The following is a 72,089-nucleotide window of genomic DNA, read 5'->3' as shown; positions in this document are numbered from 1 at the left end:
ACCGTTTCCCAGTCCCTCCTCCCTACATGTTCCTCCCTGCATGTTCTGGGTCTCTAAAGCTTAGCCCCCATGGATGCTCTGCTCCTTTCTTCCCAATCAAACCTGTTGCAAATGTATTCACATTGAGTCACAAATGCTCCATGGGTCCAGGAGCTAAGTTCTTTTGGGCGATTTGCAATTAAAAGCCTGGAGCTGAGCTGAAATCTTGAAGAGTGAATTGCTAGAGAAGGTCTGAGAAGTGACTCAGGTCTGTTACTCCATTTGCAGGGAAGGTTGGATTCCAAGGGAGTATATATGGTCCTGAGTTCGTCACTCATCTCAAGGGTACTTGCCTCTTCCTATGGCCCCTGCTTTTGAATTTTCCCACCTGGAAAAGGTCTGGACCTAGGGTAGGCACTCAGACGATATTGTAAAAGAAAAAGAAAATGGAATATATAGGGGCCACAAAACTATAGTCACAGTGGTGATGATGAGTTCTTGGATAAATATTGACATTGAAAACAGCTGACACTGTGAACACTGAATTATTGATATCAGAGATGGATTTGAGAAGGCAATGGCAACCAAATCCTGTATTCTTGCTGGGAAAACACCATGGACAGAAGAGCCTGGTGGGCTACAGTCCCTGGGGTCACAAACAGGTGGACGCGACTGAGCACGCACACACGCAGAGATGGATGGTCACTGACACTGGCATCCGCTGCCATCTGCATAGCAACCCCAGACACTGGCTCTCTGAGTCTAAGATTTGTTGGGGTAAACACATGACTTGGAAACAAGTCTTTTCTGGAAGAAAATCAGAGAAAAGAAAGCGAGGGTCTGTGATATTCCATACTGTATGCCATGACACATGGAAAGCCCCACACGCCCATGACAAAGCCACTGCCTTTGCCTCTGTGCCTCACACTGACACCTTTGCACGGCCCCTAACACCGCTACAAGCTCTTTTGCACAGACCTAGGACCTTGTGCTCTTTGCTCCCCCAGAGGGCCTGGGACAGGACCTCACGTATAGCAAGTGCAGCCCTTGGGGAATGAATAAGCCCAGAGTTCTTTGTGGTAAACGCTTTGTGCTTTCATAGCATTATACTCAGACCACCTGTGCCGTGGTAAAAGCCTAAGCTGTTAGCCAGAAGCTCCCTAGGAGCAGGGTCCATGCAGAGTTCCATTCTCCCAACTCAGCTCTGCCTACCATGAAGGCAGTCCATTCTATCTCATGACTAAATCAACAAGTGAAGAAATGAATGGAACAGTCTCCATGGCAAGCACAAGTGGGAAGGAGACCAGAGGCCTTTCCAGGCGATCTTTAAAGGCTTTACAGAAGGAAACTGGAAGATGCTGGCAAGGCAGTTAACTGATCCTTCTTCAACAGCAGACGTGCTTGAGGTTATTAATAGATACCACCCGTGCATTTACATAAAAACTCTGGGCCCCTTTATGGACACAGGTTGGCTCTGAACTTCTGTTCTGCATCTCCATGGCTGTCCTACTGACTCTGATTTTTATCTCATTCATCTTATGAGTCAGGCCTGGTACACCATGTTCAAAGTCATGTTCACTGGCAAGCACAGCACATTATGTATAAGATGGCTCTGCTTCCTCTGCCAGCACCTGGGTTCAAGTAGATATACCCTGACCAGTTATCGGTTCTTCAAAGAGATACAGAGTAAAACCTTTCCAGGTGATCTTTAAAAGGCTTTACAGAAGGAAACTGGGAAGATGCTGGCAAGGCAGTTAACTGATCCTTCTTCAACAGTGGATGTGCTTGAGGTTATTAATAGATACCACCCGTGCTTTTACATAAAAACTCTGGGCCCCTTTATGGACACAGGTTGGCTCTGAACTTCTGTTCCGCATCTCCATGGCTATCCTACTGACTCTGATTTTTATCTCATTCATCTTATGAGTCAGGCCTGGTACACCACGTTCAAAGTCATGTTCACTGGCAAGCACAGCACATTATGTATAAGATGGCTCTGCTTCCTCTGCCAGCACCTGGGGTCAAGTAGATACACCCTGTAAGCCAGAAAGAAAAACACCAATACAGTATACTAACACATATATATGGAATTTAGAAAGATGGTAATGATAGCCCTGTATGTGAGACAGCAATCGAGACACAGATGTAAAGAACAGACTTTTGGACTCTGTGGGAGAGGGAGAGGGTGGGATGATTTGGGAGAATGGCATTAAAACATGTATACTATCATGCAAAAAAAAAAAAATTTTTTTTAAGACATATTAAAAAAAAAGAGAGAGAGAGACAGAGTAACCGGTGGCTAGGGGCTGACTTAGAGCCAGGCCTCTCCTGGATGTCTGGAGAGATTTTTTGCATTTGTGCTCACTCGTGCTCAACTCTTGCGACTCCATGGACTCCATGGACTGTTACCCCACCAGGCTCCTCTGTCCATGGGATTTCCCAGGCCAGAATACTGGAATGGGTTGCCATTTTCTTCTCCAGGGAATCTTCTTAACCCAGGGATCCAAGCCATGTCTCTGGCAACTCCTACACTGGCAAGCGGATTCTTTACCACTGAGCCATCTGGGATTCCCTCTTGGCTTTTCACTGGGGTACTAAGTGTTGGCTGGGTAAAAAGAGCTCTTATGGGAGGGGCAATTACCTGCAGCCAGCATCCACTGGATCATCGGAAGTTCTGCTGGATGATCAAAAAAGCAAGCGAGTTCCAGAAAAACATCTACTTTTGCTTTAATAACTACGCCAAAGCCTTTGTGTGGATCACAACAAACTGGAAAATTCTTAAAAAGATGGGAATACCAGACCACCTGACCTGCTTCCTCAGAAATCTGTATGCAGGTCAAAAAGCAACAGTTAGAATTGGACATGGAACAACAGACTGGTTGCATATCTGGAAAGGAGTACATGAAGGCTGTATATTGTCACCCTGCTTATTTAACTTCTATGCAGAGTACATCATGCGAAATGCTTGACTGGATGAAGCACAAGCCGAAATCAAGATTGCTGGGAGAAATATCGATAACCTCAGATATGCAGATGACACCACCCTTATGGCAGAAAGTGAAGAACTAAAGAGCCTCTTGATGAAAGTGAAAGAGGAGAGTGAAAAAGTTAGCTTAAAACTCAACATTCAATTTTGTTCCATTGATCTATATGTCTGTCTTTGTGCCAGTACCATACTGTTTTGATGACTGTGGCTTTGTAGTAGAGCCTGAAGTCAGGCAAGTTGATTCCTCCAGTTCCATTCTTATTTCTCAAGATTGCTTTGGCAATTCGAGGTTTTTTGTATTTCCATATAAATCTTGAAATTATTTGTTCTAGTTCTGTGAAAAATATGGCTGGTAGCTTGATAGGGATTGCATTGAATTTGTAAATTGCTTTGGGTAGTATACTCATTTTCACTATATTGATTCTTCCGATCCATGAACATGGTATATTTCTCCATCTATTAGTGTCCTCTTTGATTTCTTTCATCAGTGTTTTATAGTTTTCTATATATAGGTCTTTAGTTTCTTTGGGTAGATATATTCCTAAGTATTTTATTCTTTTCGTTGCAATGGTGAATGGAATTGTTTCCTTAATTTCTTTTTCTACTTTCTCATTATTGGTGTAAAGGAATGCAAGGGATTTCTGTGTGTTGATTTTATATCCTGCAACTTTACTATATTCATTGATGAGCTCTAGTAATTTTCTGGTGGAGTCTTTAGGGTTTTCCATGTAGAGGATCATGTCATCTGCAAACAGTGAGAGTTTTACTTCTTCTTTTCCAATTTGGATTCCTTTTATTTCTTTTTCTGCTCTGATTGCTGTGGCCAAAACTTCCAGAACTATGTTGAATAGTAGCGGTGAAAGTGGACACTCAGTTCTGATGAGATGGATGAAACTGGAGCCGATTATACAGAGTGAAGTAAGCCAGAAAGAAAAACACCAATACAGTATGCTAACACATATATATGGAATTTAGAAAGATGGCAATGACGACCCTGTATGCAAGACAGGAAAAAAAGACGCAGCTGTGTATAACGGACTTTTGGACTCAGAGGGAGAGGGAGAGGGTGGGATGATATGGGAGAATGGCATTCTATCATGTATACTATCATGTAAGAATTGAATCGCCAGTCTATGTCTGACGCAGGATACAGCATGCTTGGGGCTGGTGCATGGGGATGACCCACAGAGATGTTATGGGGAGGGAGGTGGGAGGGGGGTTCATGTTTGGGAACACATGTAAGAATTAAAGATTTTAAAATTAAAAAAATAAAAAACTTAATACTAAAAAAAAAAATAGAAATTTTGTGTAACAAAAAAAAAAAAAAAAAAAAACTCAACATTCAGAAAACTAAGATCATGCAAGACGCTGAGCAGGCCTTTCTGATAGAAACCTCAGGACACCCCTAGAAGTGTGGATATCCCTCCACCTCCTGGGGAAGACTGGCCCAGACTCAAGAGATATTGTCCACAAAGAGAGTGATGTGTTTTAATTTATGGGGGATTGTTTGTGGTGTAGAATAAAGGCTCGAAGCTTAAGCCGAAGCCATGTCTGAGTGATTAGGGTACGAGAGAGGACGTGAATGCCTCCATCATGCCCTCTGCAGCCCACCAAGCCTGCTCCTTGGGTCGGAGTGGGCCTGATCTCAGAGGCCTGAACATAGTTTCCTATGATCCAAAAACTGACAGAGATTTACAGAGTCAAGAAATGAAAACAGTCCCATGTTTACTACAGAATAAAGAAGCAGCTCATCCCTGCTGTCTTAGACGAGTAAGCAAAAATCAGTGCAGGGAGTTTCTATAAACTAACATCTCTCTTTAGCATATAATCACATAAATTATGGGCTTCCTTGGCAGCCCAGACCACAAAGAATCTGACTGTATTGCAGGAGACCCAGGTTCGATCCCTGGGTCAGGAAGAGCTCTTGACAAGGGAATGGCTACCTACTCCAGCATTCTTGCCTGGTGAATTCTAAGGACAGAGGAGCCTGATGGTCAAAGTCCATGGGTTGCAAAGAGTCGGACACAACTGAGTAACTAACACTTACACTTTTTTTCACACATTAATTATGGGGCTTCCCCTAGGGGTAAAGAATCTGCCTGCAATGCAGGAGACTTGGGTTCCATCCCTGGGTCAGGAAGATCCCTTGGAAGAGAGTATAGCAACCCACTTCAGTATTGCTGTCTGGAGAATGCTTTGGACAGAGGAGTCTGGTAGGCTACCTTCCACAGGGTCACAAAGGGTCAGACATGCCTGAAGCAACTGAGCATGCACACACATAAACTGCATGAGCAAAACTAGATTAGGGCTTTGGGTAGAAAACGCTTTATCCTTGCAGTGTGTGCGTCCGCGCTCAGTCATTTCAGCCGCGTCTGGTTCTTTACAACCCTGTGGACTGTAGCCCACCCGGCTCCTCTGTCTGTGAATTCTCCAGGCAAGAATACTGGACTGGGTTGCCATGCCCTCCTCTGGGGGATCTTCCAGACCCAGGGATGGAACCCACGTCTGCATCGCAGGTGGATTTTTGACCCACTGAGCCGCTTGGGAGCCCATCATCGTAGTGTGTGTGCCTAGTCTCTCAGCCGTGTATAGAGAACATACTTTGTCTGATGTGAATCCTAAATTTATTGAGACCTGTTTTATGGACAAGGTTACTGTTTATCTTGGTAAATATTCCATATGCATTTTAAAAGAATATATATTCTGCTGTTGTTGGATGGAATATTATATAAATGTTTATTTGATCAAGTTGACTGATTGTGTTGTTTGAGTTTTATATATCCTTACTGATTTTCTACTTGTGCTATCAATTATTACTAAAGAAATATTGAAATCTCTTATATTACAGATTTGTTTACTTTTCAGTTCTTTTAGTTTTTGCTGCACAGATTTTAAGTCTATTATTGGGTACATAAATGTTCAGTGTTGTTAGATCTTCCTAATTAATTGATAATGTCCGCTATTATGAAATAACCTTCTTTATTCACGAAATATCATCTGCTCTGAAGGCAAGTTTGTTTGGTTAATAAAGCCCTCCATGCTTTCTTTTGATTTGTGTTAGCATAGTGTATAATTCTCATCCTTTTTCAGTTGCTTCCTTATAATTAGCATGCTTCTTATAAACAGCATATAGTTGCATTATGCTTTTTTATGCTAGCTAATGATCTTTGCTGTTTAATAGGGATGTTTAGACCATCTTCATTTAATGTAACTATTGAGGTAAAGTTAGATTGCTGTTTAGTTTCTGTTTGTCTCATGTTTTTTGTTCTTTTATTTTTCTTTTTCTGCATCTTTTAGGTGAACTGAGTGATTTTTATGAATTCTATCTCCATGAGATTATGAGCTGAAACTCTAAGTTATATTTTTTTAGTGGTAGCATCAGGGTTTAAACTATACATTTTGAATCTATCATAGTCTCAATGCAACTTGTGAAAAAAGTTTCAGGTTCACTGAAACATTACCAACTTTTTTTTTTTTTAATTTTTATTTTTACTTTATTTTACTTTACAATACTGTATTGGTTTTGCCATACCTTGACATGAATCCACCAATGTTCATTGCAGCACTGTTTATAATAGCCAGGACATGGAAACAACCTAGATGTCCATTAGCAAATGAATGGATAAGAAAGCTGTGGTACATATACACAATGGAGTATTACTCAGCCGTTAAAAAGAATTCATTTGAATCAGTTCTGATGAGATGGATGAAACTGGAGCTGATTATACAGAGTGAAGTAAGCCAGAAAGAAAAACACCAGTACAGTAAACATTACCAACTTTAGTTTTCGTGTGAGATTGTTCTTCAGAATAATTTATGCAAATGTGCAGGGTATATAGCACACTAGCGAGACGTTTTCAAAAGCTGCTCGTGTGAACATGGACAAGCAAAGCGTGTTTACTTTTCACTCACACTCCATTTCTACAAGGCTCAGGTTCACAGCAATTGCCAGACTGCACACCCTGAGAGGAAGAAACACTGGATCAGGCCCTCTGTGCTCTGGAAAAACAGGCGCTTAGATAGCTAAATGTATGTCAGGAAGAATTTCAATGACTCTAGATCCTTGCATCTTCCTATACATAGAAAAGCACTAAAATCCTTAACTTGAGGTATCTGTTCTTTGAGATTAGCAATAATCTTTCACCAAGATGTATACCCTACTGTGAGCTTCTCTGGTGGCACAGCAGTAAAGAATCCACCTGCAAAGCAGGAGACGCTTTCAGTCCCTGGGTTGGGACGATCCCTCGGAGAAGGGAATGACAGTCCACTCCAGTATTCTTGTCTGGGAAATCCCACAGACAGAAGAGCCTGGTAGGCTATAGTCCATGGGGTCCCAAAGAGTTGGACACGACTTAGCAACTAAACAACAACAAAATACTTGACTACATGTATTTCCTGGCCAAAAAAAAGCACTCATATGTAAATTGACTTCTCTCTTTACCTCTTTGGAGCAGTTCTCTCATAGCTACTAGAAGCTGTTGCCTGGGCTGTAGCCCTCAATAAGTCCCTGAGTAAAACTGGAACTCACAGCTCTCAGGGTGGGCATTTTCTTTGTCACCATACGTACATGCATGTTGCTGTTCTTTAGTCACTCAGTCGTGTCTGACTCTTTGCCACCCCATGGACTGTAGCCCACCAGACTCCTCTCTCCGTGGGATTCTCCAGGCAAGAACACTGGAGTGGGTTGCCATTTCCTTCTCCAATGCATGAAAGTGAAAAGTGAAAGGGAAGTCGCTCAGTCGTGTCTGACTCTTGGTGACCCCATGGACTGCAGCCCACCAGGCTCCGCCATCCATGGGATTTTCCAGGTAAGAGTACTGGAGTGGGGTGTTGCTATTTCCTTCTCCAGGGCATCTTCTCAACCCAGGGATTGTACCTGGGTCTCCTGCACTAGCAAGTGGATTCTTTACCACTGAGCCACCTGGGCAGCCCACATACATACATGTATATATATAGTCTGGAGTTTCAACCTAAAAGCTTGAGTTATTGCGTTATTTCACCACCTCAGTGGATAGACAGGGTTACCTCTGCTACCTGGCCCTTGTGAGATACTTTGAAGAGTTTGTACACTTTGTCTTTGACAGGTGATTGCCCCAAATAATTTTCACTTGCCCTACAACAAAGCTAGTGAGACCAAAAGGTTAATTTAATAATTCCTATGAGATAAATTCATCCAGGGGTCAAGATAACTCTACATACACAGTACATTCAGTGCTTAAAATTAGAACAAGGAAGGAGGGTGAAGTAAGATGCTTTGTTTAGCATTCTCTTTGGAGATAGAGGCAATAACAGACTTTCTCTTTGGGAATAAAAGCCAATAACTGACTTTTTCCTGGTACAGTCATTTCAGGCAATTTGCCTAAAAAGAAGATTATTTCAGATAATTCTGAAAATATGTGAAACTGCTCCCCACTCCAGATTTTATCCTTTCCAAAAGCACTGAATAGGTAGGTCATAATTATCATTATTATTTAACTTTTCTATTTTTTAACATGGGCTTCCCAGGTGGCTCAGCTGGTAAAGAATCTGCCTGCAATGCAGGAGACCTGGGTTTGATCCCTGGGTTGGGAAGATCCCCTGGAGAAGGGAAAGGCTACCCACTCCAGTATTCTGGCCGGGAGAATTCCATGAACTGTATAGTCCTTGGGGTCGCAAAGAATTGGACACAACTGAGCAACTTTCACTTTCTTTTTAATATAACATCAATTTTGGGCTGGTTTACTTGCTTGAAAATTTCATATTCAATTCCTAGACTTCCCTGGTGGTCCAGTGGTTAAGAATCCACGTGCCAATGCAGGGGACACGGGTTAGATCCCTGGTCCAGGAGGATTCCACATGCTGCAAGGCAACAAAGCCCACGTGCTACGACTACTGAACCTGCTCTCGCCCTAGAGCCTGTGCTCTGCAACAAGAGAAGCCACTGAAATGAGAAGTCGGAGCACAGCAGCTAGAGAGTGGCCCCTGCTCGCCACAGCGAGGGAAAGCCTGCATGCAGCAGTGGGGACCCAGTGCAGCCATAAATAAACACATGATTTTTTAAAAAAGTTATGTTTCATTTTGTTTTTGGCGGACTGCCTAAGAGGATCCATTTTGGATTTCTCTCCAAATCTTCAACAGTTATATTCTTTAATAAGGTTAAAAATCACATATCTCAGAACCAGCAACACTTTACATCAAGTACTTAAAACACTGAAAGCAGAGTGGCTGAGTATGAAGACTTCAGAGTCCTAGCTGTATCTTACTGTGTGACTTTCTCCAAATGTCCTTCTCTGTTAACTGTGAGGAGGGGACAATCATATTTAATTGATAGATTTATTGTGAAAATTAAATGAATGATTCATATATAATGGAATATATGTGTGTGTGCGTGCTCAGTCATGTCTGTCTCTTTGCAACCCCGTGGACTGTAACCTGCCAGACTCCTCTGTCCATGGAATTTTCCAGGCAAGAATACTGGAGTGGGTTGCTGTTTCCTACTCCAGGGAATCTTCCCGATCCAAGGATCAAACTTGCGTCTCTTAAGTCTCTTGCATTGGCAGGCATATTCTTTACTACTACTGTCACCTGGGAAGTAATGGTATATATAGGCGCTTGGTATGAGTTGGGATCATTCAGTTTATTTTAGTCATGTCCCAACAGACAGTCCTGGATGTCCCTGTGAGAAAACCCAGAAGAATTACCAAAGGAATTTAAAAAGGCCTTGGCCATGCTCACACAAGTATTTCTAGATTTTTCCTGTGAAAACAAGAATCCGTTAGATCAGATAAAAAGCTTCCTGAATCCATGTCCCAGGAGAAGGCAATGGCACCCCACTCCAGTACCCTTGCCCAGCAAATCCCATGGACAGAGGAGCCTGTAGGCTGCAGTCCATGGGGTCGCCAAGAGTCGGACACGACTGAGTGACTTCACTTTCACTTTTCACTTTCATGCATTGGAGAAGGAAATGGCAACCCACTCCAATGTTCTTGCCTGGAGAATCCCAGGGACAGGGGAGCCTGGTGGGCTGCCGTCTATGGGGTCGCACAGAGTCGGACACGACTGCAGTGACTTAGCAGCAGCAGCAGAACCCACGTTCCAAAAATCAAGTGTAATTTGTCTAAGTATTCCAAGCAGCCCTTGCCAGCCGGAGACTGTCACACACTGGGCTGCTTTTAATGGATTCCCATGCTCATCTCAATCTGTTTCACTAAAGCACTCTCCCCAAGGAGAAGGAACTCTTTTATACTGTTGGTGGAAATGTATCTGGTGCAGCTGCAATGGAGAACAGTGTGGAGGTTCCTCAAAAAACTAAAACAAGAGTTACTATATGAGCCAGCACTCCCACTCCTGGGCATATATCCAGAAAAAAGCTATACGTACATGGACTTCAGTGTTCACTGCAGTAGTATCTACAATAGCCAAGACACGGAAGCAACCTAAGTGTCCACTGGCAGATGAATGGATAAACAAGATGTGACACAGGAATACGATGGAATACTACTCAGCCATAAGGAGAATGAAACAATGCCATTTGCAGCCACGCAGATGGACCCAGAGATTATCATACAAAGTGAGGTCAGTCAGAAAAAATCAAATACCATATGATATCCTGATATGTGGAATCCAAAATATGTCACAAATGAACTAATCCATGAAACAGAAACAGACTCACAGACATAGGTACCAGATCTGTGGTTGCCCAGGGAGAGGGGTTTGGGGAAGGATAGATTGGGAGTATGGGATTAGCAGGTATAAACTATCAAATATAGCATGGATAAAAAATAAGGCCCTACTGTATAGCACAGGGAACTATATTCAATATCCTGTTAATAGACCATAATGGAAAAGAATATTAAAAAGAATACATATACATATATATATATATCTAACTGAACACTTTGCTGTACAGATGAAATTAACACAATATTGTAAATTCATCATATTTTAATAAAAATGTTTTATAAAAAATAAACAGAATAAAATTTCATATTTCAATTCCTTATTTCAGAAATGGAAGAAAGTAATACTAATGGAATAAAGTTTTGCCACTTTTCATCTAAGGGAAGATAAAACATATGCTATGCTAAAATTTGAGACCAAATCCAATGATGTCTGAATGAGGGTTAGGGTTTAAGGGCTCTGTTGCTCAAACACAGCATGCTGCTGCTGCTGCTGCTGCAGCTAAGTTGCTTCAGTCGTGTCTGACTCTGTGCGACCCCAGAGACGGCAGCCCACCAGGCTCCCCCGTCCCTGGGATTCTCCAGGCAAGAACACTGGAGTGGGTTGCCATTTCCTTCTCCAATGCATGAAAGTGAAAAGTGAAAGTGAAGTTGCTCAGTCGTGTCGTCTAGCGATCCCATGGACTGCAGCCCACCAGGCTCCTCCAACCATGGGATTTGCCAGAGAATACTGGAGAATACTCCAAGAATAGTGGAGTGGGTTGCCATTGCCTTCTCCAAACACAGCATAGGAGGTACCTAATTCTTGGAGAAATTCATAATATAAAAAAATGGTTTGCTACCAGCAGTTCAGTAAGAAAAAAAATTGTATGAAACAATAGAATGACCAATAGAGAAAACTATTGCCTCGTTGCACTTGGCTCTGGCAAGATCCTTTCCAGAGAAGTTCTCTTTTCTTCCTATGTGTGCTAAGGCCAGGACAAACCAAAGTGTGCTGTTGGGCAGATTAGAAATCAAGTCAGACAGAGAACACGCCAAAGAGATAGGACTAGGAAAATGCTTGGAGAACAAACTGTACAGGAGTACAAACTGTACTGTCTTCAGAATTTGAAGAACTGTCATATGGAACTTTCAAGACTGCAAGCACTAAGACCAGAAAGCAGATGCTGCCAGGAGTTCTATGGGGTGCAAAACAGACATTAAGACATTACCATCGTCTGGCACATTGGCAAGCTGCCTCCCAAATCTCTGAATTCAGCATCTTTTCCTGGGTTGGGTGACTAACGATTAGGGTTGCTGAAAATGACTCCTCATTGAATGCTGAGTAGAAGTAAAATTCTGTGGCAGGGGTCCTCCAACTTTTTGGTTTTAGGGCCCCTTTGTACTGTTAAAAATTATTGAGGACCCTGAAGAGCTCCAGTTTAATGTGAGCTATATTAACTAATCTTTGCTATATTAAAAATCAGAACTGAGAGAGTTAAGAAATATTAATATAGTAGTTCATTAAAAAATAACAATAATATGGAATTCCCTAGTGGCTCAGTGGTTAGGACTCAGTGCTCTCACTGTCCTGGCCCCGGATTCAATCCCTGGTGGGGGAACTAGAATTCCAAAAGCCATGGGATTTGGCCAGAAATAATTATAATAATAACAATAGTAAACTCATTACATATTATACATATATTTTATGTGAAAATGGCTCTTTTGCAATACAAAAGAGAAGAGCAACATTATTTTTTATTTTACCACCTCTGTAATGTATGTTTTAAGAGAAGACAGTTGAATTCTCATATCTTGTGAATTCACTCTGTTGCAATGATGCATGTCACATAGCCTCTGGCAACTCCACCACGTGCTTATAAGAAAATGACAGTCAAAAAAGGAAAGTGCTATCTTGGAAGTATTATTGAAATAGTTTTGGCCTCATGAACCCCTTAGAAACATCTTGCACAATGCTAGTCACACTTTAACCCTTTTATTGTCTAATAACATCAACCCAATTTATTGAACTAATACTATATGAATAAGCCAGATTCCTCTCTTTCAGTGTAGGACTGAGTGGATTGGAAGAAAGCATCCACGAGTGAATTCATCAAAATACGAAAGGACTGCTCATTTTTTTCCCACTAATCAAGATCTATCGATCTTCAGCTAGGAGAAGTTCAATCCTCTTGACAGCATCATATCGTTGGTTATTAAAAACTCAAATGATTCATCTGCAAAGAATCTATCTAAAAAATATTCACAACTGTGTCATGTCAAAGTTGACACAGTTATGAGGAAACTTAAATTTGATGTTGTCCAAAGAGTAATTTCTTGATTCCTAAATCTAAAAGCAAAGTGAATTTTTAATTTCTGAGTAATTTGCCTAGTTTTCTCAGTTCCACATGAGCTTTATAACAATTACGCTTCAAACCTATTGAGATAGGTACAAAGTTAAAATTGTAATCAATTAAGAACACTCCAACTTGCACTACATTATTTTTTAACTAAATTTACACTTACACGTTTCCACAACATTAAAAATTTTAGATATTTATTAGAATGCATTTTCTTATGCAAAGCAACATTTACATTTTTATAAATTTGCAAAAAACATGTACTTACACATTATGTGTTAAACTTCTGGCAGATTGAGAGTAAAATACTGTGCTAATTTATAAATAATAAAGCTTATCCCACTGACCCTATTAAATCAATCATCAATTAAATATTTGCCTTTGTGGTACCATATTACAAAAGCACAATAGCCAAACAAAATTCATTTCTCTAATTTTCAGTCATTGTTCTTGTTTATTGCTGAATCATGTCCAACTCTTTCGTGACCCCATGGACTGTAGCCCACTGGGCTCTTTCCATGGGACTTCCCAAGCAAAAACACTGGAGTACAGTGCCATTTCCTTCTCCAGGGGATTTCCCCAACCCAGGGATTGAACCTGTGTCTTCTGCATTGGCAGGTGGATTCTTTACAGTACTGCTGTAAAATTCATATTATTCTCAAAATAAGCCAAATTTATGGCTTAGGCCACCGCTTATTCTTAGTAATTAGATAATAATTGTGGTATTTGTTTAGTAAAAGATGAAGCTGACTAATCATTTTTCAAAAAGATCTAACCTCCTAAATTCATTTGCTTTTTCTCATTTGTTGCTAGCAAATTCCTGTTTCCATGTATCTCTCACTTTTTTTTTCACCTAGTCATCTGATTTTTTTCCTGCTATTGTGGTCTGATTCCTTGGTAAGGCTGCCCATCCATTAATTCAATTGTTTAAAAGTTCTTCCCACATAAACTTTTCCAGCTCAAACCTTCATATTTCTACTAATTTAAGGGAAACTCTTCTTTGGAATGCTAGTCCCCAAAATAATACCAAAACAACCTGCTGATAAGAGGATGCTGACTGGACAGAAGTAAGGGAGAATGCTACCTCTGGGGAGTCTCATTAACATCTCAGGGGGGCAGGCAAAACTGGAATATTTATTGAGACTCTTGATGTCTGGCCTTTTAAAGGAGAAGCAGGCAGAGGTGGAGCTTGATTAGAATTAGGGGAGAATCAGGAGATAACAGATTAGGACTGGTGGACCCGGCAAGGTCAACATTTTGAGGATAAAACGAACTACCGCACCATTGCACTCATTTCACTTGCTAGCAAAGTAATGCTCAAAATTCTCCAAGCTAGGCTTCAACCGTACATGAACCAAGAGCTTCCAGATGTTCAAGCTGGATTTAGAAAAGGTAGAGGAACCAGAGGTCAAATTGCCAACATCCGTTGGATTATAGAAGAAGCAGGAGAGTTCCAGAAAAACAGTTACTTCTGCTTCATTGACTACGCCAAAGCCTTTGACTGTGTAGATCACAACAAACTGTGGAAAATTCTTCAAGAGATGGAAATACCAGACCACCTGACCTGCCCCCTGAGAAATCTGTATGCAGGTCAAGAAAAATCAGAACCAGACATGAAACAACATATTGGTTCCAAATTGGGAAAGGGGAATGTCAAGGTTGTATATTGTCACCCTGCTTATTTAACTTATATGCAGAGTACATCATGTGAAATGCTGGACTGGATGAAGAACAAGCTGGAATCAAGATTGTCGGGAGAAATATCAATAAATTCAAATACACAGATGACACCACCCTTATGGCACAAAGTGAAGAGGAACTAAAGAGCCTCTTGATGAAGGTGAAAGAGGAGAGTGTTAAAAGCTTGCTTAAAACTCAACGTTCAAAAAACCAAGATCATGGCATCCAGTCACATCACTTCATGGCAAATAGATGGGGAAACAATGGAAACAGTGACAGACTATTTTCTTGGGCTCCAAAATCACTCAGATGGTAACTGCAGCCATGAAATTAAAAGATGTTTGCTCCCTGAAAGAAAAGCTATAACCAACGTAGAAAGCATATTAAAAAGCAGAGACATTACTTTGCCAACAAAGGTCCATCTAGTCAAAGCTATGATTTTTCCAGTAGTCATGTATGGATGTGAGAGTTGGACTATAAAGAAAGCTGAGTGCCGAAGAATTGATGCTTTTGAACTGTGGTGTAGGAGAAGACTCTTGAGAGTCCTTGGACTGCAAGGAGATCAAATCAGTCAATCCTAAAGGAAATCAATCCTGAATATTTGTTGGAAGGACTGATGCTGAGGCTGAAGCTCCAATACTTTGGCCACCTGATTCGAAGAGCCGACTCACTGGAAAAACCCTGATGCTTGGAAAGATTGAAGGTAGGAGAAGGGATGTCAGAAGATGAGATGGTTGGATGGCATCACTGACTGAATGGACATGAGTTTGAACAAGTCCTGGGAGACGGTGAAGGACAGGGAAGCCTGGCTTGCTAGAGTCCATGGGGTCACAAAGAGTCAGACATGACTGAGCGACTAAACAGCAACAAGATGCTCATGGTCTGGACCAGTCTGCATTTCTGGCCACATTCTCTGTCTCTTTTCTTTCCCCAATGCCTCCCCAACTATCTATGCCAAGATACTTGCCATTTTTTGGATTCAGCATCCTCATTCATGTCAAGGTAACCATCTCTTAGAATGTCCTTCCTAAACTCTCTCTACGATGCTGTGTGCTCAGTTGCTTCAGTAATGTCTGACTCTTTGCGACCCCATGCGCCATAGCCTACCAGGCTTCTCTGTCCATGGGATTTTCCCAGCAAGAATACTGGAGTGGGTTGCCATGTCCTCCTGCAAAGGATCCTCCCAACCTAGAGACTGAACCAGTGTCTCCTGCATCACAAGCGGGTACTTTACCTGCTGAGCCATTGGGGATGTTGCTCAACTTCAAAACCTACTCCAAATAAGACCCACTCTGTGAAAACGTTCCCATCCCCCTCCTTGGCATCCTTCCTGCCCTTCCCCCGTCATGTCACAGTTACCTTTGCTCTAAGCAGGTGGCTGGTACACAGTTCAACTCATGTTGTTTGAACTCGTTTGGTTCCATTTAGCTTGACGTAAGCCTGCCACTACACACACCTCTGTGGTTTTACTGTATTTTTAACCCCTGTAGTGGTTTCCTTGTTGCATTACTGACTAAGCAGATGCATGAGAGAAATGGGAAACATCCAAGCAGTTTAAACTTTAAGTGTCATGAGAGCGACTCCCTGTCTAAGCTGTATTTCTCTTGCTTCTGGTTTCCAGGCAGGGGACAAATAGAATCCTATTTTTAAATAGATATTTGAAATATTACTCTGTTTTTTTCCACCTAAAGGATAATAACTATCTCCCACCTATAGACAATTGATCTTAGATGTTAAGAATCGATCCAAGAAAGAAGTCATTTAAAATGTTAAAATTAGACCAGTATTGTAAAGGAGTAAACCCGCTGGTTATCAAATGGGAAGAATTCAGGTGTTCAAGACAAGTCCTATGTTAATTATAGGGAAGTGTATCTTCACAGGCAGAGCAATGGACCCATGCTTCATTACCAGGAGTCCTGGTTCTAGACTAAATGATTTCTTTCAACCTTCTATTTGGTAGCACATTTTTTTTTTAATTTAGAAAAAAGCTTTGTTGACAATGACTGATAAAGTCCAGGAGATCTCTCTTTTTTTTTTTTTTTTTTTTAAAAAGAATCAATCCAGAGACAGAGAGTAGACTCCATTTTACGTGATCTGAGACCCATGAATGGCCCCCTGCCCTTTTCCTCCATAGAGTTACCTGAGGCTGGGGAGCCAGGCAAGAAAGGCGTTCACAGGTTGATCATGATGTTTCTTATTATGAAAAAAAAAAAAGGTTTTCCCATGTCTCTCATTTCCCCCATCATCTCTGGGAACCCCTGCCAGCCTTCCTGGGTTCTAGGTTCTGTCTCTAGTACTTGTGAATCCATAACCTCTGGAGCCCCTAACTGCTATGTATCAGCTGCTTAGTGCAGCTGCCATGAGGGAGCCCTGGAAGAGGGTCTAGGGAGTACAAGGGGAGGAGACATAAATTTTTTATGGTGCTTTATCTCAGCTGGGGCAGACATGGGATTGAGAAGAGGGCTCCTTACTGCCCTGCCAACCCCAAGTGGAAGGACCCATAGACTGGCCAAGGCAGAGGCAGGCCTTCACTGGGATTCCCCCAAGCCTTGAATTCCAGGAAGGATACAGTCCCAGCCACTGAGGCTGAAGGTCAGGTCTCCCTCTCACGTTACACTCATTGCTTTGCAAAATTCCATCTTCTAGCAAGTGAGAGGGGGAAGATTGGTCTTCAGCTCCATATTCTATATAGACAAGAAAGCTTGTAATCTGAGTGAAACACAGAGCTAACTAACAACCTAGAAAGGAATCCAGTATTTCTCTATATTGTTTATAACAATGTATAGACTGTAGTCATCGAAAAGACACCCTTATTTTCACTAACATAAGTTGGGCTTCCCAGGTGGCTATAGTGGTAAGGAACCCACCTGCCAATACAAGAGACCTAAGAGATGGGTTCAATCCCTGGGTCAGGAAGATCTCCTGGAGGAGGGCATGGCAACCCACTCCAGTATTCTTGCCTGGAAAATTCCATGGAGAGAGGAGCCTGGCGGACTACAGTCCATAGGGTTGCACAGAGTCAGACACAACTGAAGCAACTTAGCATGCACGCAATGACTCAAGTGCAGAAGGCATCACACATTTATATTCACCATCATTACTTTCACAAGTAATATCCTCTGATTCTTGCATGCAGCCAGACTTTACCCTTTAGTTTTACTCTTTTCATTGCCTGCTTGACTTATTTTAACCTTTATTTCATTACTTATGAATTCTGATAATTGGTATGCTGCTAAGTCACTTCAGTCGTATTTGATTCTGTGCAACCCCATAGATGGCAGCCCACCAGGCTCCCCCATCCCTGGGATCCTCCAGGCAAGAACACTGGAGTGGGTTGCCATTTCCTTCTCCAATGCATGAAAGTGAAAAGTGAAAGTGAAGTCGCTCAGTCATGTCCGACTCTTCGAGACCCCATGGACTGCAGCCCAACAGGCTCCTCCTTCCATGGGATTTTCCAGGCAAGAGTACTGGAGTGGGGTGCCATTGCCTTCTCTGATAATTGGTATGGGTTTCCTCTTTTGTTAATACTGATGGGTAAAAAGAAAACCCCGAGTTTCTTCTTGCATAGGATAAATAAAAAGATAATGCCTGAGGCCTAGTATGCTTAAGTGATACACGTAAAGGGGAAGTGAAGCCTGGAAGAGTGTTGGCTCTGGAAACAAGGAGAACCTGTTTAGAAATCTCAGTTCAGTCACACAACAGCTTTGTGGCCTTGGCCACACTCTCCAAACTTCTGTCTCTTCATCAGTAGGATGTAAGTGATGAGAAATCTATTTCACAAGGGCTTTGTAAGAGCTACAAGAGATAGTAGGTGTTGCTCCCTTCCTCTATCATTATTACGTTAAACCACATGAGCTTGACATTTTTGTATTTTGTGTATTTTTTTGATTGGTGTATAGTTGCTTTACGACATTGTGTTAGTTTCTGCTATGCAGCAAGGGGAATCAGCCACATGTATTCATATAGAACCCTCTTCTTTGGATTTCCTTCCTAGTAAGGTCACCACAGAGCACTGCGTAGAGTTTCCTGTTCTATACAATCCGTTCTCAATAGCTATCTATTTTAAACATAGTAATATGTACTTGTCAATCCCCCAGTGTCCCCATCTATCCCACCCCCTTTCCCTCCTTGGTGTCCACACGTTTGTTCTCTGTGCCTGTGTCTATATTTCTTTGTAAATAGGTTCATCTGTACCATTTTTTCTAGATTCCACCTACATGTGTTAATATACAATATTTGTTTTTCTCTTTCTGACTTACTTCACGCTGTATGACAGACTATAGGTCCATCCACAACTCTGCAAATAGCATAATTTTGTTCCTTTTTTTTGGCTGAGTCACATGACATTTCTGTATTTTAAAAAGCTGAATATTTATACATTACTACGTTTCTATCTTATTTTAGCTAGTTAGATGCAAACCTAGAATCCAAACTCAAGGCTTCTGGGTCCCAGCCCCTTGTACTTCCATACTTTTCAAACTGTTGCTGTCAGTAAAACTTGTTTTTAGTTGGACAGGTAAAGAAAAAAACATTGCCTACCATTCCAGTTCTACAAGGTTCAAGCCATTAGCTACTGCAGTTGCCCTGAGAGGAATTCAGAATGGAGAAAAACAAGAAGCATTCTGTGCTTTGCATATACCAGCCCCCAGATAGTTAAGATGTGTATCTAGGGAAAAATGTCAAATGACCCTAGGTTCTTACATCTTCCCTTTACATAAAAAAGCACTAAAATCATTAGCTTGAGTTGTCTGTTCTTTGTAATTAACAGTAGTCTTTTTGATGTTGGCTACATGTTTTTTTCCGGCAAAAAAAAAAGAAGAAGAAGAAGAAGAAAATTCCTATTTATCTTGGTTTCACCCTTAATTCTTCAGAGCTGTTCCTCAGGGCTATCTAAGAGGCTATCTCTGGGCTACAGTCCTCTGTGCGTGTGTGTTAAGTCACTTCAGTCGTGTTTGACTGTTTGCGATCCCATGGACTGTATAGCCCACCAGGCTCCTCTGTCCATGGGATTCTCCAAGCAAGAATACTGGAGTGGGTGGTCATGCCCTCCTCCAGGGGATCTTCCCCACCCAGGGATTGAACCCACATCTCTTATGTCTCCTGCATTGGCAGATGGGTTATTTACCACTAGTGCCAACTGGGAAGCCCTTAGTCATCAGTAAGGACACCAAATCAAACTTAACTCACAGTTCTTACATTGCATGCCTTTTATTCAGTTGACAGACAAGTGCTGCCAAGTGGAATTATGGAGCAGCTTAATACTGGAGATGTGTGAAAAGAACAAACTGTAAGAGCAGGAGAGAAAAAGAACTTATGGGCTTGGTGCAAATGTCTAGATTTTATGAATATAATGATTGTCCAGTCAGGCTGCCTCTCATAAGAGCCATGAGCTATATGTGGTAGATGTCAGCTCTCTTTCTTAATGTCAATGTCATTGGTTAGGTAACACGATCATTAATTTTATACTCAATCTTAACTTGACTAGGCCATGCGGTGCCCAGATATTTGATCAATGTTATTTTAGGTAATCTCATCCAGAGATTACATTTGAACTGGTGGACTGAGTAAAGCAGATTGCCCTCCAAAAAGAGGGTGGGCTGCATCCAATCAGTTAAAGACCTGAGTAGAAAAAAAAAAAAAAAAAAAGCAGAGCAAGAGAGAATTCTACCTACCTGAATGCTGGAGCTGGGATGCCAGTCTTCTCCTCTGGCTGGAATCTACAGCACCAGCTCTCCCGAGTCTCCTGTTTGCAGACTGCAGCTCTTGGGACTTCCATGCAGCCTCCATAATCACATGAGCCAATTCCTTATAATAAACCCCTCTCATCTATCTTCAGGGCTTCCCAGGTGGCGATAGTGGTAAAGAACCTGCATGCCAGTGCACAAGACATGAGAGACCTGGGTTTGATCCCTGGGTCTGGCATGACAGAGGGCATGACAATCCACTCCAGTATTCTTGCCTGGAGAATTCCATGGACAGAGGAACCTGGTGGGCTACCGTCCATAGGGTCACAAAGAGTTGGACGTGACTAAAGCAACTCAGCCATGCATGGACATCTATATCTAGATAAATGTAGATATAAATATTTGATGTATAGATACCCTTGTGAGGATTAAATCAGATCTCTCTATTAATTCTCTCTATTGATCCTGCTAAGGCATCCTGCTAATGAGCAAAAAGAGAGATATAGGGACATTATAGCCTAGTTTTACAGGTTCTTGTGAGGATTAAAAGAGATGATATATATGATATGTATAGAAAGAGGAAAAGAAAGATTATGTGTGTGTATATACATATATATAGAGAGAGAGAGAGAGAGAAACAGAAACAGAGACAGTAAGACAGAGAGAGACAGAGAAAGAATGCATGTCTGTATATGTGTGTATGTATGTATCTATTGGGAGAAATATATACACAGTATTGGTTCTGTACTAGAACACTGACTCATACAGAGATGGTTGCAAAGGTTCTAGTTGCCTTTAGATGCACTCTGGAGCTGCCACCCATAATTGTTCGTAAGGTTTTTTTTCTTTTTTTTTTTAAAGATAATGGTGTTATCCATCACTTTTAGATTTAGATTTTCAAAGTCTAAGCTTGAGAATCCCCCAGTCTGTCTTTAGGCAGCCAGCTTTGCTCTGTCTGTGAGGTCATGACTCAAACTGAAAGGCTCCCTGTGGGTGAAAAGGAATGTGTCTCTGATTTCAGTGGCATTGTCCTGGGCAGAAATCGAGATGGTATGTCAGAAGACCTGCATTTGAATTCCAACTCTGCTATTTACTGTCAGTAAGAAGTAACTTTTTCTGAGCTTTGGCTTTTTCACCTGCAAAGTGAGCATAACAAAGCCTGGCCCAGAGGGGTCTGGGAAAGACTTTTAAGAGGACAATATACGTGAATTGCTCCTTGTAACTCAATAGCATTTTAAGAATATTAGTTGTTGAAATGTATTCTTTTATGTTGAAAGGAGTTTGGGTTTTGGACTTGTGTACTTAGTTTAGTCAATCGTCTGAGCCTAAGGATCTTCATGTACTAAACAACAAAAAGATAAAGAGAGAGTTTGCAACCTACCTTTGCTGCTTCTTGTAAGGATTAAAGAGGATAACGTATGAACTGCCTCTAGCAAAAACCATGGCAATGCATGTGCTTCCTGCTTCCCGTAAAAGCATAACTCTTTCTTAAATTAATAAACCGTCATTATTTTAATGTTTCTCGAAGTATGTGTTTTTAAATAAAGAAAAATCAAAGAACTGCCCCCACCCAAGTTCTGACAAATGATGTCTACATGCATCTTTCACTGTCACCCATCATTATTACCTCTTCCAGCTCCACAAAACTTCTTGTCCTGGACCGTTCTTGGCCCATTGAGAACTTGTAACTATGAAACACAAGGCCCCCAACCTTTAACCGCAAGAAAAAGTCGAGATGCACAGCTGACAGATGTGCATTCTCTCTGTTACCTGATATTCAAGACTATTACAAGCTTTCTTTCTGAAGATTTCACAGGAAAGAGAAAGCAATTGCTGCTCTGAACACTGAAATCAGCCAGAAAAAGGAAGAGGTTCTATTAATAAACTTATTACATATTCATAGATCCCTCACCACAAGCCTTCTCTATTTATAGATCTTATAAACACTCCTACTGAAAGGTTTTAAGGTACATATCATTCATGTTCTACTTCTCAACCTGGTTCAAGCTCTTGGTAGATCATTTTCTCCTTGGCAGTGAGGTAAGAGAGAAAGTGAAGGCACTTTCTGAAGTATTCCATCTGGGTTCCATCCTCCATTTAGCTTTATATGGTCAGGGGCAGGTCCCTTAACCCCTCTGAGCCTTAAAGACCTCACCTGTAATGTAGCGCTAATACCCACCTGCAGGCTGGATTAGTAAAATCTGGGTGTCAATCAGCTGCACAGAGAAGGTGACTTCACACACTCCTCCTTCATTTTTGAACATCTTTGCCCAGATAGCCACGTTAAGGGTAGAGAGAATGTGATTGAACAATGACACACGTGGGACACTCCTTCAATGAAATGGACCCCTGATCCAAGCTGGACCTTGGTGGCTGCTCTCCATGCACTGGGAATACCCATGCAATGTGGCTTCTGTAGCCAGAGTCAGAACAGTTCGCTCCCTGTCACCTTGTCATGTAAAACTTTTAACACACTGCCTTTCACTTGAGTCATCTTATCAGGACCTGTTTGTTGTATTTCTCTAGGTTCTACCCTGCCCCCATAAAGTAGGAAAACCTGCTCTCTGGGAACTTTTTTAGAGGACAAGACACCATTCATTCCCTTTCACCTCCACCAGCTTCACTTACTCTTCCTTGTGGGTAGTGGAGTGACTTCTTCAGTCACGTTCAGGACTTTTCCTGAATTAGAATTGTGCCTGTTTGGGACACCCTTTTCCAGATCTTCTCTCTCTCCCTTTGTTTCTCAAAGAAAACCTGTCTTTGGATTGTATGCATTTTCCACCGGGTAAATGACCAGCCTCTAAAGCGGGACACGGTGGTCCAGGTTTACATGGCTCTGGTAGGAACATTTAATCAGAAGTTCAGGGGAGGGCACATGGTGGAGCCTGGTCGCAAAGTTCAAACCCTATTCTCCAGCTCAGCCTTGTCAGAAACAAAGCTGATATTTGGGTTCCATGTATCTGATTCTTGTATCTCTGGCTCAATTTATTCTCAGTCCAGGAAGTGAAAAGCAGTCACCCTCAGACTCCAATAGAATGTGATGAATACGTGTTGACGATTACTTTGACTTGATTGCACAGGCATTTCCATGCTAGGAACATGCAATATGCCATTTTTTTTCTGAACATCAGATAAGTGCTTGATTGTCAAGCAAGTTCTGATACTTTTAAAATAGACAAATCCAAATTTTGTGTATGGGTGCATTAAATCAAATTATGGTTGGAGTAAATATCTCTTTTTTTTTTTTCTGTTTTGGCCACACTGTGCAGCAAATAGGATCTTAGTTTCCTGGCCAAGATCAAGCCCACTCTACCTGACTGCCAGGGGAAGTCCCTGGGTAAATATCTTTCTAGATTTTGTTACAAAGGTAACTCTCTTTGAGATTTTTTTAAATGACTACTGAAGAAAGTTTTTTTTTCTTTTTTTGCAAATATTGACTTTTGTTTCAGTCTTTTAAAAATCAATGCCTATATGTAGTTTTGGCATTGGCAGTGCTGCAAAGCTGATGCTTCTTCAATACCAGAGTTAAGTCAGGGTCAACTCTGGGTTCAGTTCAGTTCAGTTCAGTCGCTCAATCGTGTCCGACTCTTTGTGACCCCATGAATCGCAGCACGCCAGGCCTCCCTGTCCATCACCAACTCCTGGAGTTCACTCAGGCTCACGTCCATTGAGTCAGTGATGCCATCCAGCCATCTCATCCTCTGTCATCCCCTTCTCCTCCTGCCCCCAATCCCTCCCAGCATCAGAGTCTTTTCCAATGAGTCAACTCTTCGCATGAGGTGGCCAAAGTACTGGAGTTTCAGCTTTAGCATCATTCCTTCCAAAGGAATCCCAGGGCTGATCTCCCAACTCTGGGTACATAGCCATAAATCAGGTGACCAGATGGCTGATATTCATTCACTGGACAGAAGCAGCCCTCTAAGGAAGGCTGTATTGCAGAATGTCAGCCTCAAATCGCAGAGTCAGATACCTGCCTTCAACCCAGCTCCATCTTCCTTACTGTGATCTATGGTACCTTTTAACCTTCCCATGCCTCAATTTCTTCTTTCACAAATTGGGGGAATTATTATTAATGGTAACTGTCTTCTGAGTTTCCTGTGGGGATTACTTATATTAATAGGCTTGTAATGATGCCTGGCACAAAGGAAGAACACTGGTTCTGGGACCAGATTGCCTAACTCAACCTGCCACCTACTCAACCTCTGTAGGTCTTGGTTTCCTCATCTATAAAACCGGTTTAACAATACTCACCTCTTGAAGTGAGTATGATGCATAAGTAAGAACATCTGTGCAGAGTTTGTGGCAAGCAGTAGCATAAATACGCATGATATCTTTTTATCATGAAAAAGATTTTTTTTCTATTGTTTTGACCACCCTGTGGGGCAGGTGGGATCTTAGTTCCCCAGGCAGGGATGGGACTCATGCCCCTGCAGTGCAAGTGCAGTGTTTGGGTCACTGGACCACAGGGAAGTCCCAAAAGGCAAGACTGAAGGCAGCCAGTCCAGGACAGACATGACAGCTGCACCGCTAAAAGAACCGAGGCTCCTTCTCTCCTGCTGCTCTATCCAGGCTGTCTCATGATTCCAGCTGGCTGCTTGAGCTCCAGGTCTCATATATCTACATTCCAGGCTGCAGAAAGCAAAAGAAGGAAAGGTATACCCATAACAATTTACTTAGTTGTTAGGTTTACCAAATGTTCTCTTAGAAAACTCAATTCCCTTCGCTTGATTGGCATGGAATTAGAACCTTTTCTCAACTATAATTTTACTTCCCATAAAACCTGTGTTACCAAGTCCAAGCTTGCTCTGCTCACTGTGCAACAGGCCAATAAATCCGAGATGAGGTGTTAAGACAAGGAAGGGACTATATTCAGGAGCCGGATGACCAAGAAGATGGCAGGCTAGCACCTCAAAAGAACCATCTTGTTGGGACCTGGATGCTAGGTTCTTTTATGGATAAGAGATGGGGAAAGGTAAGGAAACAAAGTAAAAAGACTATTCAGTCCTTGCAAATGTCCCTAGAATGGCGAGCTTCATGCAGTGGGACGTCTTAGTTTCACTTCCTTAACAGTCATTTTCATGGATGGTGTGAAATGGAATATCTCCTGTCATATCAACAAACAAAGATGCCACATCTATCTGTGATGCTGGCCTCCCCAAAAGTGAATCTCTGGGCCACGCTGGTAAGTAGGGGCTCTGCGCCATTTACCACACAAAGAATTTAAGAATGTCACAGTCCTTCACAGGTGGGCAGGGTCAGTTTATCTCCCTGAAGCAGGCTATTCTGTATGCCTATAATAACAAAAGCAGCAAGATGAGGGTTAAAGTCACAGAGCCGATTCAGTGTGAATTCAAAATTAACCCTTTCTGGTTATGTGACACCTGCTGGGGATTTTTCTACATTCATAATTGAAACAAATCTCAGAATTTCAGAAAACATTTTTCCCTAAGAAGTTTCATGTATATATGCATATATATATGAAACAAGTTGCATGTATGTATAGACAAGCTGCAGTCAATGGATTTATAGTGCAAATATCAGTCATTTTACATTTTATGGATCGTGCCCTCTATAAGGCTTCCCACGTGGCTCAGTGGTAAAGAATCCACCTGCCAATGCAGGAGACATGGGTTTGATCCTTGTGCTGGGAAGATCCCTTGGAGGAGAGCATGACAACCCACTCTAGTGTTCTTGCCTGGGAAATCCCATGGACAGAGGAGCCTGGCAGGCTACATTCCAAGGGGTCGCAAAAGAGTGGGACGGGCCTTAGTGACTGGACAACAACAAGCCCTCTGTTAACTTTTGAGGAAGTTAGAAATCCATCAGTTCAGTTCAGTCGCTCAGTCGTGTCCGACTCTTTGGGACCCCATGGACCGCAGCACGCCAGGCCTCTCTGTCCATCACCAACTCCCGGAGTTTACTCAAACTCATGTCCATTGAATCGGTGATGCCATCCAACCAATTCATTCTCTGTCATCCCCTTCTCCTCCCACCTTCAATCTTTCCCAGCATCAAGGTCTTTTCAAAAGAGTCAGTTCTTCGCATCAGGTGGCCAAAGTATTGGAGTTTCAGCATCAGTCCTTCCAATGAACATTCAGGACTGATTTCCTTTAGGATGGACTGGTTGGATCTCCCTGCAGTTCGGCCCTCAGCTTTCTTTATAGTCCAGCTTTTGCATCCATACATGACTAAAAACCATAGCTTTGACTAGACTATATGAGGATCTAAAAAGAAGCTTGGAAGTCCTCCCTGAAAAGATGTACACAAAAAGATATACTCCTAATTGTGCATATATAATGGTTTTTTATTGCATTAAAAATGTATTTCTTTCTCAGAAATAATGTTTTAACATGTACGAAGATTTATGACTCATTCACTCTCATAAATGTTGAAGTTTAGTGAATTGTGTTGACAATGGGATTTCCTTTTCTTTTAACAAAAGAAAAAAAAAAAAAACTGCCTCAAGTTTCAGCATGTGCTGCCTCTGCAAAGTCCGTGAGTTTCTTGGGACTGTGTTCCCATTTCTCAACAAAATCTTGTGATTCAAACAGGCATTCAAAGCCCTGATTCTGATGAAACTGATGATGCCTGCAGCAGCAGACAAGAGTTCTTTCAGGATTTTCGCAGAGTCCTCGAAAATTACAATGAAATGCGGGGCCCTCCCCCACCCCCAGGCACTCCCCACCCGTCATTCTAACTCTTTCAGCCTTGTGATCACTGTATGAAATCATCATATCTATTTGGTTAATGAATTTATTCCTTTTTTTTTAAGTATTAAAATGTTTTGCATCATGATTACTGAGGGTTTTTTTTGTTTTTTTTTTTTTTTTGGTCAAGCCTGAGGCGAATGCCTCCCTGGGCTCACCCTGATCTTGGCCCTGGAGTCTGAGGCAGTTTGAAAGAGGTGGGATGGTGTGGAGTGGGGAGAATTTCAGTTCAGTTCAGTTCAGTCGCTCAGTCGTGTCCGACTCTTTGCGACCCCATGAATTGCAGCACGCCAGGCCTCCCTGTCCATCACCAACTCCTGGAGTTCACTCAGACTCATCCATCGAGTCAGTGATGCCATCCAGCCACCTCATCCTCTGTCGTCCCCTTCTCCTCCTGCCCCCAATCCCTCCCAGCATCAGAGTCTTTTCCAATGAGTCAACTCTTCGCGTGAGGTGGCCAAAGTACTGGAGTTTCAGCTTCAGCATCAGTCCTTCCAAAGAAATCCCAAGGCTGATCTCCTTCAGAATGGACTGACTGGATCTCCTTGCAGTCAAAGGGACTCTCAAGAATCTTCCAACACCACAGTTCAAAAGAATCGATCCTTCAGCGCTCAGCCTTCTTCACAGTCCAACTCTCACATCCATACATGACCACAGGAAAAACCATAGCCTTGACTAGACTGACCTTAGTTGGCAAAGTAATGTCTCTACTTTTGAATACACTATCTAGGTTGGTCATAACTTTTCTTCCAAGGAGTAAGCGTCTTTTAATTTCATGGCTGCAATCACCATCTGCACTGATTTTGGAGCCCAGAAAAAATAAAGTCTGACACTGTTTCCACTGTTTCTCCATCTATTTCCCATGAAGTGATGGGACCAGATGCCATGATCCTCAGTTTCTGAATGTTGAGCTTTAAGCCAACTTTTTCACTCTCCTCTTTCACTTTCATCAAGAGGCTTTTTAGTTCCTCTTCACTTTCTGCCATAAGGGTGGTGTCATCCGCATATCTGAGGTTATTGATATTTCTCCCGGCAATCTTGATTCCAGCTTGTGTTTCTTCCAGTCCAGCATTTCTCATGACGTACTCTGCATAGAAGTTAAATAAGCAGGGTGACAATATACAGCCTTGACGTACTCGTTTTCCTATCTTTACTGTTACTTACCAATAAACCTACTACCATTAAATCTCAAATTTAAGCATCAAATCCTGACCAATACTTCTTATCCCATTTATTTCCTCTAACACTCATACTTGATCAATTCTTCGGCACCATTAAGACCTCTGACTGACTAATTTTATCTCATTTCTCTGTCCCTCATCTCCACCTTCCCTAGACAGTCAACATCCCTTCCTCCTTGATTCCCTCTTTATCCAGCTTAGGTTCCACGGTCTATCACAATAATTGTTGCATTTACGTTTACCTGGCAAATAGAGTTTTTCTGTTACCACCAATAAGGAGAATCAAAAGCTTTTTCCATTTAGACAGAATGGACAATAATATGCATTTACAGGTTTTCCCCAGGATTAAGTTAATTGCTTTGTCTTCTGTCATAGTCCAAAGATATCTGGACCTCAGGACATCCCACATGGATCCATTATACCAACCATAGCACACTAATTAGACTGTCTGAGCAAGAAATGGCTAGTACATTGGAGACCTTAGAATGAAGCATGTCCTCCAGAGGGTGGGAAATAAACCCCACCAAGACTCAGGACACATGCCACATCAATAAAGTTTTTAGGGGTCTGGTGGTTGGCACATTCTGGAACATCCCACCCAAGTAACGTGCAAGTGTGTGGCTTTAGTCACGTTCAACTCTTTGCAACCCCATCGCCTACAGCCTTCCACTGTCCATGGGATTTTCCAGGCAAGAATAATGGAGTGGGTTGCCGTGCCCTTCTCCAGGGGATCTTCCCAACCCAGGGATTGAACCCATGTTGGCAGGTGGGTTCTTTACCACTAGCACCACCTGGGAAGCCCCCACCAAAGTAAAGCACAAATTATAGCATCTTGCAACTATCAAAACAAAGGTACAGAAGAAATAGCAAGAGTGTCATTTAACGATAAGCTCCTACTGTTGCCTAGGTATTTGGGGCGTCTTCTTCAGCAAATAAGAAGAGTCACCATCTTTCCTTGCTTCTCCGCCACTCCTCATATACACAAAACAACTCAACCACTCTCAAGGTCCATGGAGGGTTCTTCTCACCTGCTGAAATGTGTCTAAGTATGCACATGGCTCACCTCACTTTCCATCCACCTTGTCCAAACTGTCAACCCTGCCCTCTTCTTTATCCTGATCACCTCCTGTATTTTCAGCACGTGGCTTATCATTATCTAGCTGGATATTACATTAGCTTGCTTTTAGGTATGTTTACTAACTCTTCCAGGCTAGAGAGGAAGCTGCACATGACCAGAGACTGTCCTGTTTATCTCTGTAATCACAGAACCTAAAACAGTACTTACTGGCATGGAAAGTGGAGTGAAAGTGTTAGTCACTCAGTTGTGTCCGACTCTTTGCTACCCCATGGACTGTAGCCCTCCAGGCTCCTCTATCCATGGGATTTCCCAGGCAAAGAATACTGGAGTGTGTTGGCATTAAATATTCAGTAAACACCTACAGTATAAGTGAAGGAAGTTGTTGACTGAATATACCTCTCCCATAAAGATGCCAAACTTGCTAATTCTACACGTGCTTTATCTGTGCACAGAGATCTTTTCTTCTAGATTTTCTGAGCAAAAGTATGCACTGAGGATGAAACAGGGGTGGGCAGCCAGGAAGTTATCAATCACCTCATCCAAATCCATGCTCATGGGGAATGACACGCTTCCTGAAGATACCAACACCTGTGTTATCAATTCTGTAGAATCACTGACCTGATACCCTCCATCCCTACCTCAGGAGATCCCTCAATCTCACTAGTAATCCATTCCTAAATCAGAGTACCAGAGACATTTATTTGCATACAAGGCCCATTCATTCCCTCAGCTGGCAGTGATGTATGAGTTAAGTCTCTCCTTTTGCCACAAGCATCCTGAGTCCTCTCACTCAGAAAAGAGAAGCCATGGGCAGCAGAGGTTCTCAGCCACAGAGCCACCACACCCCAGGATAAAGAATTCATTAATGTCTTAGGCATTTCTTACAATGCCTCCCTCATTCATCTGCTTTCTCTTAGGCTCTTTGATGCGAAGAAAAAGGGTGGCGTCACAGCTGCAGGGACGGGAAATTGTGTTGAAGCCTGCACAGGCCCACACGTGCTCTCACACATGCACTGTAAGAGGGTAGAAAGCATGAACGCTCACGGGGAGGATCATGAATGCTCTGTGCGAGTAACTCCACCTCTGGGAGTTTGTTCTTTCCTATTTGGATGCTCTTAGGCAATGTGAGGTGAGGGGGAAATTTCCCTCTACACAGAATTTAAGGGGAGGAGAGCACCAAAAATCTCAGTAACTGAGATAGATTATATTTTAATGCAATATTTTTAAAAATCTATATTAATGCCCAAAAAATCCATGATGAACAAAAATATCAAAATTTTAAAAGAAGGCCACTTACTAACTTGTTGGCCTTGCAAAATTAATATTACCAAACCTCAAGTTTCTTTGATGCTCCAAATGAGAAAGGAATACAGTCAGTTTTCTTGGCCAGGAGGCCAAAAGGATCAAATCAGAAAATGAATTTGAAGCACCTGATACACAGGAGGCACCCATGGATATTACTGGGCTTTCCTGGTGGCTCAGATGGTAACGAATTTGCCTATAATACAGGAGACCTGGGCTCAATCCCTGGGTTGGGGAGAAGATCCCCTGGAGAAGGGAATGGCTACACACTCCACTATTCTTGCCTGGGAAATTCCATGGACAGAGGAGCCTGGTGGGCTATAGTCCCTGGGGTCGCAAAGAGTTGGACACAAGTGAGCAACTAACACCTTCACTTCTCACATGGATATTATTATTCACAAGAATTTATTGAACTGTGCTAAGGGTGACATTTGTCCCTCTTTCTCTCTCTCTCTCTCTTTTTTTTTTTTTTTGCTATCCTGCAGTATCTATGAGGAGAAGGCCATGACACCCCAGTCCAGTACTCTTGCCTGGAAAATCCTATGGACAGAGGAGCCTGGTAGGCTGCAGTCCATGGGGTCGCTAAGAGTCGGACACGACTTCACTTTCACCTTTCACTTTCATGCACTTTCATGAGAAGGAAATGGCAACCCACTCCAGTGTTCTTGCCTGGAGAATCCCAGGGACGAGGGAGCCTGGTGGGCTGCTGTCTCTGGGGTTGCACAGAGTCGGACATGATTGAAGTGACTTAGCAGCAGCAGTATCTATGAGGAAGGTTAATACTGACAGTTCTTCCAACGTTGTTTACCATCTAAACCTCATCTGGCAAACAAACACAATTAAGTATTGACACGAGCCCCCCATCAGACCAGTTTCCTGAGTCTCTTACATCCAGCCCATTCTGTGACAGGTGCTGAAGTCTCTGTCTTTTTCCTGTGACCTCCACACTTTCTCCTTTGCCTTTCCTTGCTTCCCATTTCTAGAGGGCCAGTCTCAGGTGTTCCCATTCCAAAGTGATGATTGCTCCTCCAAGGGTACCGAAGGATGAAGTGTGCAGACTTGGGAGAAAGACACCTTTGCTGGCCTGCTGGGAATGCTCTCCCTGTGGATTTCTCTGGGTGCTGCTGCGGTCAGGTCTGCAGTGTCTGGTTATCACAGTTTTCCTGCTACCTGAAATGAGGAGTCATGGTGAGGCCACGGTGTGGATGGAGGGCAGAGTTTTCCAAACTGGAGACCATGACCCAAGAGTGGATCACAAAATCTTTCATCATGGAACTGGGAGTGAATCATGGTTGCAATCAATACTAGAAAAATAAAACAATATGCACTATCAGAATATGCCACACATAATAAGGATGAAATTTTTTGTAGGTCTTTTGTTTCTGTTATATATACATACATGTCAGCTTTTTCACCTGCCATAGTGATTAAAAAAAAAAAAAAGAATTTGTGGCCAGCAAGCCATCAGCCCCTGCAGCCAACCCTCAACGGTGTACCTTGAAGGGATTCAGGATGGAAAAAAACCAGGATACTGACCAAAGATAGCTGAGGTGCATATCAAAGGAATGATTTCAATGAGCCGGACCCTTGCATCTTCCCAAAGAAAATCACTAAATTCCTTAGCTTGAGATACCTGGTTTCCTTTAATTAACAGTAATCTTTTACTGATCCCTCTATCTGATCTCTGTTGCAAAAACTCCTACGTATGCTAGCTTCCTCCTTAGGAGCAGTCCCTCAGGGCAATCTAAGAGGCTGACTCTCAGGCTTAAATTCTTAGGAAGTCTGCCAAATAAAACATAATTCTCAACTTTTAGATTGTGCATTTTTTTTTTCAGTCAACAAACGTAATCTATTCCTTACTGTGAGTCACAGTAAAATTACTTGAAAGCCACCTGTGAATCAGTGAAGAGTTCAGGTGCTATAGTCAAACTCCTTGGGTTTAAGTCTTGACCATGCCACTTGTTATACATTCGTGCTTAGTCATGCCAGACTCTTTGTGAGTCCGTGGACTGAAGCCCTCCAGGCTCCTCTGTCCATGGGAATTTTCAGGCAGGAATATTGGAATGGGTTGCCATTTCCTCCTCCAGGGGATCTTCCGGACCCAGGGATCAGACCCTTGTCTCTTGTGCCTCCTGCTCTGGCAGGCAGATTCTTTACCACTAGTGCCACCTGTGAAGCCCTCAACTTGCTATGAGACCTTAGCAATATTTCCCCCCTTCTCTGTGCCTCAGTTTCCTCATGTGTAAAATCGATGACTAATACTACCCACTGCAAAGAGTAGTTATAAAGATTAAATGACTTAATGCATACAATGTTTGTAGAATAGTGCCGGGCACAGAAATTAGCTATTATATTATTCCTGTCGGCAGTAGCACCTGCATATAATGTATGATCCCTGGGTCAGGAAGATCCCCTGGAGGAGGGCATGGCAACCCACTTTAGGTCCCTTGCCTGGTGAATCCCATGGACAGAGGAGCCTGGCGGGCTGCAGTTCATAGGGTCACAAAGAGTCAGACACGACTGAAGCGACTGAGCACACACAAGTATGCACTCACAAAGTGACTGAAGCAGTGCCTGAGACATAATATGGGTTCAATAGTTATTTGTCCTCGTGGAATACACTTTGTTTATCACTGTATTCTACTGTATTCTGTTCTCTCTGCACACGAGAAGATGACGCTTGCTCACCTCATTGAAGACAGGACCTTGCAACTAGGTCTAGCCAAGATTGTAGATGGAAGGGACGTGTGCCACTTCCAGGCCTAAACAGTTCATCGCTCATTTGTGATTGTTCAGTGCTCTTTGACTCTCCTGAGGCAAACCCTGAAGACTTGGGTTGGGGCAATCTGTGAACGAGGTGGTAGAAGCTCTAGCCTGGGTCCTTGAGGGATTGCGTGACTAGAGCCTGCTGCTGCTGCTGCTGCTGCTGCTAAGTCACTTCAGTCGTATCCGACTCTCTGAGCCTACTGGCTCGCTTCTCCTCAGCTAACCTGTGCGGATGGGTAGCATGTAACCTCCGTGTGCTTGCTGATCACAGCTTTACACAGATATAGTTCACACGCCATAACATTCACCGTTTGAAGTGTACACTTTGGTAGTTTCTCATATATTTACAGAGTTATAGCAGATTTCACAGGACCTTGATTGCCAAGCTAAAGAGTTTAAGTTTTATCCTAGAAAAATTGGAGAGTTAATAGGAAATTGTCTTTTTAATTGCAAAAAAAATGTTTATTAATTAAATAATCTGACACACAATATTACCCTTGCTTTCGGCTTCTTCCTAATTTTATCCATACGTCACATTATAGTTTTCATGTTTGTAACCATGTCCTATGACTTCGTTTTCTATGGTAACCTTAGGGTTATTTCGTATATATTTTTCTCTATATCTAGATTGTCTTCATTCTTTTTTAAATAAATATTTATTAATTTTATTGTTTGGCTGTGGTGGGTCTTCGCTGCTGCACGTGGGCTTTTTCTAGATGCAGACAGCAGGGGCTACTCTTTGCTGCCGTGAATGGGCTTCTCATTGCAGCCATCAATGGGCTTCTCATTGCAGTGGCTTCTCTTGTGGCAGACCACAGGCTCTGGGTGTGTGGGCTTCCGTAGCTGCGGCTCTCAGGCTCAGCATTTGCGGCTCTCCAACTCCAGAGCACAGGCTCAGTAGCTGTGGTGCACACATGGGCTTAGGGCTTAATCGCTCCGAGGCGTGTGGAATCTTCCCAGACCAGGGACTGAACCAGTGTCACCTGCATTGCGAGGTGGATTCTTTACCACTGAGCGACCAGGAAAGCCCCTGTCTTCCCTTAATGGCTACACCCTGTCTCTTGCTATTGTTGGACATATAGTTTTCCATGATGTGTATAGAACTGTTTTTCAAACATACGTGTGTGTGTGTGGACTAGGGTGATTCAAGTGAAATGCCAAGGGTATAAAAATTAAGGAAGTATCCACATTCAGGCTTCAACTTTTCACCTAAGTACCTCACTTGCCCAGTCCCAGCCCTATACTTATAGTAAGGTGTCTGCGTGCATGTATGTGTGTTTCCCTTCTAGATTATTCCCTCAGAATGAGATTACTGGTTCTTATGACAGGATTATTGGCTTAGAGCCCTTTGAAGTTCTTATTGCTCTTGCTAGGGATTACTGGAAGGTTTCTTAGAAGAATTCCATTGACGCTTTTTTTAAAGCATAATTTTGATATGTGCACAACAGCATTTTACAAAGATTACAGAAGTTACAGAGCAGTGGAGAGACTGTGACAACAGTATGTCCCCACTTTAGTACTGCTGTTGCTATAGAAGACCCCAGGTCTGACTTTGTACATTTGCTAGCCCGGTCAGAATACTCCACTTTCAGCCAGTTATGCCTTCACACAGTCAACTGTTAGAGTCAGTCATCAAAGAAACCACAACAAGCCATTCATATTGAATGTATGTCCCTAGCAGATGACCCTGCTGTGTATACCAACCTGCTCACTCCAGGTGTATAATTTCTCTATGAGACTAGCCCTTAGGACAGCAACCTCTATGCCAACAGATTTATGCATGAAGACTGGTATGACTACTGCTATTTTATCACAAACCAGGTTCCTAGCTGTAGGGCTCAAATGAAATTGCTATTATTGGGGGACAAATAGTATCAGAATTTGCCTACCCACAACAGTTTCTGTAAAAGTCAAATGGAAAAATCTCTGGCCCAGTCTGTTTTGCACACATTTTTTCCTGAGGGGAGGGCACTTTTTAAAAGGCACTGAAAGGAAAATCACCAGAATGGAATTCAGAGAAGTCTGGGTTCTGAGTCATCCCCAGGCAAATGTAGTTCCCAATCTCACATAATTAGGGGAAATATTATAGGGAGATAGAGCAGAAAGAGCAAGGTTGAGGTAGAGTACAGTATCATGGAAAGGGGTTGTTCAAAAGAAACCAAAATTATCCACAAAGCTCTTCCAGCAACTTTCCTTTGGTTATCCTGGGAAAGAATGTGTTAGGACTGCCAACTAGGACTGATTAACTCATTACCTGCTACTGCAGTGGCTGCTGCTAAGTCCCTTCAGTCATGTCCAACTCTTTGCGACCCTATGGACTATATAGCCTACTAGGCTTCTCTGTCCATGGGATTCTCCAGGCAAGAATACTGGAGTGGGTTGCCATGACCTCCTCCAAGGGATCTTCCCCACCCAGGGACTGAACCCACATCTTTTTTGTTTCCTGCATTGCAGGCAAGTTCTTTACCACTAGCGCCACCTGGGAAGCCCAATTCATCTAACTCCTCCTAATTTGGCATACTTGAAGCTACAATATTAAAGTTATCTTTTCTTTTGTGGGTTTCTGTGTTATTCATCTAGAAAGCTTTGCTAAGTTACTGTGTATGAAATGTGCTGCTTCCATAGAGCCTTACTTTCTAAAGACTCAATGTCCTCTGCGTGTTTTGGATTAAGCTCATCAGGGATTCCTATCCTCAAGAGAGGCTGTCTTTAGGAGAAAGGGTTGCTGAATCACATTCAGTGTGTACAAACAGCTTACATCTATGGCAGAGTGTGAAGATAGCCCTAGGAGGCTACATACAGGCTGCTGCTGCTGCTAAGTCACTTCAGTCGTGTCCTACTCTGTGTGACCCCATAGACGGCAGCCCACCAGGCTCTCCAGTCCCTGGGATTCTCCAGGCAAGAACACCGGAGTGGGTTGCCACCTCCTTCTACAGGCTAGACAAACCTAAATCTCAAGCTGATGTTTTGCAACAAGATTGCCAACCATTTCTCTGGCGTGCCCCTTACTAAAAGCAAAGGGCGCTAAACTCCAGCTGTAGTAGTCAGTTCAGTTCAGTCGCTCAGTCATGTCTGACTCTTGGCGACCCATGGACTGCAGCACGCCAGGCCTCCCTGTCCATCGCCAACTCCTGGAGTTTACTCAAACTCATGTCCATTGAGTCGGTGATGCCAGCCAACCATCTCATCAGTGTGTTCCTACAAATTAAAGTCCTGGCTTTGGTCAAATTCCCAAAAAAACCATGCAACTGGGCTTGAACAATAAACTTATCCTTCTGTGCTCTCAAAAAAAAAGAGAGAAACCAAAACTCCTTCCCAGGGTATTATTTATGGGAATTCTGTTACTTTTGCTAAAACATTCGCGTTTCCACGGGCCACAGCTACTTGCGGAGCTCGCTGCGGGGCGTGGGGGCGTGGGTAAACCGCCGGCTCAAAAGGAATCCGGAGCCGCTAGGACCTAGCAGGAGGCGCTTCCTCGCAGAGCCCCCCGGGCTACCAGACGTGCGGCATCCTGATTGTCGGGGCGGCCAATCAGAAGCTGCGCTTGCCGAGCCAGACTCCCATTATACCCGCCCCTTCGCCCTGCCTCATCCGCTATTTAAAGAACCGCGCTGAGCCTCCTCGGCACGGTTCTCTGATCCTGGTCAGCGGAGCTCAAGCAGTCATGGCCAACCACATCGTGCTCTACACCGGTGCCAAGATGCCCATCTTGGGGCTGGGCACCTGGAAGGTAGGTACCCTGGCGAGCGTGCTCCGGGGCTCGCTTAAGTGCTCAGCGCGGCCTGGGGGTAAGGGACCGAGAGTGACCCTGAGCAGCGGCCCCCGCGGCGGACGCCAGGCCTCGAGGGAGCCACGCTCCGGCAGGTCCGGTCCCGGCAGGATCTGGGCCTGAGGTTCGGGAGCCTGGGCGCTGAGGCGGGCGGGGCGCTCGCCTCGGTCTCGGGCCGGGGGACTTACGGTGGGGTGGGAAAGGGGTGTTTGAGAACGGCTCACGGGTGGCCGACCCCATAACTCCTGGTGCACGCGATCCGCTGGAATCTAATCTCAGCTGGAAAGGCAACTAGGGGGCGCAGATCGAAGGGAAATTTTCCCACGTCCGTCGCTGTGGCTCGGTGGATGAAGGTCGGGGAGGGGCGTTCCCGGAGATGGAGCAAAAAGAGGCGAGAGGCGTGGGGCGCCGGCCTTCCTGCCTAATCTCACCTGCGGACGCCCGCGCCGTTTGTCTTTCTTCGAAATAGTTGATCCTTAACGTTTCCGGCTTTGCTCCCTCAGGAATAAGCATCCCAAGGTAAGCCTGGAGTCTGCAGGTAATTGAATTAGGCTGCACGAGTGTGCCCAGGACCTTTCTATTTACACTGTCTCCAAACGCCCTGGTCGCTGAACTCCCGGAGGCCGGAGTGCCCCTCGGAGTGTCCTGTGCTGGACGAAGGAATCTGTGGGGGTGCGGGTGGTGAGGGGAGGTTCCCGCCCATGCAAAACTGCGGGCTGGCATCAGTAGTTAAAACTGCCTCCTGAAACCTCAGCACCGCTGGAACCTCTTCACAGCGTCCCCAGGAAAAGGTTAGGAGTAAAAATGGTAGTCTTGAGTATCTGACAGTTGGGGGGCGCCGAATGATGTTACGGGCGCCGAAGCAAAACCCCCAAAATTTAAACCGCTTGTAAGTTAGCTTGGGGTATTTCGTACATTACATTCCACGGCTATGACTCAGGTGTTCCAGGAATTTTAAATATAGGACTGGGCATTAGCCATTTGCACACTGACAAGGAAAGAAAAGACTGTAGAGATTAAGGGCACCTTGAAATGGTCTGAAAGAGACAGAAGATGGTATTTATCTCTACCCTAAAATCGGCAGCTGAAATCTTGTAAACGTTCACTGTCGTGGAGTTGCCTCCCAAGAGAAGTATTTCTTGGACAAAGGAATCAGAGTTATATGTGCCTTGTGTTTCTTTCCAAAAGTCCAATGGTGGCTCTAAGGGTGTAATTGAATTATGACCATTGTACCAAGTAAAATTCGGTCTGTCGCAGGTTATTCTCTTGGAATGGATGTGAACAGACACTTTCTTGGCAGTGGCAAATTACAATTTCTGAGGCAGCACACAGACAGACATGTCACTGGAACAAAACCACCACCTCGCTGAGCCTTATAAGTTTGTTGTTTCAAAAACTGGGACCTTAGGTCCATTGTTTCAAAATCAGTACTCTGGGGGTAAATAAGGAGTAAAAGTTGATTTAAAACTAGGGCTTTATCATTTGCTTGAGCTCTTAAAACCTACCCTAATGTAAATTTAATTAAGATAGCTCTATAAATCGGTACGTTTAGATCATTAACTCCAGTAAGTTCGTTGAGTGTAAGGGTAGCGTCTGACTAGGGTCACAAACTATTTACAGAACTGCTCACAGAGCCTGGTAAATGGTAGGTATCCTAAGGATAACATGTTGAATTAATATGAAGGAGTAAGATAATTTCAGATTTGAGGGAGTGGGTGAGGAGTTGAAGTTGTTTGGAACCATATAGAGGCACGGTAGGGGAGGTGACAGGGAGATAAATGGTTTAAGTATGGGCTTGGAGGAGATTTCTTTCTTTATAAGGAGCAGTATATGAATAGTGTTTGATACCTTTCCCCTGTATGTGCAAAATATATATTTTCACAGATGCTGGACAAAAATGGGGTGACCCAAATACCATTTGCTTATCTTTGTGAGAACGGGGGGAGGCCCCGGGAGTGGGGGCAGTTCCTGGTTCCCATGGATCTTCCGTATCGTGGTGGCTGTGTTGTATCCTTCGGACCTTTGGCAGGGCTCTGGGAGTCTCCAGTCAGTTACTTTGAAGGTCCTCAGACTCCCTCTCCTCGGAGGTGAAGCTTTCAGTCCACTGGGAGAACACCTCTGCCTCCAAGCCCATGTGGCTTAGAGGCCGTTTCCCCTTGGCAGGCTTGCCTTCCCCAGTGGACAGTAAATAAGCCATGGGCATTGTATTCCCAGGAAGCGGCTAAAACAGATTACTTCTGATGCTGACCAGTGTCCTGTTGCTGATAAATGTGTGGAACTAGCTGGAAGCTTGTTGATGTATAAATGGCCATTGTAACTTACCTACATACCCCAAGCCTAGAAGTGGAGGACAGTTTTCTCCGCTGCTTTTCCATCGTCTTCTGCCCACACCCGCGAGCCTTTGAGACATTTCCCCCTAAGAGTCCCCCACCCAATGAAAATTCAACATCACAGATAGACGGTACATCTGTGTGTGTCCTGTGACCCTTTGACAGGCCACAGAACATTTTATAAGCTATGTGTTTCTGTTTTTGCCCTCAACAAACCAGTTTTTGCCTCTTTGAGGTTGATTAACACTTCCTTTAGGAGAAAATGCTGAGAAAGAACTCAGGCCAAGCTGTTGATGGCCTGGGATCCCGGGCTAGAAGAGTCAGAGCTAAACCAGTAGCTTGTCTTTCTGTTCACCTGCTTCATCTCCCTGTAGGCCTCCACCTGCAGCTGTTCAAGAGCAAAGATACTTAAATAAGTCCTGCCTGTGCAGGGCCAGCCCTGGGCCACCCCCATTACAACCAAGTGGAGACAGTGGTGTAATTTAGGACACCTGGATTCACACTGAATGAGAGAAAGTTAATCTCAGTTTTCTTGTTGGTTTGTGTTTGTGGCCAGACCTGGTTGTTAGCTTTGGTGTTAAAAAAAAAAAAAAGCCCAAATGGACTGTGTTCATGTGATAAGGCAACAAAAAAGATACTTCTTCAGCAGTCTGCTCTTTATCACATGAAATTGTGGTTTACATTATTAAACTGTAGATTTGGACGTAATTGAATATGAGCCAAATGAGGTTGGCTTATCTGCACCAAGCAATAAAAACACCTCTGTTGAGGTGAAAGACTGTCATTCTCTGGATTCTCCCAGATGCTTATTCTATTGGAGTCTTATGAGTGTGGCAGACTTGAAGACTTCTTGGTACAAAATTGCTGTATATGGGCATCATGTGTAAGCACAGGGCAGGCAAGCTGGCCCAGCTTGCTCAGGTTTCCCTGGACCTTATTGTCCATTGAACAAACAGGAGCAGGATATAAACCCTTTCAGTCTCCAGAATATCTTTACGTTCAATATCAGGATACCTTTGTTTTGTTTTGTTTTGGGAGGGTTTCTATTTGTCTGCTTTGGGGCTGTATCACATGATATGTGGGATCTTAGTTCCCTGACCAGGGATTGAACCAGTGCCCCCAAGGGCAGAGTCTTAACCACTGAATCTCAAGGAAGTCTCACCTTTTGGTTATTAATGTGCTGAGTTGCAAATGAGAATGTTATTTGTAAATAGGCAAATCAAGACTAGGACTGTTGCCGAATGCCCGTTTCTTTGTGTGCTTTTCCAGCAACCCCCAAAGGTTAGTAAACCGCAGCCCATTTTTATAAGCAAAGTTTTATTAGAACACATCTCACTCCTTTACATATTGCTTTTGCAGCAGCAGAGTTGAGCAGGTGTGATGAGACTGTTTGGCCCACAAGGCCTAAAATATTTCCTGCCTGGCCATTTAACAGAAAAAATTTGCCAGTTTCTCTTCCAGAAGATTCTAAATAAATTAACTGGAAGTTGGAATACATTTTGAGAAATTAGGTCACAAATGTCTGTTTAGCATATGTGTAGTTGAAATGCTTTATATACAATGAGAGGCAGAAAATTATATCATGACATCACTAGTATTTTAAACAAAACTGATAATTAAAAAGTAAGGTTAGTTTTTTTTTAAATGTAGGTTGAACTTCTCTGAAGTGAAGCTGGTTTAACAAGAAGAGGTTAAACAATGCTTTTCACTGACAACTTTTCTCAAAAGTGTTACTTTCCAAGGCCTTAGAGGTTGACGCACTGTTTCTTTATCAAAGTTTACATAAAAAGTTATGGTTACCTATTTTTGCTTCAAGTTTATCATTGGCACGCTGTTAAACTTCTCACCCATGTTTTTTTCCCCTCAAAGTGAAGTTTCCTTTATTCCTATCCCCCTTCATTACAAAAGTGATAACCTGCTAACTGAAGAAAATATTTTTAAAAAGTCAGAACATAGTCCTCTTTCCAGACATCTGCATGTTAAAACTACAAAGGATTCAGTCTCTGAGGTACTGTTTTGTTTGTATGTTTTTTAACCAATGACTCTGTTTTATAACCTTTGTTTGGAGCTGTGTGTTGCTAAGTTGTGTCTGACTCTTTGCAACCCCATGGACTTCGTAGCCTGCCAGGTTCCTTTGTCCACGGAATTCTCCAGGCAAGAATAATGGAATGGATTGCCATTCCCTTCTCCAAGTTTGGAGCTGTAGTATTTTTGTTGTTTGTTTGCTTGCTTCTGACTTGCAGAGGGAATAGAGGGAGGGATATTAAGGTAACTAGCAGCACGAGCTCCAATGATTGGGTTTTAAGAGGAGAGGAGAGAGAGAGGCACGGATAGTAATTATTCGAGTTGGGACTGCCTGGCCTCAAGTGTTACGTGAAAAGGAAATAGGCCCAGTTTGTGGAACTGACGGCGGGGGCGGGGCGGAGGGGGGGTGGTCTCAGGGGTAGAGACGTGTCAGCGACGTCACTTGGTACCATCAGCTAGAACGTTGTCCAGTTGCTGCTCAAGCTCAGAGCTCTAAGTTCTGAGGGGATGGGCATGGACAGATGTGCCCAAGTCACAGGGCAGATTAGTGGCAGAAGTGAGTTTCAAACATGATTTCGCCTATATGATTTGTATGAGCCTTTTTTTTTTCCCCCCACCAGATCTTAAAGTGGCTGCTTCATTAGTGATGAGGAAGTTAGTTTAGTCTCCTTCGGGGGAGGGTTCTGGGTAATTACTACTGAATGTAGTTTGTGGATTCCGGTACATTTTCATCCCAGACGATGGTTTTCCAAGCCCAGGTGACTTGTCCTCTCCCTGACCAGTGTCTCCCTTCCTCCAAGGACAGACCTCTGAGCCAAGGCTAGCCCTCAGGTCCTGGTGCCAGGGTTCAAACCCCGACATCTCTTTCTCACTGCTCGATCACGGGGCCAGTTTCCTAAACTCCGCACCTTCATTCCCTAATCCAGAGATCACGGATAACCAGGGTTGTTGTGGAGATGCAATTCAATGATACACTTAAAACTAGTGAAGACTGATCCATAATAAGTGGGAGCTGTTGTTATTTTCTCTCCAAGCCATTGTGCGCTGCACACCACGTGAGTCAGGTTCCATTTATGACAGGACCTGCTCTGGCACAAGTCTTCTAGTAACAGCATAACTGTCCCTGAGCTGGCCCTGGCCCGCCCAGCCCCGGTGAGAGCCATTGTCCCTACTGCACACAGGGCTGGTGGCCCCAGACAGCCTTCCCTCCCATTACTGCAAAGGTGTCTCTGGAAAGGGGAAGCCAGCATGTAGTATCCGTTTGCTGGAGTCCTCTTATGGATTGCCGCAGCTTGTACGTATTTAATTGTAAATGCCCAGCAGTCCTTGCTTCTGCTCCTCATTGTCCTTTGAAAGCAGTTTGGACTCAGCTTCTCAGCATGTGCTTCCCAACTAATCAATCTTCTCTGTCCGGGCAAGGGTCAGGGAGCCACAGCTTCTTGGTAACCTCTTGTAGGTCATTTCTGTCCTTGGCTCCTCTATACAAGCATCATAACTTTTTTTTCCCCCAGTTTTGGGTCAGTTGTTCAGCAGCCTTGATTATCCTACTTGGCACTCTTTTGGTCCGAAGGAACCAAATAACCAATTTAATCTTAAGCAGGAAACAAAATGTGTTGGGGGTGTGGAGTCACCAACTTAGAGCATGTCAGGAGTACCAGATCCAGGGCTATGAAGCATGTGACCAGGAGCTGTCTCTCCTCCACTCTTTATCTGCCCCTCAAAGCCCACTTCCGTCTAGCACCTCCTGGCACACGTGCTCCCTGCGCAGAGTCGCCAGAATGAAACCATGTCCTGAAAGTGCCAGCTGAAGTCCAAATGTGGAATCTTGTGGGCCTGCCTGGGATTACATCTCGGGCCCTGTACCAGTCGCTGTGGCAGATGCAATGTGTGGCCGGACCTCGGAAAGGTGCCTGCCCTCTGCTCAGGGTTGGGGCCGGTGAGCTGCTAGGCCAGCACAGTACAGGGCCCCACAGAGGAGGTCCAGCCAGGGTACCTTCAAGCCTGAAGAAAGTTGATGGCATGCTGGACTCCCCTTCCTGGGCCTCCGTATTCCTCCTGGCTTGCTCTCCTGGGAAGGGGTGTACCCTGCGGCAGGGGGCCCCAGGGACACTGTGGCATTTCTGGCTATGCTGAGATTCTCACCGTGAAGGGTGGGGAAGGCTGCAGGTACAGCTTGGGTCCTTCCGGGACCTAGGCGATGGCCAGGTCATCTGAAGATGTCTGATGTCACACCTGAGGTCAGCATCGCCCGTCTGCCCACCCTGCTCCCCCCGTGGTGGCGAGAGAGCTGGGCAAGCTCACAGCTTGGTCCTGTGTTCCTCCGCCTTCCTCTCTTCACAACAGCTGATATCAAAACAGCAGATGTCTGCAGCTGCTCATGGCCCCGGGGGAGTTGCCCTGCTCATTCTTTTCTACCCCAGCTCTCTGGAGGAATGCGCCCTATTCACCCAACAGTCCGACGCACATGTGTTTGTTTTCCACCTCTCTGGTCCAAACAGGAGTGTTGTGCAGATGGGTGTGTGCGCAGTCAGGCTGGGTGCTGGATGGCGGGGTGGTTCTGTGCCTTCCTGCTCACCCAGATGCACACATGGTCCAAGCAGGGGCAGCGTCCAGTCTTTATGCAGCTCTGACCACAAACCACGTGGTGGTCTTCCATGAATCCCATTTCCCCCTCCTGTCAACTCCTTTCTGTCCACTAAGTGCCCCTGAGCGGCCACCTCCTGCTTCCACCTCTTAAAGCAGATTCCTACACAGCGAGATTTGGGCACAGGCCTTTGAACCTGCAGCAGTCGTTTTTGACTTTGATACTCCCCAAACTGCATAAAAACAAGTGACGACCAATACCAGAATCCACATGTAAAAGGAGAAAATAAGTCATAGGCGTTCACTGACGAAACTCGAGAACCAAACGGTGATTGGAATGAATATTTAACAGTGATTTTGAAGTATTTTGAGTTGTTTGAAAGCAGTGGTATCCCTCATTGTCTTAGGAACCTAACAGATTGAGATAGTGGGGGCTTTTGTTTATACAGTTCACTTTAGTCGCTCAGTCGTGTCCGACTCTTTGCGACTCCATGGACTGCAGCACGCCAGGCTTTTCCTGTCCATCACCAACTCCCAGAGCTTGCTTAAACTCATGTCCATCAAGTTGGTGATGCCATCCAACCATCTCATCCTCTGTCATCCCCTTCTCCTCCCGCCTTCAATCTTTACCAGCATCAGAATCTTTTCCAGTGAATCAGTTCTTCGCATCAGGTGGCCAAGGTATTGGAGCGTCAGCTTTAGCATCAGTCCTTCCAATGAACATTCAGACTGATCTCCTTTAGGATGGACTAGTTGGATCTCCTTGCAGTCCAAGGGACTCTCAAGAGTCTTCTCCAACACCACAGTGAATTGTTTATACAGTGATTTGTAAATCAACAGATGAACAAACAAGGAAGTGAGGGGCTTTGGCCCATCTAGTTAAGGTGATCTGTGCTGCTAGTAAAGGGTGGTCAGATTTTCCTAAAGTGAAGCACTGTGGCATCTCACCTCGGGTGGCCTGGAACAAGAGCTGCTGAGGAGCCTGGGTTCCCTTCCTCCTGGCTTGTGTGCAGATTGTGTTTTGTTTCATTTTTGGTCTTATCTCCGTGTCTTCCATTTCCTGTTTCTTTCAGTCCCCTCCAGGCAAAGTGACAGAGGCTGTGAAGGTGGCGATTGACCTTGGGTACCGTCACATTGACTGTGCCCACGTGTACCAGAATGAGAACGAGGTGGGTTTGGCCCTCCAGGCAAAGCTGCAGGAGAAGGTGGTGAAGCGTGAGGACCTCTTCATCGTTAGCAAGGTACCCCGCCCTGCAGGGGAGCCTGAGGGAGGGTTCTCTTCCATGTTTATCCAGGGCAGCATCCGTTTAGGGGCCAAGACCACAATCTGGGGTCTCCGAACATGGCTAGGGTTATCACCCAGCAGGCGGTTCTTCCTGGGCAAATGTGTTCACTCAGGGCCACACCCAAGGCCATGTGGGCTCCAGGGCTCGCCTGTCTGTTGGATGGTCATTCCACTGGGACCCGTTGGCTGGAGCCCCTTGCTAATGAGGCCAAGGCTATGGGTTAGCACCCCCTTTCCAGAGGGTTATTTCTGAGGATAGGACTTGGTTCCCCTCTGCAGACTGAGCTCTCTTGGTGGTACCCAGGAGATACTGGGTAGGAGGGTGGGGCTGGCCCCATGAAGACCAGCCTGGTGGGAACTATGTTCAGGGCCTGGGGCTGGCTTGCCAACCTGCCCATTCCATTTTGTGCCTTCAGTTTGGTCCTCCTGAAAGGGTTCCTTGACCTGATTATCCTCCCTTCCTTTGGGAAGTTAGGATTCACATGTGCAATGGAATCTCTGTCCCCACCGTTGACAGCATCACGGTGAAGTCAGTGGGTTTTGGGGTGCGGAAAGTGAGTCCCCTGTCCCTGAGCCATCTGGCTCTCAGCCTGTGGGCTAAGACATGTTCCCTCCCTGGCTTCAGCTGTGGTGCACGTATCACGACAAGGACTTGGTGAAAGGTGCCTGCCAGAAGACACTCAGCGACCTGAAGCTGGACTACCTGGACCTCTACCTCATCCACTGGCCCACAGGCTTCAAGGTAGGGGCTCAGGGGTGGCCAGTGGCATCACCCTCTGCTGTTAGCAGGTCACAAGCGGGTGGACCCTCTGTGTGTCCCTGCCGCTGCGCTCGAGGTGCAGTCCCTGGACCAGCAGCAGTGGCCTCGCCTTGGAGCTTGTTTGAAGTCCGCCTCGGGCCCCGCCCAGCCCTCTGACCCAAACAGAGGTGGCTCACGTGCACGTTTCAGAGTTGGAGGAGCACCACTCTTTGTTATTTGGTAATTGGGTAACTTCAACCTTTGCGACAGTGAACACAGCTGAGATGACACTCCTGCCCATTAGGCAGCGTCATCAGCTCCCACCGCTCCCCACCACTTCAGGCACCTTCACATACACACATGCACGCACACATGCACACACAGACACACACACACATGCATGCACATATGTATACACACGCATGCACCCTGCACTTAATGCACGCGTTTTCCAGTATTCTGTACACATGACATCCTGCGGAAACTTGATGAACCTCAGCAACCTACTTCTTGACATAAAAGAACTCTAGAGTTATTCCATCCTTAACCTCCATTCTAGCCACAGGCTCAGTTTTCTGCTTCATCAACCAGTGTGAAAGCATGTGGGTTTTACCCTGAAGCTCTTATTTTATTGCACTGTGGTGTATCTGGGCCTGACTTGCATCCTTTGTTTAGGCTCGGCGAGGTGGTGCTTTTGTAGGCTTGGGTCCAGCCAGAACGTGGGCCCTGGGTCCCCCGCTATCCACACACCCCCGTCCATGGCAGGCGTCATCTCACTGACCAAGAATTGTCCATCTCCACACAATGGTCAATGCACACCCATCTGATAGAAAAGTCATCTGGAGGCTTCAGGAGCTGTCTGCTATTTCTTTTTCCCAATGATACGAATTTGCCCTTGAATATCCTCTGAAAACAGACAGCTGTTGCAATTTAGAGTAATTGTCTTAGAACTTTGCTTTCCACAATGCGTCTGCCCCAGCAGATCTCTGCAGGTCTGTGATTGGTTTTGATTGTTACTGCAGCCTGGGAAAGACTCCTTCCCGTTGGATGAGGACGGCAACGTGATTCCCAGTGAGAAAGATTTCGTGGATACCTGGACGGTAAGGCAGCCCCTGGCTTGGCCCCCCTTTCATGCTGGCTCCGCGGCCTCCTTGTAAGGGACCAGGCGTGAATGGCCTGCTCTACCATTTCTTTTGCCGTGATTGTCACTCTGCCACTGTTGGGGCTCTTCCTGCCTCATTAAAGCCATCCTGGCTTTTGTCTTGATGCCTCTTGTCTTTCCGAAGATCTGACTTGCTGGCACTGAATAATAAGGGTGTGACCTGTTAAGCTGGCTGGTACAAAAGGTGCTTCTGGTCCTTGTCCTGCTGGGCACATGTCAGCAGCAAGCAGACCCTCTGGTTTCTAGGCCATGGAAGAGCTGGTGGACGAAGGGCTGGTGAAAGCTATTGGAGTCTCCAACTTCAACCATCTCCAAGTGGAGAAGATCTTGAACAAACCTGGCTTAAAATACAAGCCAGCGGTTAACCAGGTAATGTCAGCAGCGGAGCTGGTGTGCATGGGAGACTGTTCTGTGACACTCTGATGCTAGCAGTTCCTTTTCCACATCACCCGGGAGGTGGATCTCTGGGTGCTGGCAGAGTCCTGATGGCTCAGAAAAGACAGTGCCACATCTGAGAGTGAAACCTGCAGGAGAGAAAGGGTTTTGAGCCTGGCTTGTGATGACTCAGAGTCTTGAGACGAGCTGTGTGCAGACATCGACATCCTCAGACCTGTCACAGTTGATAAATGAAATGGCCAAAGCCAGAAAAAAACCTCGAGGCCCATGGCCATGGTAACAAGACTAGGATCCTTAATGTCAAGAACACTAGCTGGGAAGCAAGAGTTGTCACCGCCCATCCAGGAGATGGGACACGGGTTGCCCATAACTTTCTGTCTGGAGGGAGGGGTCTTAGCCAAGGAAGACTTCCGGTGTGGCCCGTGCCCACAGGGGCAGCATCAACCCTCCTGTGTATCCGCAGATCGAGTGCCACCCATACCTCACTCAGGAGAAGTTAATCCAGTACTGCAACTCCAAGGGCATTGTGGTGACTGCCTATAGTCCCCTCGGCTCTCCCGACAGGCCCTGGTGAGTCTCCATGGGATCGTGTTCTCTTTTATCTGTTGGCAGAGATAATGGCTGATAAAGGAAAATCCAGCATCAAGGAGAGTGCTTCCAAGGTGATCAGCAGACCTCCTGGGAGCCTCCTGTTGGGTTTCCTGGTTGGCATTTTTAGTAGCAGGATGCCTCCTTTTTTTCCAAAGGGTTGTGAGTTTGTAACTGAGCTCTGAGTCAGGAGGAGACTGGCGGGCTGCCCTCTGAGGTCAGTGGGCCTTAGGATTAGGGTCACGGCTGCCTTGAGCAGTGGTGACGTTGGTCACTCATGCAGACCATCTTGCTGTCTATCTCTAGGGCCAAGCCCGAGGACCCTTCCATACTGGAGGACCCCGGGATCAAAGCGATTGCAGACAAGCACAATAAAACCACAGCCCAGGTATGGCCGTTTCCAGGCTCTCGTGACTGTTCACAGAACTTCCTGCATTTGTGGTGGTTCCCTTTAGCCTGGAGGAGCAAGCCCAGTCAGCCCTCCCCAGATGTATGGCTTGGGTCCTGAAGCATGGTAGAAAGGGCACAGAGGACCCTTAGAAGACCGTGTGGGGCTGGAGATGATCGGACCTGCCCTGCTACCTCTGAAGGCTACCATGAGGGTCCACACTCGCCCCCTGTTCAGGAAAGCCCATCTCTGCTTGCAGAAGGGCTCAGCTGTGTGCTCCCAAAGGCTAGTGGGAGCTCCTAGACAGGGAGTAACATACAGAGAGACATGGAGGCTGAGAGCTGGGCTTGGGGGTTGGGACCTAAGCACCTCCCTTCCTCCTTGCAGAGCGTGAGGCATCACCCCTGAGCTGGTCTCCTCACTGCGAAGTTCTGGGGTTTCTCTCTTTGGGTGTGGGCTGGGGTGGGGGTCAGATTGGGCGAGTGGAAAGTGCAGAGCTCTTGATGGACGGACGCACTCGGCATCTCTTTGCACAGGTGCTGATCCGATTCCCCATGCAGAGGAACCTGATCGTGATCCCCAAGTCGGTGACGCCTGAACGCATTGCTGAGAACTTCCAGGTAAGTCCTGGCTGGTTGGCCTGGGGTCCCCTTGGTGGAGGAGGGGCCAGCTTTTTACCAGGCCTCTGGATGGTCATGTGTGGGCCCCCCGCCATCTCCTCTCAGACAGGGAGCCCACTGTAGATGCTGGACACTGGTTCCTCGTGGGTGGCAAGTGCTGTGCCAGGGTGGGGCCTGGGCCTCGTTGTACATGCAGACACCTGTGCTGGGACTTCTCAGGACTTGTCATTTGCCTGAGAAATGTTGCTCTTGAGTGATGCTGTCCGGATTTGCATCACGGCTCAGTTTCCCCATCTGTAAAATTTGTACCTATTTCAAGGGTTATCATGAAGATGAAATAAGATGCACACAGCACCTGGTACTGTGTAAGCACTCAGGAAACACTGCTGTGCTGACAGCTCCGTGGCCTGCAGAGACCTTGCAGGGCTCCAGTGAGGTGACCTGCGTGGTTCTCTGGGCACCTGCCAGAGCTGAGGAGGCCTTCTGACACTGCAGCCCCTCCCGCCCACCTGCCTGCCTCCCGCACCAGTATCGGGGGCCAGGCCAGGAGATGAGCTCACCGGGAGGGTCCCAGTGCCCCTGAGACTCTGCTCTCCCCAAGGCGAGCAGCTCTCGGTCATCACCCAAGCCCTGGTTCCTGTGGCTCTGTTTCCAGGGAGAGCGACTGATCACGCCTGTTCCACTGGTCGGGGGCTGAGGCTGTAACACGAGCTGCTGGCTGCCTGGGGCCTGGGCAGGGTTGGGAAGATAGATAAAGTGGTAAAATAGTTAGCATGAGAAACACATACCCTGCTAGAGATGGATTTTTTTGTTTCCTCTTTTATTTTTTCAAAGCATTGGAAAAGAAACATTTTCATTAAAAAATTTTTTTAAAGACCCACTTTTGTTATTTTTCAAACCTATTTACTTTTAATTGGAGGATGTGTTAGTTGCTCAGCCATGCCCAACCCTTTGCAACCCAATCAACAGTAGCCTCCTACATTCCTCTGTCCATAGGATTTTCCAGGCAAGAATACTGGAGTGGGTAGCCATGCCCTTCTCCAGGGGATCTTCCCGACCCAGGGATCGATCCTTGGTCTCCCACACTGCAAGCAGATTCTTTACCATCTGAGCCATTGGGAAAGACCAATTGGAGGATACTTGCTTTACAATATTGTGTTGGTCTCTGCGACACACTAGCCATAGGTGTACGTACGTCCCCCTCCCTCGTTTTTAAGCTTCCAGGCCACATGGCGTGTGGGATCTTAGCTTCCTGACTAGGGATCAAACCCTTGCCCCCTGCAGTGGAAGCACAGAGTCTTAACCACTGGGCAGAGGTTTTGAAGTAAACTGGGAGTCCCTTGGACTGCAGGGAGGTCCAACCAGTCCATCCTAAAGGAGATCAGTCCTGGGTGTTCATTGGAAGGACTGATGCTAAAGCTGAAACTCCAACACTTAGGCCACCTCATGCGAAGAGCTGACTCATTGGAAAAGACTGATGCTGGGAGGGAAGGGGACGACAGAGGATGAGATGGCTGGATGGCATCACCGACTTGATGGAAATGGGTTTGAGTAGACTCCAGAAGTTAGTGATGGACAGGGAGGCCTGGCGTGCTGCAATTCATGGGGTCGCAAAGAGTCAGACACGACTGAGCAACTGAACTGAAATAGAAAAAGAAGTATCGTTTTGCCTGGAGGATCTGGAAGGGAAAGGTCTGTTTTCATCGTTCATATCATACCCAGACAAAACATGTACGTTCTAAGTGGCCATGTAATAAACTTTCTCTGAGTTTAGTCTACCTTCCTGCCCCTCCTCATAGCAGGCAACATCTCACCAGTGGTCCTGCCTGGAGCTGATCATATGCTTTCATATTCTGTGTTGGATTTTGTTGTTTAGTTGCCAAGTCGTGTCCGACTGTTTTGCGACCCCATGGACTGTAGCCTTCCAGGCTCCTCTGTCTGTGGGATTCTCCAGACAAGAATACTGGAGTGGGTTGCCATTTCCTTCTCCAGGGGATCTTTCCAACCTGGGGATCGAACCTGAGTCTCCTGCATGGGCAGGCAGATTCTTTGCCACTGAGTCAGTCACCAGGGGAGCCCTTACCTGTGTTGGGTAGCTGTTTACAGAGTTTTATAGGAGTTGTGGTCTGTTTTGTTTTCTTTTCAGGTCTTTGACTTTGAACTGGACAAGGAGGATATGAACACCTTGCTCAGCTACAACAGGGACTGGAGGGCCTGTGCCTTGGTGAGGTGAGTCTCGGGAGAGCCCCTGGAGGGATGCAGATGAAAGAAGAGCTGCTGGAGGCCTTACCACCCAGGTCCTGCTCATGCAGCAGCTCTGGCTTGTTCACGTTACCTGGGCTTCTCCTCCGTGTGCAGCAAGGAGCATTTACAGCATGTCAGTTGAGCCGCACTCTGCTCCAGGGAAATGCCCGGCGCCTTGCCCTAGTCTCTCCTTGCCCTGTGCGCTGTTGGCCTAACCTACAGTAACCTGGGGGCCAAACAGCTTCATTTGTCTTTTTAAAGCTGGGGTAGAGTTGCTTCATAATATTACATTAGTTTCTGCTGTACAAGGAAGTAAATCAGCTATGTCTATATATATCCCCTCCTTCCTACCCTGTCCTACCCATCTAAGTATATTGTACTTTTACTTTTCAAAATTGAGTGGCTCATATGAAACCAGATGATTCCAGATGGCTCCTGCCCCACCTTCCTGGAAGAATTTCCCCATGACTGTTTATCCGTAAGGACTCATGAGAGGGTTTTGGTCGGAAGACTATGTGCTCGGGGCCCACCAGCACCCCACCTCTGACAGTGGAGCCACCCAGACCCCTCCAGTAGACGGGAGCTGGTTCCTTGTGTTCCCTCTGATTTGTAGTTTGGAAGGAGATGAAAAGGAAAGTAGGGTTTAGTTCTATTTTTTTTTTTCCTTTTCGTACCACTACATTAACTCAGGAAAGTTTAAAACACATTTCCTGCTTTTAAGAAGACTCTCCCCATTTTACACGGAGACTAAGGACCTGCTCTGTCACTGTTTGTATCGTCCGACCTCACCGTTCTTGTCTGTCCCCTCTGATAGTTACTCTCCAACGCAGAGTTTGAGTGTTCCCTCGGGCCGGCCCGGGTGCTAGCTGTCTCTCCAGCCCTTGCTCTCTCTCCAGCTCCTAGCTGGCACCTCTTATGGCTCCCCCACTCCTCCGGAAGGTGTCCCCAGGTTTGCTTCTTGATTAACAACTCTCGCCTGTGAGCGTGTGGCTGCCATGCTGTGGCCACAGGCAGAGTTGACCACTGGCCGTCTCTGAGGTCCCTGTATGTGTTAATGGCACTGACCCTTTAGACATTAAAATCTTGTTTGATCTAGTGGGCAAAGGAAAGACGAGAGAAGTGAGTCAGTCAGCAAGTTCCATCCTTGTTCTCCTTTGAGAACCGCTCGTCATTCATTCAGTTTCCTTTCCCCTTCCAGCTGCTGACACAGCATATCATTACTGATGTGTAATGGATTAGGAAAGAGTTGTCTGCCCCGAGCAGGGTTCACCCTGAGGCCTTTCACACTCTTCCCAGCCAGGCTTTCCAACACTATATACCTCCAACACAGGCCCTAGGACTGTGAACCTTGGCAAACAGCTCCTGTATCTTTCCACCCTCAGCTCAACGTCCAGCCTGTCGCCTCTCCCTGTGTTTCCTGTAGCAAATCTTCAGTTGTTCATTTCCGCTCCCACTGGTCCCTGGAGGCTTCTGGAGCTGACAGTGGCCTCTTGCCCCTTGTGTGCCAAGCACTTGTTGGGTCATGTGTGTGTTCTGTGTATCTGTGAGTCTGCTTTTTTTTAATGGGTAGAAAATCGTTTTACAACTTTGTGTTGGTTTCTGCTGTATGCCAATGAGAATCAGTCATAATTTTGTGTCTATATATATCCCTTCCCTTGAGGCTCCCTGCCCTCCCCCAACCCCACCCCTCCAGGTCATCACAGAGCACCGCGCTGGGCTCCCTGTGTTATTTAGCAACTTCTCACTGACTGTTTGTTTTGCACATGATAGTATATATATGTCATTGCTACTTTCTCCGTTCATTCCACCCTCACTTTCCTCCGCTGTACCCACAAGTCCATTCTCTACCAGGTTCATCAGTACCGTTTTTCTAGATTCCATGTATATGTGTTAATGTACAATACTCAAGACATCACTTCTGTCTATTTGAAATTGATTATGGTGGCAGTCTCATCCAGGAAAGGCTAATGTGTTCCTATTTCCTCCCAACAGCTGTGCCTCCCACAGGGATTACCCCTTTCACGAGGAGTTTTGAAGCTGCGGGTGCCTGCCCTTGCCCGGGTGACCTGCCGTCTCCCACCTCACTTTTCTTGTGTGTAGCGTAATTTGGCCCGTGTCCCTCAGTGGTGGGTCAGCGACTTCTAGACAAACCAGCGAGGGCTTGGCCAGCTTGGTGTCGGGTCCAAAAAGCAGAATCAGTAGATTAGTAGAAGTCTCTTCCGTTTTCCGTTGCCCTTCTAGTCTGGGGAACTGGGGAACATGCAACCCAAATACTCTTTTCTAAATTGAATTTACAAAATCAGAATAGTGCCTCTAACAGTGGGGTTTTGATTGCTTGGAACTGTAATCCTTTCAGCTAGACTTTTCTTTGCCTCAAATAAAAAGTGCTCTTATGAGTTTGAATGCTGTCTCTTTTGTTTTGTTTGTTGAAACAGTACACTGCCTTCTGTGCCCCTCGACCCTCCTCCCCAGATACCATACAGCTCAGCTCCACAACAGAGGAAGGACTTGGCATCTTAGCACTTAGGACCTCAGTACTACACCCACTTGGCTTTAGGGGGCTGGACATCTGACTCTACATCAGACACCCAGGGGACTTTGAATGCTAGCATGCTGGTCCTCATCCCTGGAAACTTATCTAATTGCTCCAGGTGTAGCCAGGACATCAGGAGTTTGCAGGACCCCAGGGTGACCCTTGTGCAGCCAAGCTGAGAGCCAAAGCTCTAGGACCGAACCAGGATGCAAACCTGTTTATAATTTCACAGATTTACTTGGTTTTTCTTTACTTGTGAAGGCCAAAGTCCTGTGGTTACTAACAGCACCATTCATGAGAGACTGCTCTCATGAAGCTCATTCATTGTCTGGGGCAGAGGGAAGAAAAGCAGCAATAATTGGTAGCTGGGGCCACTATAATAAAAAACCAGAGATTGGGTGGTTTAACAGAAATGTATTTCTCGTGGTTTTAGAGGTCTGAAGTCAGAAATCAGGGTGCCAGCATGGTTGAGTTCTTATGCGGGCCCTCTTTATGGCAGGTAGATGGCTACCTTCTCACTATGTCTTCCAGTGATAGAAATGAAAGAAAGCTTTCAGGAGAGCCAACCCATTGGAAAAGACCCTGATGCTGGGATAGATTTAAGGCAGGAGGAGAAGGGGGCAACAGGATGAGATGGTTGGATGGCATCATCGACTCAATGGACATGAATTTGAGCAAACTGCCGGAGATAGTGAAGGACAGGGAGCCTGGAGTGCTGCAATCCAGGGGGTCACAAAGAGGCAGACATGACTGACCGACTAACACTAACTTAACTGATCAAAATCACAAAGGCCAGGAAGGAGATTGGATTGACAAGGGTTGACTTCAAGTTTTATAAAGACAAGTTGCTTTGCTTTGCTCCTGGCTCTGTTTATTGGATGACTAGCCACTTTCATTCAGTGAAAGCTGCTTTGCAGGTGATTCATGTGTCAGATGGATAGCATTTAGTCGGGCAGCGTGGGTTGCTGGATCTCACTCAGGGATGCAGAACAGTGTAGCCCCTGAGTGGCTGGGGTGGATCCAGGTGGGGGGCTCACCAGCTGGCAGCCCTGCACCTGGATCCCTCAGTTACTGAAACCTACCCGTCACTGTGGTCCAGTTCCCCCTGCTTGGTAGGCAGGTCCCACCTTATCCCAAGTTGGACTGCAAACCTCTTGCATCACTCTCCAATCACCAAGAACCGTGTGTGTGTCGCTCAGCCATGCCCAGCTCTTTGTGACCCCATGGACCGTAGCCCACCAGGCTCCTCTGTCCATGGAATTTTCTGGGCAAGAATACTGAAGCGGGTGTACATGCCCTCCAAGGGATCTTCCCAGCCACCAAGAGCAGACTATCATTTTATAAACGGTTGTGGCAAGTCCTCTGAGAACTGGTTCACAAACCCTGTTTCTCCAGGTAGCAAGAGCTGGCTTCAGTGCTCTCTGGGAAAGCTTTGGGGTCATCACTAGTAAGAGATTTAAAATCAGATGCCTGCCTTCTAGGTCCCTGCTTAAAAACACATTCAAAACAAGGCCATTTAGAAGCCAGCCAGGAGCACAAACCAGATAAAATTCCCTCTGCTGGTCCCCCTCCCTGCTTTCTAACCTACCTCCAGTTGTATCTGGTTTCCCTGGTGGCTCAGATGGTAAAGAGTCTGCCTGCAATGTGGGAGACCTGGGTTCGATCCCTGGGCTGGGAAGATCCCCAAGAGAAGGAAATGGCAACCCATTCCAGTACTCTAGCCTGGAAAATTCCATGGGTGCAGGAGCCTGGCAGGCTACAGTCCATGGGGTCGCAAAGAGTTGGACAGGAGTGAGCAACTTCACTTTCTTTTCCTTTTCCAATTGTATCTAAGAACTCTGACTTGCCTGGTGTGGAGGATGAGGGTGATCAAAACCTCTCATGAAGGGCTGGGTCTGCATGTTGAAGATAAAATAGAGGAGTATTTGCAGCATAAGGCCCAAGCTGATAGACACCAGAGGGTCTCCATGGACAGAGTTGCTGCTTCTCGCCCCACCTCCCTCCTCTCACCAATCCCTGGGCGCGTTGCAGCCCAGCCTCAGGACGCAGGGAAACCCCTGATCCCAAATGCAGGGACACTTCAGAGGCCAAGTTAGTGGCAGTTACAGAACAATGGTGCAGGTCTTTGAGGAGCTCTGTTGGGGCCCTGAAATATATTCATGGGTTTGGAGTTGGACCAAAACAAAGTTAACAGGCAAAGAGTAGAATTGTTCAGATAATGAGACCAGCTGAAAGATGGAACAGAATTTGAATCACATGGGTGATTAAGATGTGCTTGAAAACCTGCCCTGAACAATAGGGGCGCAGGTTGAATGCAGACAGCCCGGTTGAAGGTCTGTGATTTCACATTTCTCAACACAACATCCTTCATGTGGACACAATTCCCAAATGAGCTGTTTCAGTGTAGTGTCTGGCAGAGTCCTGGGGGTTCCCTCTCCAGGAGAAGCAAGTTGGGCTTCTGAGTCAGTGTTGGGCTCAGCCCGGCAAGGCTTTGGCAAGAGGCTGTCTCTGAGGGTTCATTGCTCCTGGGGTCCACCTCTGGGTCATGTTTAGTCTTTCTGACCCTTGACGGCATTTTCTAGCTGTGCTGCAAGGAAGACGTGGGGCTCCGGATCCCAAGGGGGCCTCTCTCCTTTTCCTCCCCAGAGTTTGGCTTCTCAGGTCCTCCAGCTCAACTCCCAGCTAAGCCTGTGGGAGCAGCAGTGTTGGTTTCCCTTGCCCTCCTGTCCACAGTGCCTAGAACTGTGCCTGGGCACAGAGTGGGCACTTGGTGACAGCAGCTGTGTGTGCAAGTGAGTTAACATGTGAAGAGCTTATAACAACTAGCAGTGAAAACCTTCTAGTGTGAAATCAGCGTATTTTAGACCTGGAGAGGTCTAAAGCCAGAGAGGCTGCTCAGTTCTGACTGGTGACCCAAAATACATGAGAGGTAGCAAAGAGTTGTGTAAATATAGACAATGTCTTTGTATTTTTAAAATAAGGTTGGCTTTTTAAAAAAAATTTTTTTATCATATTTGGTTGCATTGAGTCTTCGTTGCTGTGCATGAGTTTTCGCTAGTTGTGGCAAGCAGGGGCTATTCTCCAGTTGCTGCTCGCAGGCCTTAGAGCGCAGGCTCAGGAGTTGTGGCACACGGGCTTAGTTCCTGCACAACTTGTGGGATCTTCCCAGACCAGGGATGGAGGCTGTGTCCCCTGCATTGGCAGGCAGATTCTTTACCACTGGACCACCAGGGAAGTCTTGGATGGACCGGGTCTTCACTGCAGCTCTGCCCTTCCTAATCCACAACTCACCTCTATTCCTCCAGTCTACAAATGCTGCCCTCCTAGCAGTCAGGAGGATTAAGACTGTGAATGTGAAACTTATCTCCCAGGCTTTGCACACAGCTCTTGATACATGCTAGTCATCATTGCTGATGTTGTTCAGTTCAGTCGCTCAGTCATGTCCAACTTTTTGTGACCCCATGGACTGCAGCATGCCAGGCTTCCCTGTCCATCACCAACTCCTGGAGCTTGCTCAAACTCATGTCATTGAGTGATGATGCCATCCAACCATCTCATCCTCTGTTGTTGCCTTCTCCTGCCTTCAGTCTTTCCCAGCATCAGGGTCTTTTCCAAGGAGTCAGTTCTTCTAATCAGGTGGCCAAAGTGTTGGAGTTTCAGCTTTAGCATGTTAATTAATGTTAATATGATGTTAATATTATTACTATAATTATATTTTGCAACAGAAGCAAGCCCCCTGCACCCCACCTCCCCAGTTTGTGGATGGTGCCCCAGGGGTTGGAGCTGTGTCCAGAGTGAGGCTGTTTGCTCTGCGCGACCAGCTCTTTCTCCACTGCCTGGATTCAGTCCAGCTTCAGGCACAGAAAGAGCCACTCCTGGTACCTTTATCTGTGAGCAGCACAGTGTGAACTTCTGCTTCCAGCCTCAAGGACTGTGCTTCCTGGCAAGAAGAGTGAGCCCTGAAGAAAACGCTGCCCACATGTTTGTAAGAAGTTGTTTTTTTTCCTGTACTGATGGAATCACAGAGCATTGGAGATCAACTAACCCAGGGTTTTCCAACCTGTTTTTGGCAGTAGGCTCCTTTCTCTAAAATAAACCCTCTGTCTATCCTCAATATATACACTAGATAAGAGGAGAGCTGCTGTGGTTTAAGTGAGGGAGGAGTCTGGGAACCAAATCAGCCCCTACACACAGCCCCACAGCCGTGAGGGCCCTGGAACAGTTTCTAAGCCTTCGGATTCAACTCTGTGTGTGTGTGTGTGTTTTAAACAACAAACGGTAATATTTATTTCTAGCTCCGTTGGTAAAGAATCTGCCTGCAATGCAGGAGACCCCGGTTCGATTCCTGGATTGGGAAGATCCCCTGGAGAAGGGATAGGCTACCCACTCTAGTATTCTTGGGCTTCCCTGTGGCTCAGCTGGTAAAGAATCCACCTGCAATGCTGGAGACCTGGGTTTGATCCCTGGGTTGGGAAGATAGATCCCCTGGAGAAGGGAAAGGCTACCCACTCCAGTATTCTGGCCTGGAGAGTTCCACTGGACTGTACAGTCCATGGGGTTGCAAAGAGTCAGACACGACGGAGCAACTTTCACTTGACTTCCTTTGTGGCTCAGACGGTAAAGCCTCTACCTACAATGAGGGAGACCCAGGTTCTATCCCTGGGTCGGGAAGATCCTCTGGAGAAGGAAATGGCAACCCACTCAAGTACTCTTGTCTGGAAAATTCCATGTACGGAGGAGTGTGGTAGGCTACAGTCCATGTGGTCTCAAAGAGTTGGACACAACTGAGCAACCTCACGTTTAACATTTATTTCACACAATTAGTTGCTAGAGTCCAGGAATTTCAGAGGGGCTTAGCTGGGTGGTTTTGGATGGAGGAATCGCTCAGCAAATGCAACTCATCATGCTAAGGCTTAACTGAGGCTGGAGGGTCTAGTTCCAAGATGGCGCACTCAACCACTGGCAAGTCAGTACTGGTTATTGGCAGGAGGCCTTAGTTTCTCCCCACATGCCCCTTTCCATAAATCTGCTGTTCATGATATGGTGGCTGACTCCCCCTGATGTGAGTGACCCAAGAGGGCACAAAGGGGAGGCCACAGGTCTTCGTTATCTAAACTCAGAAGTCAGACACCATCATTTCCACCAAAAATCAACCCCAATGACAGCATGGAGGCTGGCCCCAAGTTACAAACCTAGAACTGCATATTGTTTAGAACCAGGGAAGCCCTCAGAAGTAACAACAAACATGCACATATTTCAAAAGAATATATGATCAGATTGGCATTTCCAGCCAAGCAAAGTTTTGGTTTTACAACAACAAAAATCTCTGAGGATCAGAGAGGTGAAGAGACCAGTCAAAGCTCACAATGCAACTTTTTAAAAATTTATTGAAATACAGTGGATTTACAATGTTTTATTAGTTTCTGGTATACTTCTGAAGGAGAAGAAATCATCATCTCAAAGAGATATCTGCTAACCCAAGTCCATTGTAGCTTTATTCCTAATAGCCAAGACATGGAAATAGCCTAAGTGTCTACCAGTGGTTGAAGAAGTAAAGTGAAGTTGGTCAGTTGTGTCCAAATCTTCACGACCCCATGAACTGTAGCCTACCGGGCTCCTCCATCCATGGGATTTTCCAGGCAAGAGTACTGGAGTGGGTTGCCATTTCCTTCTCTAGAGGATCTTCCTGACCCAGGGATCAAACCCGGGTCTCCGACACTGTAGGCAGATGCTTTACTGTCTGAGCCACCAGAGAAAACCAATAGTTGAATGGAAAAAGTCATGTATTTATTGATATTGATTATTGATATATTATTAAAATATGTTCGTGTATCAATTATTGTTGTTATTTAGTCACTAAGTCGTGTCCGACTCTTTGCGAACCCATGGATGGTAATCTGCCAGGCTCCTCTCTCCGTGGGATTTTCCAGGCAAGAATACTGGAGTGGATTGCCATTTTCCTTCTCCAGGGGATCTTCCCAACATAGGGATCGAACCCACATCTCCTGCATTGGCTGGCGGATTCAACAATATATTAATATACGCTGCTCATTGGGCTCAGTTGCTCAGTCATGTCCAACTCTTTGCAATCCCATGGACTGTAGCCCATCAGGCTCCTCTGTCCATGGACTTTTCCAGGCAAGAATACTGGAATGGGTTGCCATTTCCTTCTCCAGATTAATATACATTAATGGAATACTATTCACCTATGAGAAAGAAGGAAACCCTGACATTTACAAGAACATGGGTGAACCTCGAGGGCATTAGGCTAAGTGAAGTAAGTCAGACAAAGGAAGATGGTCTGCTTAATGTGGAATCAGGAAACAATAAACTCAGACACAGAGAGTAGAGTGGTGGTTACCGGGGGTGAGGGAGATGGGAAGACGCCGGTCAAAGGGTACAAACTTCCTTTAGTTCTGGGGACATAATGTACAGTATGGTGACTGTAGTTAATGATACCGTATTGTATACTTGAAAGAGAAAATAGAGCTTTAAAGTTCTCACCATAACAACAAAATGGTAATTACACGAGGCGAAGGATGTGTTAACTAACCTTATTGTGGTAGGTATTTCTCAATGTATACATACATTGAATCATCACATTGTACACCTTAAACTTAACCCAAGTTATACAGTAATTATATCTCAGTAGAGCTGAGGGGAAAAGACAGTCTTGGGGGAAAATGAAAACTAAAATTATGACCAAAAAAAGGGTGGGATTTGGGGTGAGTTTTGCAATCAGGGAGGAACAGGCCAAGGGCTTCTAATATACCACTTATTTCTTAACCTGGGTTCTAGAACATATTTGCTTATTTTGCTTCTTTAAATGGTGTACACAGATGTTATATACTTTTTTGGATATGCACTTCAAATAAAAGTAAATGTTTGCTGAATCAACACATGATCTCATGTGATCCTTACGACAAACCTGTAAGACATGCACCACAATTCTCGTTTTGCAGATGAACTTCAATCAAAAAAAGTTCATTGATGTGCCAAATATCTAGTCAATGTTTCTTCCTTCTCATTCTATGATCTTTCCACTGAATTTCACTGAAACTGATTTTTATGACTCTCTCTGTCGCTGTCTTACCTCTACACACACGAAAACCTACAGCGCCAAACTGCAGTTATTGAGCAAAAGATATCAGATTCTATTATCCTTTAGAAATTCCTGTTCTCTCCTGGCGTGTTTGGTTTTCTATGCTGTGTAGATAACACAGCCATTCACTAGTGATAAGCAAACTATGCACGAGCTGCAGTTCAGGAATCGCTGCAGTGGTACTGGAAAGTGAGGTACGGTCAGGCAAGAGACAGTAGATTTTGGAAGAGAATTCTCAGGATATATGGATTAAGGCTGGGACCCTGGAGGGCAAGTCAGCCTGAGGCCCCAGGACAAGTTGATATGCTTCTGTGGAATTGGAGCCCAGGGTCATGGGGGAGCAGAGACAGGAACACAAACCACAGGGGACAGGCCCCCCGGCTCAGTATGGCGGGGATAGCACAGAGGCCCAGTGCAGGACGAGAAGGGGGAGCAGCAGAGGACTATAAACGCCCGCTGCAGGGCTTCTCCTGGGTCGGCAGCAGAGGCCCCCAGCTTAGACTTGGGTCCCAAGGAGAATTATGTGGCCTTCCCTCTCAGTCACTATGAGTCAGCAGGTTTGGACAAGCATGTCAGCTCTGCTAGGGCTTTCAGAGGTCACATGGTCGCAGCCTTCATTGTCCAGAATGGACCAAGTGACTCCATCAAGACAAGCCAGCCAGTGGTTGGGACAGTCAGGGTTAGAACTCATGTCTTTGCTTGTTCATCCTGTGTTCTTTTTTCCCTAGCTCACCTACACTGGTGTCCTCTTAGCTGGAAAACATCATTTTGGAAACCCCCAACTCTCAATCTGTGGCCTCATTTGGACTAGAGGCTAGACTGACTGCAAAGCCAGTGGGGTGCAAAGCCAGTGGGATGCAAAGCCAAGGGGTCCAAACTGCATTTGGAGGAAGTCTGGATTTGTGCACCTGGGCTGAGGGTTGGGAAGGGGTGTCTAGGTCTCCTCTCTCCTTCCCACCTCAACTGGAGCAAATTCCTTTTTATCTGTTTTGTTTGTTGGAATTGTAAGATTTCATGTGCAGAGAAGGGTTCTGATCCTTAGGAAAAAAGATCACGAAGATTAAAAATCATTCTGTGGCAAACCAGATTGTATCTCTTGGGGTTCTCTCTGCTCATTCCCCAATTTTAGTACCTTTCAGTAAGAATTCATTTTATATATAGTAGTGCAGTGCATGGGTGCTCACTTGCATCCAACTCTTTGCGACCCCATGGACTGTTACTGTATGTATGCTGCTGCTGCTGCTAAGTCGCTTCAGTCGTGTCCGACTCTGTGCGACCCCATAGACGGCAGCCCACCAGGCTCCCTGGTCCCTGGGATTCTCCAGGCAAGAACACTGGAGTGGGTTGCTATTTCCTTCTCCAATGCATGAAAGTGAAAAGTGAAAGTGAAGTCGCTCAGTGTCTGACTTTTCACGACCCTATGGACTGCAGCCTACCAGGCTGGGAAAGCCTATATACATAGTACATAGTAGCGTGTATCTGTTAATCCCAGTTTCCTAATTTATCCCCCCGCCTTTCCTCTTTGGTAACCATAAGTTTGTTTTCTATGTCTTGTTTTTGTTCAGTTGCTCAGTTGTGCTTTGCGATCCCCATGGACTGTTGCCTGCCAGGCTCCTCTGTCCGTGGGATTTCCCAGGCAAGAATACTGGAGTGGGTTGCCATTTCCTTCTCCAGGGGATCTTCCCGACCCAGGGACTGAACTTGAATCACCTGCATTAGCAGATGGGTTCTTTACCACTGAGCCACAAAGTCTGAGGAGGCATTTTCAAATGATACTTCAGCTTGCCTATTTCACATACCATGTTCCTACCATCATCCTGTTTAATTGCATCCCTTTTCTTGGGTATCCTGGAGAAAGGTTGCAAAGGGTAAAGAGATAGGACCTTGGCGCCTAGAACTTGCCAACTTTCCGCTGCTATAATAGGGCTTTTTCCTATGTGTGCATGGGAGCTCTATTTCACAAGTTTCCAGGATATTTCCTGTACTGAGCAATAACTTCCTCACAGAGAAATAAGGGAGGAAGTTCTAGGTTGATGTTCCTAAATTTGGCACAGCCTGTGTAAGCCCTGTTGATGCCCCTGGGACTACCTGGAGGACAGGTGGAAGTTTCTGTGGCTCAGCTGGTAAAGAATCCGCCTGCAGTGTGGGAGACCCCGGTTTGATCCCTGGGTTGGGAAGATCCCCTGGCAAAGGGAAAGGCTACTCCCTCCAGTATTCTGGCCTGGAGAATTCCGTGGACTGTATAGTCCCCGGAGTTGCAAAGAGTCAGACACGACTGAACAACTTTCATGTGAGAGTGAATTGACGTTGTACCCAGAATTCCCCAGACCCAGCACCCACGTCCCTCAGTTATATTAAAACGCTGCTTGGATAGCATGGGTGGAGAGGGCAATGGCACCCCACTCCAGTACCCTTGCCTGGAGGATCCCATGGACGGGGGAGCCTGGTGGGCTGCAGTCCATGGGGTCGCGAAGAGTCGGACACGACTGAACGACTTCACTTTCACTTTTCACTTTCATGCATTGGAGAAGGAAATGGCAACCCACTCCAGTGTTCTTGCCTGGAGAATCCCAGGGACGAGGGAGCCTGGTGGGCTGCCGTCTATGGGGTCGCACAGAGTCGGACGCGACTGAAGCGACTTGGCGGCGGTGGATAGCATGGGGGCACGTCTAAACCTCTGGTCTCGGCCCAGTTGCTGGCCTGCAGCCTCCCCCAGAACATTCCTGACAGTGCTTCAATGGTCTGGGTGGGCTTGATCCTAAAACAAGGATTGGACACCCCTCTAGGCACTGTGGGCCAAACAGAGCTGGGTGGGTGGCGCGGAAGGAAACTAGTCCCTCTAGTTATCGCCTGTGAGCAGCGGGAAGGCTCCATCCATACTCCCCACTGCGTTTTCTTTTCTTCCTAAGCTTAGGCTGTTGTGTGATGCTTGCTGCCCCCTACTGGCCACACATGAGTCAAGACACGTTTTAGTATTAATAACCCCTGGTGACTGGGGAGCCCTTGTTTACTGCTGGCAGGTAGACCTTCATAGGAACAATTGCAAGAATACTGGGGTGGGTTGCCATTTCCTCCTCCCACAGATCTTCCCCACCCAGGGGTCGAACTTCAGTCTCTTGCATCTCCTGCATTGGCAGGCAGATTCTTTACCACTGTGCCACCTGGGATGCCCAATGGCCATAGTACTCTGGCCAATACTATCAGTGGGGAACTTATAAAAGCGTATCAGGCACTATACTAAGCTTTTTACATGCATCATCTGATTTAATCCTCAAAGTGATTCTAAGAGGTAGGTCAGTCAGTCAGTTCAGTCGCTCAGTCGTTCTGACTCTTTGCAACCCATGACGCAGCACGCCAGGCCTCCCTGTCCATCACCAACTCCCGGAGTTCACTCAGACTCATGTCCATTGAGTCGGTGATGCCATCCAGCCATCTCATCCTCTGTTGTCCCCTTCTCCTCCTGCCCCCAATCCCTCCCAGCATCAGGGTCTTTTCCAATGAGTCAACTCTTCGCATAAGGTGGACAAAGTATTGGAGTTTCAGCTTTAGCATCAGTCCTTCCAATGAACACCCAGGACTGATCTCCTTTAGGATGGACTGGCTGGATCTCCTTGCAGTCCAAGGGACTTGCAAGAGTCTTCTCCAACACCACAGTTCAAAAGCATCAATTGTAGTACTATTAATATTCCTAAACAGAGGAGAAACTGAGTCACAGGACAAATAAATAGCTCAAGCAAAATACACGCAGTTAAATGGCAGGGTTTGGTTTCAGAGCCAGTGGTGTCAGACTTCAAAGTCCACATTCCAAGCCATTTTGGAAATTCTTGTTTCCAGCAGGCTATATCTTGAATAGGCTCACCTTTCTGTCAAAAATGACAAGCCTTAGACTCACGTGCCTTTCTATTCCATCTATCCACATCCTGACAACCTCCCACACAGCTTTCACCCCCCATCACCACACACACAACTTTTACTGTCTCTTCCTTCCTTCCTGGTCTTTGTGCAATTTGTATCCCTCCTGCTGGCCATAAACATCCACCTGAGTCCAGGGTTTCTTAAGGTGGGGCCCACAGGAGCTCTGGGTAGAATCCAAGAGGTCTGTGAACTTGGATGGGGAAAAATTACACTCTACTGTGAATATAGAAAACAAACAGAAATAGTAGCTGTGATTTTGTTGCCAACAGAAATCACAGGCATTTCTATATCATGTCACCATTGTTACAGATATCTCAAAATAAAATTATAATAGTTACTACACCTGTCATTAGTCCTGTTACTTAGTTCAGTTCGATTCAGTTGCTCAGTCATGTCCAACTCTTTGGGACCCCATGGACTGCAGCACGCCAGGCCTCCCTGTCCTTCATCATCACATGGAGTTTGCTCAAACTCATGTCCATCAGGTCGGTGATGCCATCCAACCATCTCATCCTCTGTCGTCCCCTTCTCTTCCTGCCTTCAACCTTTCCCAGCATCAAGGTCTTTTTCAATGAGTCAGTTCTTCGCATCAGGTGGCCAAAGTATTGGAGCTTCAGCTTCAGCATCAGTCCTTCCAATGAATGTTCAGGACTGATTTCCTTTAGGATTGACTATTTTGATCTCCTTGCAGTCCAAAGGACTCTCAAGAGTCTTCTCCAACACCACAGTTCAAAAGCATCAATTTTTAGCTTTCTTTATGGTCCAACCCTCACATCCATTCACAACTCCTGGAAAAACCATAGCTTTGACTAGATGGACCTTTGTCAGTTGAAGTAACGTTTCTGCTTTTAATATGCTGTCTAGGTTTGTCATCGGAGAAGGCAATGGCACCCCACTCCAGCACTCTTGCTTGGAAAATCCCATGGACGGAGGAGCCTGGTGGGCTGCAGTCTATGGGATCGCTAAGAGTCGGACACGGCTGAGCAACTTCACTTTCACTTCTTACTTGCATGAATTGGAGAAGGAAATGGCAACCCACTCCAGTGTTCTTGCCTGGAGAATCCCAGGGACGGGGGAGCCTGGTGGGCTGTTGTCTATGGGGTCGCACAGAGTCGGACACGACTGACGTGACTTAGCAGCAGCAGGTTTGTCAAAGCTTTTCTTCCAAGGAGCAAATGTCTTTTAATTTCATGGCTACAGTCACCATCTACAAAGATTTTGGAGCCCAAGAAACATTTTTCCATTGTTTCCCTATCTATTTGCCATGAAGTGGTGGGACCAGATGCAATGATCTTAGTATTTTGAATGCTGAGTTTTAAGCTGGCTTTTTCACTTTCCTCTTTCACTTTCATCGAGACACTTTAGTTCCTCTTTGCTTTCTACCATAAGGGTGGTGTCATCTGTATATCTGAGGTTATTGATGTTACTTAATCATTAATTTAAAAACATATTTGTTATTATATCACAAATTTGTTTTTTCAGTATTCTGGTTAGCATTCTTTCAAAATTATGGAATGTCTTTGTAATCCTGTACATTTAATGTTATATATTAAAAAATTCTTAGACAAGGGTCCAAAGGCTTCTGCAGGATGCCAAGGGGTCCTGGCATGAAAAATGATTGGGATTGCTGCTCTTGATTTTATGCCAGGCTTTGGGGCTTCTGACCCAGATCGTATAACATAGCAGTGACCAGAGATATAGGAACAGTTGCAGTTCTCCAAATAGGATGACTACGTGACTTATTTTGCAAACCAGGACACTTTTGACTTTTGAGTTGAAAGGTGACACTATTAACAATTATGTCAGGACAAGTGCAAACTGAGATGTAAGGTCACCCCACCCAAATTGCATGCATTTTGGAAACCAAGGAATTAGATAAGAAAATGCCATGTGATTAAATGTAACTTACATCAACATAAAAACTCACCCTATCTATAAATATGCTGCTGATAAAGTTAAATTATCTCCTAAAATCCATCCAGAAAATAAAATATAACTAATATAAAGTATGCGTGCATGCAAGCTCCTTTGCTCAGTCATGTTTGACTCTTTGTGACCCTAGGGGTTAGAGCCCGCCAGGCTCCCCTGTCCATGGGATTCTCCAGGCAAGAATACTGGAGTGGGTTGCCATTTCCTCCTCTAGGGAATATAAAGCATACTGAACTCAAAATAAATAATTACAATATATAAATATATCATAAATTATACAAACGTACCCCTTACTGTGGACCAAGCACTGTCTGTCCTAATTGGTAGGGACTGACCCTGATGTTGGGAAAGACTGAGCGCAGGAGGAGAGGGGGTTGAAATGGCAAGAGGATGAGATGGTTGGATGGCATCACTGACTCAATAGACATGAGTGTGAGCAAACTCAGGGAGAGAGTGAAGGACAGGGAAGGTTGATATGCTGCAGACCATGGGGTCGCAAAGAATCAGACAAGACTGAATGACTTAAAAACAACAACAATTGGTATTATTATCCTCATCTTATGAATGACGAAAACTCGGCCAGCACCACGCAGCGAGAAGGAAGTGGAGCCGAGTCACAAATCCACACGTATACTGACTGCTGTGTCTGTGCTCCAAGCCTTGTTCTTCACTTTGAGACCTTGTAACATTAGGAAATCTCACTATCTGAAAGGAAACCAGCAACATAACAGATGGAACACAGCAGATTAGTCTTGTTTATCTCCAGCACAGTGTAAGGTAGAAGCAGCTTTTTTTCTAGGTGACAAGATCCAGTTATTTGAAAGACATTCTCCAGATAAGGAGGAATCTGGAAGGTGAGCAGTAGACGTGTTCCTTTAAGACTCCTAAACTATAAGGATCTCTCCCCAGGCGTTCACCATTTTCCTTTGACTGCAACCGAGGGCTCCTGTAGGAGAGGCAAGGATCAAGAGCATGGGCTTGAAGTTGAAATTTTGGGCACTGATTACCAAACCAAGTAGCCTTGGGTAAGTCACGTGGCCCTGGCTAAGTCACGTAGACCTGGCTAAGTCATGTGGCCTTCTGGACTGTGCTTTTCTCATCTGCCGAATGGAAATAACAATAAACCTCATAGGTGGTGGCGAGGAGTCAATGAGCCTGGTCAATATGTGATGTTCAAGTGTGCTAAGTCACTTCACTTGCGTCCAACTATTTGAGACCCTATGACGTGAAGCCCACCAGGTTCTTCTGCCCATGGGATTCTCCAGGCAAGAATACTGGAGTGGGTTGCCATCCCCTTCTCCAGGGGATCTTCCAAGCCCAGGGATTGAACTCGAGTCTCTTAAGTCTCCTACACTGGCAAGCGAGTTGTTTACCACTAGTGCCACTCAGCAGGGAAGGCAATGGCAGCCCACTCCAGTGTTCTTGCCTGGAGAATCCCAGGGACAGGGGAGGCTGGTGGGCTGCCGTCTATGGGATCGCACAGAGTCAGACACGACTGAAGTGAATTAGCAGCAGCGCCATTCATTATGTAATATAGGCTAGCAATTATTATGATTATCATTTTATTAGTCCCTAACCATTCTGTTCCCAAACTCATCTCTATTATTCAGAGTGTTTCTGAGTGTTCTGGAATCTTCTGCTCTGCTTCCTCTTCGTCTTTCTTCCACATTCTGTAGCTATCTTTGGGTGATTGTGAGCATGTGTGCTTATGTAGCATTTGTGCCAGAACTCATGTTGCTGACGCAGTGAAAACTCTGACAGCTGGAAGTGAGACCAGGGCTACGTGTTCTCAGGTTTATCACATCTTCTCGATTTGCCCACTCCGTAATAGCATTTGTGTCCAAGCATTTCATTCAGGTTTTGCTGAACCGACATGAATTTTTATAAGTTCGAGGGTGTCTGGAGAATGCTTCAGTATAAATTGAGTTGACAAAAAAAATGGGATAGATCATTTATCACCTTCGTGGAAACAAGATGAATTTCTGCTTTCAACTGAAATAAGAAATGATGGAAGACTGCTGGGCCTGAGTGCGTAAAAAATTGAAGTGGTAAGAAAGGAAGAAAATTCAAAATAAAAAGAGAAGATATAGCTTTGGAAATGTTCATGTCAATGTGAAAAGGGATTAATAAATATGGTTTTATAAGGCCAGTTTTTAAAAACACTTTGGTTGCATCCTCCGCTAAGAAAAAACATTTTACATCATAACCCACTCTGGACATTAAAACAAAAATTTTCACGCACAGAAAACTCATCATGTGTGGAGTGGTATTTTTATTTTTATGTAATTTTCTTGTGTTTTCATTCTGTTCTATTCTCTTTGCTGTTGTTCAGTTGCTAAGTTGTGTCTGACTCTTTGTGACCCCATGGACGGCAGCACGCCAGACTATAGCTGCCAGGCTCCTCTACCCATAGAACTTTCCAGGCAAGAATACTGGAACGGGGTGCCATTTCCTACTCCAGGGATGGAACCTGTGTTTCCTGCGTCTCCTGGATTGGCTGGCAGATTCTTCACCAATAGCACCTGGGAAGCCCTTAATGCTGGTCATGAGCCACTCAGTCGGTTTCTTAATCTACTAATAAATTGTGACTTGCAGCTGAAGAAACAGTGATCTCAAGTGCTCTTATAAATACATTATTGGATAAAGAATATACAGAGATTTTTTTATGTATAAAATAATTCTTTGCAATTTTTAAAATATAGCAAAACCATTTTTAAATTGAGCAAAATCTCAGCCTCAGTACTCACCCAAGATATACAAATTATAAAGCAGTGATAAAATACAATTTCACTGATTAAATTAATGGTGTTAGAGTAAAGGTTTTCCTTTAATGCAGTTATTTATACCCCACTTTAATTCAAAATGAATTTGAGGTGGTTTTATGTACTGAAACTGCCAAACACAATGGAGAGTAGAATCTATCGCTGCAGTTTTGAGAGGCAATTTGGTGGTACATTTGTGGAGTCATAAAAATGTTTGTACCCAAAAGTAATTTCACTTCTGGGAATTTGTCCCAGTGAAGCAGCTCAGAGAAAAAGAAAAATCTCTAAGCAAAAACTTTTTATATCAGTACCTAAGTAGTAAAAGAAATGAGAAGCAGTCTAAACAGCCAAGAATAGCACCGTATTTACATTAGCTATTCTGCATCAATTCAAAATATTTTTCAGCCAATAAAATGATAATTATGATTATGAAGCAACATGAGTAGATGCTCATGCTAACAAATGCAAAAGTTATCAAAGTTCCAGTTACTATGGCTGCGTAAAAATTTACCCTGAAACCTAGTGGCATGAAACAACCGTTTATTATGGATTAGGAATTCAAACAGGACACAACTGGATGGCTCATTTGATCACGTGACTGGCAATGGACACTGGCCATCAGCTGAGGCCTCAGCTGGCTCTCTTGGCTGAGATACCTATGCGTGGCCTGAGCTCTTTCAGAACATGATAGCTGGGCTCCCAGGGAGAACAGTCCCCAGAGAGGGAGCCTGGCAGAAGTCAACTCACCTTACATGCCCTGGCTTTGGTAATGATGCAGCGTTAATTCCGTCTCCATTCTTGGAGACAGTCACAAAGTCCCATCTGGTGGTTTCAAAGGAGAAGGGAAAAAGACTCTGCCTTGTCATGGGAGAGGGACCAGTTTCCAAACAAGCATGCAAGACTCAAAATGCTGCTGTGGCTGTTTTTCATAAAATACAATCTGCTGAAATCTATGATCTGGTTGCTGCTGCTGCTGCTGCTGCTAAGTCGCTTCAGTCATGTCTGACTCTGTGCGACCCCATAGACAGCAGCCCACCAGGCTCCCCCATTAGAACTACATGAAAGTCACAAAACCATTAGGATTAAGGACTAGGAAGAAACATGGAAAAATGAAATCCTGCTTTAAGAGAAATCCTATGATTGTTTTGGCAATATGATTTAGGTAATAAGTAAAAATGATTAATAAAAATTATGTGAACAAGGAATGAAGCTGACAAAGCTTCGGAAATTCTTCTCAGGAAAGCCCCTGCTTCCTTTGTCTCCCCCATTTCTCAGGTCCCACTGTTCTCACTGGCAGTTGTCAGAAGCTTAACCCACGGCATCAGCGTTGCCCCTCCTCTTAGGAGACGTGGACCTAAAGCCAAAGCCCAAGCACCCGGCTGGCAGGTGCATCTCCCACGCGTCTTGTCCCCCCGTGTCTTCGTCATCAATGTCTCCCCAGCTGGGTGGCCTCATCTACAGGTGACCTTGCTTTTTAGTTAATTAAGGGAACTGGAGATGGGGACACATCTCATGTATTAATAAACCCTCGTCTCCATGTGAGAACACCCGTGTTCTCACTTGTCTTCCTTCCTGGAGAGAGAGGTCCCTGCTTCTTTAACCTGGTCAATCTCTCCATCTTGTTTTCCTGATCACCTTTTTCATCTTCTCCATACAATGTCCTGCTCAGCCATCACTCCAGTGTCCTTGTTTTTTTCTTCTAGCATCTCTAATCCTCTTGCATTGACTATATCCTCTTTCCTATAGTTACACCCAGGTCCTCTTACTCCCTCCCATTCACGCTATCCTCTCATATTGTCGTCTGATGTATTCTCACTTGCCTACCCCATTAACAAAGGAAGTGTTTCCCTCAAAGGAAACACTGACTCTGGCTATTTTCATTTCATCACTCCTTCAGTTCAGTTCAGTTCAGTTCAGTCGCTCAGTTGTGTCTGACTCTTTGCGACCCCATGAATCGCAGCACGCCAGGCCTCCCTGTCCATCACCAACTCCAGAGTTCATTCAGACTCGCGTCCATCGAGTCAGTGATGCCATCCGGCCATCTCATCCTCGGTCGTCCCCTCCTTCTCCTGCCCCCAATCCCTCCCAGCGTCACTCCTTAACACCAGTGATTTACCTTTCTTTCCCATCACTACTCTCAGCTTGGCCTCTGAAATGTCATCTTGATCTCCTGATGGTCAGATTGAATGACCATCCACCCTTGCTTTTGCAACACGGAGTTGCACTGTTCAACATCATCAGCCTATAACCCATACTTCTAGGCTTTCCAGCCTCTCTCTGATTTCTCTGTCATGTCTTTAACCACCTTTTCCGTTCCTTCAGCCCACTGTTTCCGTTCTATTCACAATCCTTGGCAACA

General features: G+C 45.3%; 1 protein-coding gene across 1 annotated transcript; it reads left to right on the top strand.

Moving 5' to 3' along the window:
- The first annotated feature begins 36,971 nt into the window (after positions 1–36,971).
- On the top strand, positions 36,972–53,892 carry LOC128046457 (aldo-keto reductase family 1 member B1). The gene is made up of 10 exons (XM_052638563.1): positions 36,972–37,090; positions 45,141–45,308; positions 45,978–46,094; positions 47,114–47,191; positions 47,500–47,622; positions 48,113–48,219; positions 48,544–48,625; positions 49,162–49,245; positions 51,392–51,474; positions 53,482–53,892. Exons 1-10 carry the CDS (start codon positions 37,025–37,027, stop codon positions 53,522–53,524), a joined length of 951 nt encoding a protein of 316 aa, XP_052494523.1. The 5' UTR covers positions 36,972–37,024; the 3' UTR covers positions 53,525–53,892.
- The last annotated feature ends 18,197 nt before the right edge of the window (positions 53,893–72,089 follow it).

This window comes from Budorcas taxicolor, chromosome 4 (assembly GCF_023091745.1).
Source record: "Budorcas taxicolor isolate Tak-1 chromosome 4, Takin1.1, whole genome shotgun sequence".
Taxonomy (NCBI): Eukaryota; Metazoa; Chordata; class Mammalia; order Artiodactyla; family Bovidae; genus Budorcas; species Budorcas taxicolor.
The sequence above is the reverse complement of the archived record's forward strand: the minus strand, read 5'-3'. Positions and strand labels throughout refer to the sequence as shown.

Bases quoted from the DNA above. Each gene is read 5' to 3' on its own strand.
- LOC128046457 (XM_052638563.1), top strand. From the start codon at position 37,025: ATGGCCAACCACATCGTGCTCTACACCGGTGCCAAGATGCCCATCTTG. The intron at 47,623-48,112 runs GTAATGTCAGCA...GTGTATCCGCAG, and splicing joins ACAAGCCAGCGGTTAACCAG to ATCGAGTGCCACCCATACCT. The intron at 49,246-51,391 runs GTAAGTCCTGGC...TTTTCTTTTCAG, and splicing joins GCATTGCTGAGAACTTCCAG to GTCTTTGACTTTGAACTGGA.